General features: G+C 46.5%; 1 protein-coding gene and 1 long non-coding RNA gene across 2 annotated transcripts; both read left to right on the forward strand.

The window, feature by feature from the left end:
• The first annotated feature begins 9,752 nt into the window (after positions 1 to 9,752).
• On the forward strand, positions 9,753 to 20,850 carry LOC140905046 (uncharacterized). The gene is made up of 3 exons (XR_012156723.1): positions 9,753 to 9,788; positions 11,059 to 11,180; positions 20,805 to 20,850. It is a non-coding gene; the product is annotated as an uncharacterized LOC140905046 (long non-coding RNA).
• Positions 20,851 to 38,270: 17,420 nt separating this feature from the next.
• On the forward strand, positions 38,271 to 42,737 carry DUSP6 (dual specificity phosphatase 6). Its single transcript, XM_073327581.1, has 3 exons — positions 38,271 to 38,781; positions 39,423 to 39,857; positions 41,359 to 42,737. The coding sequence occupies exons 1-3, from the start codon at positions 38,379 to 38,381 to the stop codon at positions 41,664 to 41,666; spliced, it is 1,146 nt and encodes a 381-aa protein (XP_073183682.1). The 5' UTR covers positions 38,271 to 38,378; the 3' UTR covers positions 41,667 to 42,737.
• Positions 42,738 to 71,665: the final 28,928 nt, after the last annotated feature.

Genomic DNA, 71,665 nt, shown 5'->3' on the forward strand with positions numbered 1-71,665 from the left:
TGTAGCTGAGCTGGAGTCTCATCTTTATGATATACTCAGATGGCTACATAGTCTTTGAGATAGTCTGGGCTCCTCAACTGGCAACCACACTAGGAGTGACCTTTCTCTGTCTCACTCTCATGTGTCTCCAAGTCCAGCAAACTATCTCTGTGGAGTCTCCTCCCGCCCTTGTGGGGTCAGCCTCCGGACGGTTCACTGCCTCTCTGTCTGGAACGATCTCTGTATCTCTATAGGCTCTCTCTGGGTGTGGTGTCTGCTGCCTCCTGTTCCCTTGGATCACTTGTCTCTCTGGCAAAGTCACCTTATATGACCTGGGTACCACTGCACCCGTCACGACTCCTTTATTCCACCCTTCTGGTGTCTCTCTCTAATGGCTAGATCATGCCAGTCTCCGGGGCTGGTAGGTCATGGACAGATCTGTCATATTCTAGTGCCTGCTTTCTCAGATTGTTGGCCATCTTCTCTCGGCAGCACCTCCATCCTGCTGGCTGCAAGAGGTCTTTCCTCACTGGTAGCAGGCTTTTGGTCCTTTGTTCCACCAGTGCCTGCGCTGGATGTTTTGGCAACCCTGTAATGAGGTATTCCTGTGTGCCAAAAATGCTAACAATGCTAAGTCAGAAAAAACATCCTTGCGTAACAGCCTCTTAGCTGCTTTCACAGCTGATTCCACTTTACCATTACCCTGGGGGGATCCTGTGGGATGAGGTAGCATGGAGGAGAGACCACTGGAGCAGGCTGGACTGGGAGTGGGGCACGGGCTGGCACTTTCTGCTGCCTGATGGCCATCATGCCAAGCAGCCACTCCATCAACTCCCTATGTTGCTGTTGCTCTCTCCACTGCAGCTGTCAGTCTTACTCCCTCATGGCATGGTCCTGGGTGATGTAGTCCACTACCATCTTCTGCTCCCTCTCCAGTATCTTCTCAGCTGCAGCCTGGCGCTGCCAGTCCTGCTCTGGGGGCTGGTACAACCAGCTAGCAAAGTCTCTGTGTATCTCCTGCAGCAGCTTGTCTCTGGCCTTTTTTTCTTTTCCCCTGAAGGTTCTTGTACCTCTCACTGACAGTCAATGGCATTCTTGAGTGGGGAGGGGGATTCATCCGGACTGGTGTAGATGTCTCAGAAAAACATGATTTGTCCTTTTTGGGGAGGCACTGTCTCTCCTTTAAGTTCTGCACCACAGATGTAAAAATTTGCAATTTTTCTCTCATTGGCAAGTGGACTCCTCAATTTCTTTGCATTTCCCTGCTCTGTGGCTGTTGTGACCAGTTTCTCCACACCAAAAGTATGGCAAGTGATGATATGTTGTTATATTATATAATCGCTATATGTATATAAAAACCTGAACCTTGCTTGTTGTGGGTTGGGTAGTGGGAAAAAGCACCAGAAAAATATATAGGCTTCCTTGCATTTGTGGGCATGTACTAATGCTCCCTGCTTTGCATGCATGCAACACTGCATGCCTCAATACGACACTGCTTGCATGTTTAATTCCCCCCACCCCTTTGGAATCCATCTTAGATCACAGGTGACTGGGTAAGAGGGAGGGGAGGATGGGGAAACAGCAATTCTTCAACCCTCAACTGAAGCTTTGCAGGCAACGCCCAGCCCACAGCATGCGTGATTGAGACTGGTCATAACCAGCCAAAGCCCCGCCCTCTTATTTTGTAATACCTCCCATAGCAATCACAGACAAGCATAATTGCTTCTTGCCCAGCTGCAGTGATGCTGGTTCCTCTGCCTGTTCCTCTTGGGTCTGTTCCCCCATCACATTCCTAAAGATATCCTGGGTGTCCAGCAAGAGAAACTCATGGGTGTGCCTCAAAGCAGTTGAAGGGGTGGAAGGTATGCATCAGCTCTATGTCCTCTCCTCCCTTTGCCCCCAGTCCCTGCTGCTCCACTCCTTCTATCCCTTCTTCATTTTCCAATAGCTCATCCAGCAGAAATGATGGGTCTGTACTCAGGGCAGGGCCCATCATCGAATGGGCATGTTTTTGCTGAGCTGGACATGGCATTGTGATCCTTGGTCTTCCTGTATGCAGTCTTTGGGGTTTTGAATTTTCTCTCTACACTGAGGTCCTGTCTGCTGAATCCACTGCCAGCTTCTTGGAGATCTAAAATTGCTGATTTCAGATACATCTGTCCAATTATGGGTCTAATTGACTTCATAAAAGAGGTTCACCAGAACCTTGGTGTCAACTCCTGGCCAGCTGGCAGCACGCTGGGAGGAGAACTTCTCAGATGGCATCTTTTCAGATGCCATGGAAGTGCAGCAGAAAAATCACAGGCAAACATGGGGTTTAAACACTAAGCCAGTGTCATTGACTTCCAGTGCAGAGGAAGGGAGGAGGTAGAGAGGGAGAGGATGGTAAAATGCAGCCCAGGGGGAACAGTGGGAAGGCATTAGAGGACTATCAGTACCTAGGCTTGAATAGCCTGTGTCCTCTCTGCAAAATAGGTGGATTGCCAGCCCAGAAAGAGGTTAAACCTGGGCCCTAAACTGTGAGCCAAGTATGCTAGCCCATGCTTGAAGCACCTTCAAATCTGGGTGAGAGCTTTTTCTGTGTAGATGAGGGGTTTAAGGGCAACACCTGGGTGAGAGCCTGGGCTAACTCTGCAATAAAGATGTAGCCTAAGTGTTCTTATATGCATTCCTTCCAGTCTTGATGGCCTCCAGCTGATTCGGGTTGAAAGCTGTCTCCCATTTCATGTACCCAGCACCTGTAATTGGAAACTATAATATAGTACATAGCCACTCTCTTACCTAGTGCCTTCTTAGGTCATTCTTCAAGTTGTATGTGTTAGGATGTAAGTACTGACTTTAGCATGTCATTGTTTATGTGAGGGAAACAGGCTCTCACCATAGTATCCCATTGTACTGACTGCTCCCACACAACATGTGAGGTTATGCAGTGCAAGAGTAGAGAGTCACAGGTGCTACTTCCCTGTGGAGAAATGCTGTTCCATTCCCCACTATCACACTTGTTTTGTTCTGTGGGATATTCAAAAACATCCAGTATTGGCCTCACTCTTCTCTCATTGAAGTCAATGGGAACTACAGCACTAGGCCAATGCTGAGCACTTTTGAAAATCCCGTGCTCCTTGATATTAAAAAGTCATTGCAGCCGTCACTTTGGATTTCTTTTACAAGAACTAGATGGAAATCACTTTTAATTCCTTACAAAAGGAGCAAGATTGTGGCATTAAGCAGAGGAAATGATGGTCACCCAGGTTAAGTATTTATAAATCTTTATGATTGCAGAGCAGAGCTACATGGCTACATTTACCCTCTTCCACCACTACAGCCAAGAAAACGGCAACAAAATATTTATACCTACTTGAAAATACAAGGGAAAATTACATAGCTTGAAATTCTGCTTCTCTGAAGAGATCCGCTTGTAGGATTCTCATTCCTGGCTATTTACGCCTTAGCATGAGACTGCCATAATTCCCCGAGGGTTCGAGCCTGCAGCATTGAAATCAATAGGCACAGGGCCGAACAGCTAGCTCTTAGAGATTCTTGACCCTTGATGGTAGCAATAGCAGAACAGAGCACAAGTCAGATCCCCTTTTAGTTGTTTTGGAATGCCCACTGCTGAGTATAAATGCTGCCCTCCGAGGGTTCCAGTCAGTTCCCTGAACTGAACAGGTGGTGAAGCTCTCAGGAGGAAAACTCAAGATGATCAACACAAGATCAAAAATGTGCCTCAGAGAAAATTAAAAAAAAAAATACGGAAGCATATCTGCAAAAGGGTAAGCGCCAAACTTTGAGGGGAGGGGTCTGTGTGAGAGGGTGTGAGAATCCAGCCAAATGATCTCATCAGAGAAACAGAATTGCAAGGTAATTAATTTCCCCTTCTCTAAAGTTACCGTCTGTGCAACATTATCTCTCTCCTGGAGAGGTAAAATCTCAAGGGATGTCCTCAAAGAAAACTGAGTGTGGAGCTGCAATGAGCAAAAATAACAAGGCCAGTACCCACTGTGTGAAGAGGGAAGGTTTGTTTATATATGGCTGTTGTTGAGTGAGGAGATCTAAAAGATAGGAGAAAACAGTCAGAAGAATGTCTGAAGTACTGTAAAGAGTCTGGTTCTATGGCTATGTCTTTACTGCCGAATTAAAGTGAGTTTTTACATGGAGATTGCTAACTCGAGTTATGTATCTCACTGTAAAAAGCCTTGCAGAGACAAGGCTCAGGAATTTTTTATCAATGTGGCTACAATAGTTAACCCCCACCTGAAGTTAAATTTGACTGTATTAGGGTAAAAGCTTTAATGCCTTGTCTCCACTAGGATTTTACAAAGTGAAATCGCTAACTTGAGCTAGCCATCTCCCTGTAAAAACACATCTTTTTGGTCAGTCAAATGTAGCCTGTGTCCGGCAGTCTGCACCCACAGACCATGGAACTGGCCAAGGGACTGACTGATAATGGCCTCAGCATGCATCAGGTGGGTCAACTGTTAAAATAAAGTGGCACAAACTAAAATGTAACTACTTCAGACCTATGACTGAGCTATGGAAAAGAATAATAGGAAATTTCAAACATTCGAGCAAGTCCCTGAACTATTCATTTGCAAGCTTAAAATTAATGTTATCCTCTGCTACATGCTACATTTCAAAAGCTGCTCTTCCTGCTTTGCACCTTTGATAAATCTGTAATATGAATAGAGACCTGCCAAGTTTCACTTATTTTGCATTCATATTAAGGCAGTATTTAAAGCAGCCCTCACTTATGAAAAAGTCTTTTGCTTTGTTTTTTCAATGAGGCATTTAAAATCTCACACACACTGATTCTCAAGTTTTTTTTTAAATGAGGCTGTCATGGTTCTGACAGCTCTGTATACAGCTTAGAATTTTCTTCCACCAGTGTGAAAGGATAGGATGATGATAAGCAGCAAAAACAAAACATCTTGTAGTGGAATAAAATTCCTAAGGTTCTTCCATCAAACATCCCTTCTTGCCCCTTCCCCAAAATAGCTTATATTTTTAGATTAATCTCTAATTTAGAGGAAGAATAATACCTAGCTCTTATAAAGCACTTTTCATTAGTAGATCTCAGAGCTTTACAAAGCAGGTCAGTGTCATTATTGCTATTTTGGAGATGAAGAAACTGAGGCACGGAGAGGTAGTGACTTGCACAGTATCACCCAATGGGTCAGTAGCAGAGCAGAGAATAGAACCCAGGACTCCTGAGTCCCAGTCCAATGTCCCACACTGCCAAACCAAATGTGTGCACCTAGAGTTTTTATGGGGAGAAATTCCAATAATTACATAAACAACCCTAAACAAAATGGATGGTATCATTATCCAGCTTAATCTGCTAGGAGGTGTAGAGTTAACTCACAAGTGTTTAGAAATTTCATTTTATTTCTTCCTGTTGGAAGGAGATTTTTCTGTTCATCACAACTATTATTGGGTGGTATAGAACAAAAAAGTCAGAAATGGGCAATAATTCTGAAACTAAAGGGACTGTGAGGAGCAGCAGAGACACTGAAAGGTGAATGGGGAGAGTGAGGGGAAGCAGGACAGTGGCATTAGCATGAGACAGATTTAGGAGCTGCAGGTGGAATGGGGTGCATGGGGATATGGAGCAGGAGGGAGGCTGAGGGAGATGTAGGGGGCAGAAGGGAGGCTGGGGAGGAGCAGAAGGCAGTGATGGGGATGGGAGACGGAGAGGATAGAATAGCAGCTCCCCCAGCTAGTGTTGGTGAAGGGGAGACCCCTCAGAGCAGCCAGTGGAATTCAGTGTTGCCAACTCTCATGAATTAATTGTGAGTCACAGAATTTTGGTATCTGCAGGAGGAGCTGTCACAAGGACATGATACACTCCTCTGAGCTCACCGTTTTCAGGGCTGGGCATGCAGGCAAAGCTCTGTGCAAGAGCCTTGGGGCTAAGGACGTGGACTAAGCTAAACAGGGAAGACTTGGTATAAAATGTCACTTGCTAGGTGAACTCGAGGGCTGTGGACAGAGGCAGCTAACAGGAGAGTTTCAGAGAGAGTTTGGAGCAGGAGTGTGAGAAGCTTTCCTTCCAGGATCAGTACTATGTGTGATACCAAGATGACCAGTGATGGAATCGTGGTGACCTGCAAAAAACATGCCATGTTCTCTCCCTGAAGCCAGATGGGATTTCCTTTTCATGAAATGCAAGTTGGGAGATGTGTTGGAGGAAAAGATTCTTGGATTGGAGGGGCAAATTATGCCACTGAGATCAGAGAAGCTGATTTGTTCCTAGACAACCAGGTTCAGGTTCAAAGAAATATGGAGCTGGCCACCAAGAAGTCAGAGAGAAAGGAAGTCAGAGAGGAGGCCTGGCAAGAGGTCACGGTGGCATTCTGCACAGCTGGACACAGATGAAGATAGGCAGGCTGTGACTACCAGAGAGAAGAGAACTGAGAAGAATTCCACACAGCTAGAAGTTCCAAATCAGTACCAGGCCCTTGACATGGAAACTACGGAAGATGCATCTCAAGATCCAGCAGATCCAAGGGAACAGAGAGATGAATGGAACACACATGTGGATGGCAGCTCTGCCCAACCTGTAAGAAAATCAACCTTGCCGGTAAAGAGTTTTCCAACTGTCCAAGGAAGACAAGTGATCCTTGTTGAAGATTTACTACTCAGAAGACTTGAAAGAACATTCTGCAAGGACAGGCAGACAACAGGACAGTGTGCTCCCTTCCCAGAGTCAAGGCATGAGATATCACTCTAAGATTCTGAAGCTGACTGGCAAGGATCTATTGGTGATGGTTTACATTGGCCCTAATGACACTGAGTTGTGGGAGACCTTGAAGATAATAGATGACTTTAAGGAACTCCGAAGCAGTAAAGGCTGCTATAAAAAATGTATGTATCTGTATCAATATCTTCATCAATATCAATATCTTGTTCAATATCTTCATAAATGATCTGGAGGATGGTGTGGATTGCACTCTCAGCAAATTTGCGGATGATACTAAACTGGGAGGAGTGGTAGATACGCTGGAGGGGAGGGATAGGATACAGAAGGACCTAGACAAATTGGAGGATTGGGCCAAAAGAAATCTGATGAGGTTCAATAAGGATAAGTGCAGGGTCCTGCACTTAGGATGGAAGAATCCAATGCACCGCTACAGACTAGGGACCGAATGGCTAGGCAGCAGTTCTGCGGAAAAGGACCTAGGGGTGACAGTGGACGAGAAGCTGGATATGAGTCAGCAGTGTGCCCTTGTTGCCAAGAAGGCCAATGGCATTTTGGGATGTATAAGTAGGGGCATAGCGAGCAGATCGAGGGACGTGATCGTTCCCCTCTATTCGACATTGGTGAGGCCTCATCTGGAGTACTGTGTCCAGTTTTGGGCCCCACACTACAAGAAGGATGTGGATAAATTGGAGGGAGTCCAGCGAAGGGCAACAAAAATGATTAGGGGTCTAGAACACATGACTTATGAGGAGAGGCTGAGGGAGCTGGGATTGTTTAGCCTGCAGAAGAGAAGAATGAGGGGGGATTTGATAGCTGCTTTCAACTACCTGAAAGGGGGTTCCAAAGAGGATGGCTCTAGACTGTTCTCAATGGTAGCAGATGACAGAACGAGGAGTAATGGTCTCAAGTTGCAGTGGGGGAGGTTTAGATTGGATATTAGGAAAAACTTTTTCACTAAGAGGGTGGTGAAACACTGGAATGTGTTACCTAGGGAGGTGGTAGAATCTCCTTCCTTAGAGGTTTTTAAGGTCAGGCTTGACAAAGCCCTGGCTGGGATGATTTAACTGGGAATTGGTCCTGCTTCGAGCAGGGGGTTGGACTAGATGACCTTCAGGGGTCCCTTCCAACCCTGATATTCTATGATTCTATGATCTATAGATAATGGGAAGTTATTAGTAATGAATATAAATCAGAAGTTAGTTATTGTAGAAAATAGAAAAGGGAAGCAAAAGGACACAAAGAGAAATGTACGGCCAGCAGAATTAAGGACAATAAGAAGGAGTTTTTTAAATATAATAGGGAAAAAAAGATTCCTGAGAATTGTATTGGTCCATTAATAGATGAAAATGGTAGAATTATCAATAATAATGCAGAAAAGGCAGAAGTATTCAGTAAATAACTTCTGTATTGGGAGAAAAAACAGATGATATAGACTCATCATGTGATGATGATCGCACTCTGTCCACTCCACTAATATCTCTGGAAGAGGTTAAATAGAAGCTACTAAAGCTAGACATTTTTAAAGCAGCAGATCGAGATAACTTGCAAGTAAGAGTTTTAAAAGAGCAGACTGAGGAGCTGACTGGAGCATTAATGTTGATTTTCAATAAGCCTTGGAGCACTGGGGAAGTTCCAGAAGAATGGAAGACAGCTAATGTTTTCCAATTTTTAAAATGGGTAAACGGGATGACCCAAGTAATTATAGGACTGTCAGCCTGACATCAATCCCAGGCAAGATAATGGATCAGCTGATATGGGACTCAATTAATAAAGAATTAAAGGAAGGTAATGTAATTAATGCAAATCAACCTGGGTTTAAGGAAAATACATCCTGTCAAACTAACTTAATATCTTTTATTTTTATGTGGTTACAGGTTTGGTTGATAAAGGTAATAATGTTGATGTAATATACTTAGACTTCTGTAAAGCATTCAAGTTGGTATCGCAGAACATTTTGATTAAAAAACTAGACAAATTCAGACTGGAAATAAGGCATACATTTTAATGATGAGAGTAAATAACAATTGGAGCAACTGTTAAAGGGTCGGAGTGGATTCTCCATCACTGACCATTTTAAAATTAAGATTGGACGTTTTTCTAAAAGATCTGCTCTTGAAATTATTTTGGGGGAGTTCTATGTGTTATACAGGACATCAGATTAGATGATCACAGTGGTCTTGTCAGGTCTTGGAATCTATGCAACTATGAATCTGTCCTGACACCGAGTCCTGCCTTCATGTATGGCCCTGTAGCAGAGAGAGGGACATGGGTCAGAGGAAGGAAGGGAGTCATGGAAGTGGTGCTGCGGGGTCCCAGATAGATTAGTCCCAGGGCAGCAGGAGGCAGAGAAGTGCTTCTGCTAGGTCCAGACAGTAATAGGAAATGGACAGCAGTTCCCCTGTCTTGGGGGAGCGGGGAAGAGAGGTTAAATGGAGTCTCCAGCTGAGCAGCCAGGGAGAGGCAATCATTTTGTGTGTATTAAAAGTTGACTTTTCAATCTTTTTATCACACACACATTGGTAGAGGAATATAGAGGAGTCAAGAAGTAGAAAAAAACAGACTAAAAACTTTTTTTTTTTTAAAGAAACGTTACTTTTTGGGCCAATCTCACGGCTTTTGAGGGTTTGACTTGAAATTTTTGCTCTCTTGAGGTTGGCAATACTGTGTTTGTCAACCCTCTAGTGATTGATCAATACACAGAGGAGGGTGGGGAGTAACTGTATTTTTCATTATCTGAAGCACATGCTGCTCAAAAACACCTTCCAATAAATTTGAATCTCCCTAAAAAGCAGCATGGGGCCTGGTGACACAAAAACAATTTGATGTGATTGGGAGTAGTGACTGAGGGCCTGTAAGAGTTTAACAGAGGGGCATCTCTATAATGATATCTTATCTTATACATAGTGCATAAGGGGTGTATGTATTTGAACAGCTAATCTGATAAATTTGAACTTTATGTTGTCAGACGTTACTGGTGTGGTGCTCTGCTTGTGTTCGGTGATGACAACAGTTGGCTGCGTGCGTGTTCCCTCTGTATGCTGTCCCAGCTCTGTGCAGATAGCTAACACAGCAGACCCCGAGAGAACCCCCAATAACCACAGACTCTAGTAAGGTATGAAGGCACATCGGGCAGGTTTATTGCTCAAACGAAGCACAGTGATAGTTCCCCATAGACTTTACAGGGCATACTACGAATTTGTGCTCCCTGGCAATGGACTCAGCTCAGTCAGTGGCGGGACTTTCCACTGCCCCCTAGGCTGGACAAAGACACCATCCCAGGGATGCATTCTTATACACAGGTACAAACAAGTTACACAACGCTCCTGACGTATTGAGGTGCAACTCCTTTACGTAACTATGCACCACCCTTCTACGTAGTGAGGTGCTGCCTCTCACCTTGTACATGTTGGTTCAAACAAAACAACTCTATCCATCATACTAGCCTTTTGCCCCTGTCCTTGTTATCTATGTGGACGGTATAGGAATGTTCTTGTACAATTTGTGTACAGTTCTGGTATCCAATACACTTTAGATATATGTTTGTGCAACAGCATATGTTTATGCAACATCAGCCTTTTACTTGCCAGCTTCTGTGAGCAGGGCCTGCCTCTGGCTCACAGCTTCACTTTACTTTATGTGAGCAAAGTCTTGAGCATTACTTTAGCTCAGGCCTTAGGTCTCATACCGGGCCTCTGATACCAGGATTTATGTTTCAGGGCCTCATCTTACTACACTTTACATTTAAAGTGTTTTAATAGATTGAAAACTTGCTGATGTGATAAACTATAATCTCTTTTTTTCTCTTGCTCCCACGTGTTTATAGTAATAGAAAACCACAATATTGATTAGAACTTTCTTTACTTTATAAACTGCTCTTTGTTTTTCACCCCAGTTGATTCTTCCACTGTTCACATTAACACCAGGCCATAAAAAACCCTACCTGAATTAACTGCTGGGCCCATAGGAATCCTATTTATTTATTTATTTATTAAATCAGTTTGGAGGGTGTGCTTGTCTCTGAACAGAACAAAAGGACACATGGGGCCTGTGTCCCTAAGGGCCCAATCCTGAAGACAATTACTGACCATAGGTCTTACTATCATGAGTCATCATCGCTGATGTTAAGTGGGTTGTAATGGGAATCTTGGTAATTTCCAGGATTAACCCCTTTGTAGACAAACAAAGAAAATACTAATATTACCCACCACAAAAATCTTGAGTCAGGCCTCAAAAATCATGAGGTGGTTTTTTTTTTTTTTTTAATTATACATTTGGGGGTTATTTTCTTTCTCTTCTGGTTTAAGAATTTGGGATGTGTTTGCTTCAAACTTTCAAGCTTTTCTCCACAACCATGAAGGCTAGAAATTTACTTTCTTTTTTAGATGACAGCTAAGAAGCTGAGGAAATTCCATGACTTGAGGAGCTGGGTCATTAAGAAAAACACCAAAGATCATGAGACTTATGATAAAATCACAAGAGCTGGCAACGCTGCACTGGATGATCAGTACGTAGAACGTACCAAGTTAATTATAGAGCACTAATAACTCCATCCTAAGGCAATACACTTTTGAGTTAAAAATGTCTTTTAAAGCTTCATTTTGAACTAACTTGAAGTAGCTGGTACCAGAGTAGCAGCCGTGTTAGTCTGTATTCGCAAAAAGAAAAGAAGGACTTGTGGCACCTTAGAGACTAACCAATTTATTTGAGCATAAGCTTTTGTGAGCTACAGCTCACTTCATCGGATGCAAAAAGTGAAAAATACAGTCAGGAGATTTATATACACACAGACCATGCAAAAATGGATGTTTACCGTACACATTGTAAGGAGAGTGATCACTTAAGATGAGCTATTATCAGCAGGAGAGTGGGGTTGGGGGAGAGAAAACCTTTTGAAGTGATAATCAAGGTGGGCCATTTCCAGCACATTTCCAGGAGTTAACAAGAACGTCTGAGGAACAGTGTGTTGCATGTGTTCCTTATTGCACTGAAATAAGCCAATGGACCCCACACGGTGTTCCAACAGACTCGATTCTGTTACCGTTACAAAAAAACATTGAAATCAGTAGGCAGCTGCCACTCCAAGCTGCATTAAGACTGCATTTGTGCAGCCAGTTTGTACTGTAGTGTGTTAAGAAAATCTTTCCTTTCAGTTGCCATATCAGGTTTTCAGATCAGAACTCTTCCCAGGCTTTCCACCTCCAGGCTGTTCACAGTGTCGAGTGTTCTTTTCCTGTTTATCCTATATGCCTCTTTATTACTAGGCATTTTAAAAGCACATTCAGGCGCCCTGCTTGTTTTTTCTAAAGCTCTTCCGGGATCTGCTGGCGTCTTACAGCAGGTCATCCTGTTTTCAGACAAAGTTCCGGCCTTGTTAAAAACAATCATTTCTGGATGTCTGTGTGCGCCACTCTTTTGTTTAATCATCCTTAATCCTTGAGACATGAAACTGAAACCCCAAATGTGTTTGTTTATTTATCGCCCAAAACTTTTAGTCCATAAAAAAAAAATCCCTGGAAAGGTTGTGAAGAGAAGATCTATCCAAACACCGTAACTCTATCAAACAGCTGCGTTCAGAGGCACTTTGCACCCTCAGAAGGAAGGCTACAAGTTAAAAAAGTATTTTGTTTTTATTTTAAAGAAAGCCTACCATCCCCACCACAAATTCCCCCTGACTGCTGCTGGTAGCATTATTTACCCAGATGGAATTTGCAGCCTTACTCCCTGGGGACTGGCATAGGGGGTGGGTGGGAGGGGCCAGGGGAGTCCACTACAAGAAAATTTCAGTCAACTCCTCACTGGTACAGAAGCAGATTTGAAGGACATAAATGAGAACATGGGGCCAACGGCTGGGTTGATCAAATGTTTGGGCATAATCCTGCTCTCAGGGTACAGGTTACAGCTCTCTACAAAGTGGGGTGGAGGGCGCCGTTCAAATCCTTGCTCCCCCTCATGCAGGGGTGGGGGGATATCGAACATGGGTCTCCCACATCCCAGGTGAGTAAGTGCTCAAACCACTTGACTAAAAGTTACAAAGTGGTCACCACCTCCTACTTGGTGTGGAGAGGGGCAGATGCCTGGTTGACTTAGGCACGTAAACTGCCTGACTGCAGGAGAGGGGTTCCTAGGCGCCTCCCTACAGCCCGGACTTAGGTGCCTATCTCTATGAGAGGGGCGGGGCTTAACACACACCCTTGTCATCAGCATCTCCCATTGGCTTAGGCGGCTCCCTACCTAGTATACTGGCTTTTGTGAATCACATTCCTAGATGCCTAGTTCTCCCCACTCATTGTATCTGGAGCCTCGGTGCCCAACTCAGGCTTTGTGACTTGCAGTGTTGTTCTTGCAGTGACCATGAGTTGGTTGAGTTCAGGATCCTGACGCAGGGAACAAAGGTAAGCAGCAGGATACGGACCCTGGACTTCAGGAAAGCAGACTTCGACTCCCTCAGGGAACGGATGGCCAGGATCCCCTGGGGGACTAACTTGAAGGGGAAAGGAGTCCAGGAGAGCTGGCTGTATTTCAAGGAATCCCTGTTGAGGTTACAGGGACAAACCATCCCGATGAGTCGAAAGAATAGTAAATATGGCAGGCGACCAACTTGGCTTAATGGTGAAATCCTAGCGGATCTTAAACATAAAAAAGAAGCTTACAAGAAGTGGAAGGTTGGACATATGACCAGGGAAGAGTATAAAAATATTGCTCGGGCATGTAGGAATGTTATCAGGAGGGCCAAATCGCACCTGGAGCTGCAGCTAGCCAGAGATGTCAAGAGTAACAAGAAGGGTTTCTTCAGGTATGTTGGCAACAAGAAGAAAGCCAAGGAATGTGTGGGCCCCTTACTGAATGAGGGAGGCAACCTAGTGACAGAGGATGTGGAAAAAGCTAATGTACTCAATGCTTTTTTTGCCTCTGTTTTCACTAACAAGGTCAGCTCCCAGACTGCTGCGCTGGGCATCACAAAATGCGGAAGAGATGGCCAGCCCTCTGTGGAGATAGAGGCGGTTAGGGACTATTTAGAAAAGCTGGACGTGCACAAGTCCATGGGGCCGGACGAGTTGCATCCGAGAGTGCTGAAGGAATTGGCGGCTGTGATTGCAGAGCCACTGGTCATTATCTTTGAAAACTCGTGGCGAACCGGGGAAGTCCCGGATGACTGGAAAAAGGCTAATGTAGTGCCAATCTTTAAAAAAGGGAAGAAGGAAGATCCTGGGAACTACAGGCCAGTCAGCCTCACCTCAGTCCCTGGAAAAATCATGGAGCAGGTCCTCAAAGAATCAATCCTGAAGCACTTGCATGAGAGGAAAGTGATCAGGAACAGCCAGCATGGATTCACCAAGGGAAGGTCATGCCTGACTAATCTAATCGCCTTTTATGATGAGATTACTGGTTCTGTGGATGAAGGGAAAGCAGTGGATGTATTGTTTCTTGACTTTAGCAAAGCTTTTGACACGGTCTCCCATAGTATTCTTGTCAGCAAGTTAAGGAAGTATGGGCTGGATGAATGCACTATAAGGTGGGTAGAAAGCTGGCTAAATTGTCGGGCTCAACGGGTAGTGATCAATGGCTCCATGTCTAGTTGGCAGCCGGTATCAAGTGGAGTGCCCCAAGGGTCGGTCCTGGGGCCGGTTTTATTCAATATCTTCATAAATGATCTGGAGGATGGTGTGGATTGCACTCTCAGCAAATTTGCGGATGATACTAAACTGGGAGGAGTGGTAGATACGCTGGAGGGGAGGGATAGGATACAGAAGGACCTAGACCAATTGGAAGATTGGGCCAAAAGGAATCTGATGAGGTTCAATAAGGATAAGTGCAGGGTCCTGCACTTAGGACGGAAGAACCCAATGCACAGCTACAGACTAGGGACCGAATGGCTAGGCAGCAGTTCTGCAGAAAAGGACCTAGGGGTGACAGTGGACGAGAAGCTGGATATGAGTCAGCAGTGTGCCCTTGTTGCCAAGAAGGCCAATGGCATTTTGGGATGTATAAGTAGGGGCATAGCGAGCAGATCGAGGGACGTGATCGTTCCCCTCTATTCGACATTGGTGAGGCCTCATCTGGAGTATTGTGTCCAGTTTTGGGCCCCACACTTCAAGAAGGATGTGGATAAATTGGAGAGAGTCCAGCGAAGGGCAACAAAAATGATTAGGGGACTGGAACACATGAGTTATGAGGAGAGGCTGAGGGAGCTGGGATTGTTTAGCCTGCAGAAGAGAAGAATGAGGGGGGATTTGATAGCTGCTTTCAACTACCTGAAAGGGGGTTCCAAAGAGGATGGCTCTAGACTGTTCTCAATGGTAGCAGATGACAGAACGAGGAGTAATGGTCTCAAGTTGCAGTGGGGGAGGTTTAGATTGGATATTAGGAAAAACTTTTTCACTAAGAGGGTGGTGAAACACTGGAATGCGTTACCTAGGGAGGTGGTAGAATCTCCTTCCTTAGAGGTTTTTAAGGTCAGGCTTGACAAAGCCCTGGCTGGGATGATTTAACTGGGAATTGGTCCTGCTTTGAGCAGGGGGTTGGACTAGATGACCTTCTGGGGTCCCTTCCAACCCTGATATTCTATGATTCTATGATTCTTGTGATTTTTCTAGGCCACTAAAAGTTAGGCACTACTATGCTGAGCGTCACAACACCTGAAACCCTTTTGTGAGACTTGCCCAGGGCCACACGGGGAGTCTGAAGTGGAGCAGCTAAATGATCCCTGGTGTCATAAGCCCCAAGCTAGGGCGCTCCTCACCTCCCAAAATATTGCCATGGGGGGGTGGGGGGGAATCAACTGGCTTCCTTTCCTTAACAGCTGCAAACAGGCACAACAGCAAAGCACATCTTAAACAATCTTCACATTGCTTTCTTGTATTGATTCACTTATTGGGATAAAGCTAAATTTCAAGCATATCTTTAGGGGTCTGTGTACTGTTACATTTTAGAAGGTGTTTAAATATATATCAAGATATATATTTAAAGGTACTATTGTCTCCAATCCCATTATGAGAACGGGTTTTACTGTATGATTCATGATGCTGAGCACTCATGCAAAATGATCATAAAGTTTTGGGCTTTAGTAAGTTTTACCCATGACAGTCCTTATGCGTAGATGTTACACAATCTCTAACCCAGCCACTTTGATCTTCTACGTTAAAGTCAATGTGGCCAGCTGGATAAATAATATTAAGCTCAGCTGTGCTTCCTGTGCAAGCAAGTGATAAAAAATTGATAATGTCCTAACTTTTTAGAAGCACAGGTGCTTTAAATCAATGGAGTGAAGCTCACTGAAGCTAATAATACTGAGCCAGAGCCCACATTGGAACCAAAAAACTTTCATATGTTCATAGTCTTTTATTCAGATCTGGAGTTTAAATAAGGCGATTTTTTTCGGTAGTTGCAAACAATGGGCCAAATCCTCAGCACAGCTCCGCTGGCCACAATGGAATTACATTGATTTACAGAAGCTGGGGCTCTGCCTCATTATATTTTCAGCTTCTCTAAAACCTAAATGGATTGTTAACTTTCAGAGAGACACTCTGAGCCCTCTGCTACGACATCAACATCCTATGATAGTTGCTGACTTCCTGCTTGTGATTTTTTCCCCCTCAAAAATAATGACACTCTTGAAAGCTTGAGATAAATATCCTGTTAAAAAACAGATGATCAGGCTGAATATTATCATCCTCATCTAAGTCATTAATTGCGGGGGAGTGGAGATAACCTGTTTAACCATGTTTTATTACTTACAAATGGTATTTCTTGTAGAGCAAAACTTTAATTTTTTCTGTGTGATCTTTGGGTGTTTTCAGTTAAAACCCTCCACCCCCTTCTTAATTCTCTGAGGGTGAAATTCATCCCCATGAAGAGGGCCAGCGCAAGACCTAGGTGCCACTTCAGTGCCACTCAAGCCCTCGGACAAAGACATAGATGGGACTGACATGTTGCAGAGGCCTTGTGCTGAGTTTCATTCTTAGAGAGACTCTCCTTTGACATATGAAATTAAGGTCTTGAAACTGTGTCTTTGATGAAACTGAGTCACCCTGGGATTGGGGAAGAGAGGCACGAGAGGCTCCTGCAAGCAGAATGCCTTTAAAAGCGTGTTGCTTGTAGCGACTGAGGGGAGGCACCTATGCTGCAGCTGTTCCACAAAGGTGCAGCCATCCCAGAACTGCAAGAGCTGGGTGTAGGTCTAGCTCTTGCCACATCAATTAATTCAACACTGCCACTCTTTAGTGTTGGAGACCAGTCTGCCCCCCTGTGAGCATGTTTGTCTCCCTCCTGCAAAGTGACCTCTCACACATAGGCAGAGGTAAAATCAAAACAACAACCCGGCAGTGCCAGAGTCTGTCTTTCCTATATGCAGATGACAAAGAACTAAGTAAAATGGTTCCTGTTTGGGAAAATACTTGTAAAGGCTTTTTTCTTCTCATCTCAGTAACAGAAATCAAATCTGGAACATCTGACGAGGAGGACAGACTGTGCTCAGATGCAGAGCCTGACTGAGTTCATGTCAGGCTGTTACCTCAGGGCCCACAATCTCCACTTCCTCCTTGGTCTTTTGTCACTTCCCATGCTCCAGCCTAACCACAGTCTGAGTTCAGTGACACCGCATTGAATGGACATGCCCAATGAGTAGTCAGTCTTGTGTCTCCTATTCACCCCACCCAGCCCTCCATTTCTTGGCCTCTCACCAAAGGTCAGAAGCTCATTTTCCTTTTCTTCTTTTTAAAGGCAGTGTACTGCCATCCACTTGTTGGGTGACCAGGGTACCCACTCAGTTTTAAGCACCAGAACTGAACTGGAGTGAATATATAGAGCTTGTGAGTAACCGAGCTGTTGGATTCATTTCTTTCTGACTTTACCTGATTTTCTTCTGTTGGTAATATAGAATATATTTTTGTAGTGACTCAGCTGGGAGGTAATGTGGACTTTGGCTGGAGTAGGAAACAGTCAATTAACACTCCTGGCTCCTATTCCTGACATTGACACTGACTTGCTCTGTATGGTACTTACCTGATCCATGCCTCAGTTTACCCATTTGAAAAACTGGTATAATACAGGGATGTGGTGAAGCTTCATGCTTGAAAATGGGATTCATATAACTAGGTGCTATGGGGATATAAAAGCTACTACTTTTATTATTATTTTACTATTTTATTATTATTTTACTATTTTATTATTATGGTTGTTATTTATTAAGTAACACATTTACAAACAATGCTTATCAATCCAGACCCAAGTCAATTTACATAGACACACCTAGTAAAATTAGAATACAAATTGTTCCATTCTGAATCTCCACTTCAGATCCTGGGCCTGAGAAAGCTGGTCATGTTATCCAGATCATGTTATCCAGATGATCCAAAAAGCATCAGATAGATTGCATCAAACTATGCTTCCTCAAAACAGACCAGCATCTGACTACCAGGTCTTACTAGCAGAGTGGGATCAGATTTCTATTTCCTCTCTTAGACTTAATGATAAAATAATGTCATATTCATAAATTTAGACTTGTAAGTCTTGGGGGGGAAAGGGCAGGTAACAAAAACCTTCAGTAAGAGAGATTTCTTGTTGTACAGCTTCTGCAGTTGTCCTAGCTGCTTGTGTTTAGAAGCTCATGCAAAGACTGATGTAGGCTGAACAAGTAACCTCACTAGCATGTGCACCATACTTCTTACACACCTGATGCAGTGGAGGCATTGTATGTGTTATTAATGAGTCTCTGGAGTCAAGCCAGTTATTTTTAAATAATTAGCCTATCTCTGAAGCTACAAGAGACTGATTTTATAAGTGAGGATACAGAGCTCCTGGGTATGTCAGATCTTGTGCTTATTTCTCTCTAAACTTCTCTGTATAAATATATGTAATAATACAGGTGACAGTTTATAGCACTGATTTAGATATTGTGGAGAGTACACGCCTACTGAGAACTTGTTAGGAAGACATAGTTCCTTTATTTACTTTACGGTTACGCAAATGCTGGGAAGGAACAGGGAAAAATGTGGCACTGAAAGTTTCTTTGTTTTTGCTCATTGGATTTAAGTAATTCCTCCTGCACACATCAGAACAATGAATCCCCTCACCTTACTTGTCTGTGGGAGATACGATACCATAGATTTGCACTGCAGATCTCCAGCAGTTGGTAGTGTTTAGGGACTGGATTGAAAAATTACACTGACTGGAGATCCAAAACTTAGAGTGCCAGATTCTGAGGTGAAGTGTAAATTAGACCCTACTCCTGCACTAACTTAGACTGTCTTACAGCTACTTGCACCTATACTGCTGATGCCTAAAGGAGTCTTAGCTGATGTTACATACTCACCAGTGAACCACAAGATGGTGTCAGAAGTTCTATGTTAAAATAGCTCCTACTAATTAATTAGACACACACTTGGCTAACAACTAGGTTTGTACTCAGAGGACACAGGGTTAATAATTGAATTCCTAACTGTGCACTGCTAAAGGCCTAGTACTCTGTGTGCTCTCTGTATGTAGTTAGGCACACAGTTAATTTGCTAGGTGGATGAGAACCCCCAGCCGCGCCACTGCAGTCGATAAATTCAGTCCTCCCTCCTTTCATTACTAGATCTCACAGATTATGTTGTAGATGCCACTCTTTGTGAATGACAGCTGGGAGCTCATCCCTTATGCAAAAAAGTATCCCCAGGGCCTTATCTGGCCATCCAGAAGCCATAGGCACATTTAAAATTACTGTAACTTGTTTTGCTGGACATATCACTCATGCGCACCTGGATACGCACCATTGTCCAGAGAGCTGTGAGCTGCCCATCAACTGTATCTCAACTATGAAGAAACTGAGACAGTACATGGGGAGATGAAGACTCTGCTGAGTCTCTAGAGTGAGGAGTGCATTCAGGGTGATTTGACAATCACAAAGTGCAGCAGTGAATCTCTGAGGGCCTTGATGACAGCAGGATCCAGCACTGTCATGCAGTGTCAGGAGACAGTATAGTCAATGAAGGTTTCCTACAATCAGGTGAAAGACTAGAATAAGGTTCCTGGCAACTGGTGGACAACTTGTCCCTTTGTCAAGGATCTGGATCAGTTGCTTACAACTAGACCCACCATGGAACCTACGAATCACGTGGCCAGTGGGGAACCTGGACCTGGACCTCAGGTGCCAGCAGAGGCGGAGAGGGAAGATGAAGTTCAGGCATTGAGTTATGGATTTATTAATGTGTACTGTTTGGCAGTGCAGCATGTAGCTTGTGTCATGTTAAAGGTGAAAGGTAGTGCTGAGGGTGAGTAGTTTGAATGCAGCCATGGCTTTGGTGCGTATGTATCTGTTTGGTTGTTTTGATGGCAAAACTGACCGACCATTACTTCCAGTCTGCAATATGCCTCCTTATAAAATTGTTTTCCTCTCTTGCATCTAGTGTTCAGTCATTGAAAATCATCAGTCAGTAATGTTGGGTCAATGCCCTGGAGAGAGATGCTGTGAGGATTTCCAACATGAGATCTGCTTTCACTTAGGACAATTTCAGATCTGTTTCTTAAGGAATGGGGATTAACCTAGGTAGAAGCAGAATGCAGGAGGCCAGTAATAGTTATGTATGTATAGAGTGTTTATTGATACCTGAATACACAAAGATTTGAAAGATGTGGTATTTACCCAGAAAGAATATTTATGCACTAGCTTGTATTTTTGCATTTTAATACCAGAAGCCCTTACTTGTGGACTGTGCCTTGACATAATGGGAAGGCATTCCTATGATCCTGAGAGCTATGTTGGTGGCTGCTCTAACTTCCAGTAGAGCCACCCAATTTGGACAGGGACAAAGGGTAGGGACCAGACAAAAAGCAGTTCACTGATCCTCCAGGTTAGAGGCCAACAACCTCACCTTGTTAAAAAAAAAAAAAAAAAAAAAAGTTTAAGTTATAGAAATACAACGAAGTAGCCATTCCAGCCACCAGCATGCTGAGACGGGATGGTGGAGCCTTGTTCATGTCCTAAGTGATGGTTGAAAATGCGGGAAGGATTCCGAACACCAGACACGCAGTGGCTTAAACTGGGAGGGCAGAACGGAATGCAAAAGACAGCAAAGGGATGGAACCACCAGATATTCTTTGCTTTGCCCCACTATTTCCCCGCCTTTTATCAACTGTCTTCCTGTTTCAGTGGGACAGTGGTGAGATGTGTGGCTCTGAGGAACTCACAGATGCCTGCATGACGGGAGCACAGCACACGGGACAAGCTGAAATTATTGACCAGCACAAAGGGACTGGAAAACAGCTGGATCACGGCATCAGGGATTTTCCTGCCGTGGAGGACTCCCCAGGTAGTGTGAACTGGCACAGGGCATAGCGGTTCCTGCATCACACTCCTAGCATAAGGGAGCATGTTGAAGGCCTGGGCAGAGCACTACTCTACTCTGGTGATCCCTAGCTGGCCAATGGCCCATTAAGGGCCATAACCAACCAGCATACAATAGAGCAACCCCTAGGCACAGAACCCACTAGGCAACACTGCCTCCCTTAGACTAGTCCTTTGTCTTTGACTCCTTGAATTAAAATTGGCCTATTTTACCCGTAAGCTCTGGACTGTAGAAAATTTCAGAACTTTGGAATAACAATGTTCACCATCTTTTTCTGTTTTAAGGCAGTTCCCACAGATACACTCCTGACTGCAACTGTGACAATTTCTATTTTGCTCAAGAGTAAAACTGCTCCAATATCTTGCACTAACAAATTACACTTTTTAAAATACCCCAAAACTGATTTAATTTAATGCTCATCAATTATGTGCATTAAATACAAGAGAACAACAATTAGAACATTTTGGGCTGTGAAAAGAACTCGGGGAAGCTGCCTCAAACATCAAAAGTGCTTCGCTATCCTGACACTTATGTAATTGTTCTGTGAACACCCACACACCGGAATAGACCTACCATGTCTGAGTCACTGAGTATTTCTATATGAATCTAAAATCTGTTCAGCCAGGATACATCATCCATAACGTAAGGAACACAGTGTAAGTATAATTTTAAAGTGATATCCATGATTCAATAATGTTACAGCTCACTTAGGCAGAAGGCAGTGATAAACTATTGCATCTTTATGGTCCCACCATGCTTTAGGGCTCTGTTCCTCTGAGTGGGAGAGAAAGAAAGACTGGCTGAGAGCTCTGTAGCATACTGCCCCGAAGTACCCCCACAGGCCCCTTACAGGAGGTTGCATTGTGTCCTAGCTCCATGGGAGGGCAGAGCTTGTTGGCCATATGCACTGGATTTCCCCACTCAAATGTGATGCAGAATTTACAGAGTTTATAGTAACCTGCAGAGTTTTTCTCTTTGCACTATAGAATGTCCTCTTCCCTTCCCCACCCTCCAAGGGGGCTCCAGAGACAGCCACACACAGGGAGACTTTAGTATCAGATTTCCTGTAGGAGCAGTGCTGTTGCTGAGCTGCAGGCAACACTGGGGAGGGGCCACTGTGCAGATGCCCTTGCTTCCAGTGGAGCCCCAAAATCTATGGGCTTAGTGGGTGACCCCCTGGCCTCCTCCTCAGGAGAATAAACCCCATTCTTCTTGACCAATTCCAGGGGAACTCTGTGAACTGAAACTCAGAATTCCCACTCTCCTACATGGGAATAACCCCATGTCTATACAGGGGCCTTTAGTGTATACAGTTGCTATCTGAATTCAAGCTGGGCAAACAGTTGTGCAAAATAGATTCAGACATATATAGTTGGCTTTCCTAATTGATCCCATTTCCTTTTCTGTGCTAACATGTTCTGCAGTTTAATTTCAGAGGATGTGCATATAATACAATATTTGATCCATTTGACAATTTCAGCACATTATTTTATATTTATATAGAACCTTTCCTCATGAGAGAACCCAAAGACCTCCCCAAAAAGACAAACTGATATGCCAATAAGATTCAAATTGCATGGAAATGTAGGTAGGAAGAATGTAATTAAAGCTAGCTAGAACCTGGCTAAGACAGCCAGGTTAACACCCTTACAAGAAGTGACACATGCTCTGGGCTGCTGAATAACCACAAGTGGTCATCATGAAATGTCTTACTGAAAGACAGCACTTCCCGCTGCACAGCAGCCCTGGCTGCTATGCTGAGGTCTTCATTTGGTGCAGACAAAGAGGGAAGAGTGTTAGCCATCTCCTGACTCACCAACATCACTTCTTGTAGCACATGTGCAGTTTGAAGTTTCGCCTCAGAGTTCTGATCTAGTCCAGCTCTACTTCGCTGCTAAGATCTGATGATATCACTGCACTGAGTGGCACGACTGCAGGATTTGTAAAACTGAACCCCAGTCATAAAAAAGCATCTTATAACAATTAATAAAGGAAAAGAGTTAACACTGCAAGGTGCCACCTGTACAATGGTGTGACAGAGGGAGCAGGGAGCGTTCAAGGAGCCATTGGAAAGGTTATGCACCTGTATATGCATGTGAATATAGAAAGAATGGGTAAATGTGTGAGAGGGTTATACTTTATTGCCATTAGGCTAGGACTAACACATTACTTAGGGAAAAGAATACCTGATGTAATTTATTTTTATGATATGCCTCTGGCACCAATCCACTGAATAAATAACAAGAGTTGAGACAATGAATGGCATTGTTATCATGGTAACATCACATTGAAAAATCCCTAACGGTGACTGGAGGGTTGTGCAGGACAGTTGTCACGCTCCTTCTCATAAAAACTAACATTGGCAAACACCTGTTTAAACCAATAAACATTAATTCTCGTCTCAACATTTCAGGAAATTACCCTTCCAGTTCCACCAACAGCAAATCCCATAAACTCTGGATCAAAGTTATAGTAGGGATTATGTATGTATAACATTATGCATATGTGCATTTTTTAAAAGGCTCTTATCCCAGAAAGATACAATTTCTGTATAACTTCCTAGGAGTGGGCAGAACTCAGAAAAATGTCCAACGCATTTTTAAAAAGTCACTCAACTTTTAGGGGGTTCAAGTGTATTTTACCCTCTTTGCCCTGTTCTGTTCACACTGGATTCTCCCTTTACTATTCCCCCCACCCCACCCCACCCCGACAAGCTAATGCTTGAAGCTTCCAGATAAAGGGAGGGAATTAAGATGATTTCTAGGACACCAGGAGCATGAGGGATTCTTTGAACAACTGAAGTCTGGCAGTTTTCTTTATGTATGTGTTCTGTCTCTCCTACCTCTGCTTTTTTGGAAATGCAGCAAATTAAAACAGAATCTTAGTCCCCAAGTCACAAAAATGTAACTTTAAGCACATGAGTTGTCCCACTGAAGCCAATGATGCCATTCACATCCTTAAAGTTATGCACTGGCATTAAGCACTTTGGCAAATTGGGCCCTTATTTAGGATTATTTACAGATTTCAGCTGTGAGCAAAAGGGAAATTCTTCAAGACTTTCGGATGCAGATGTATATGCCTACCCAAATCCCTAGCGCTGCGATATTCTGGACCTGAAGTACATGCTGATCTTCATCAGGTCTGCAGTGCACAATCCAACTCCAACAGAAAAATGTAGTGTGAAAATTGGGTTGTTCATGCCTGGATTAGATTCCTAATTGCTTCTTATTTGGGGCTATGATATAAGAGCTGGAGCACATTTGTTTTCTTAAATAGACCAGTCCCAGCATGAGAACCATCCCTTTTGGTTTACATTCATTTTCTTTTCTTTCTTTGTCCTTTGAACTCATGGGTTAACCTGTGCTGTGAAAACTTGGTGCTTGTTTACTCTTTTCATGCTGTAGAACAAACCTTCAGTCCTCCAAAGACCTCATCCTCAGGAGGCAGAGCAACTATCTAGAGAGGTTTGGGACAGAGGGATCCTGGAAACCCAGAATAAAACAAATCTTTAACACAGAGAACAGAGAATTGTGTTCGACATTTTCTCACTACTGCTAGGGAAAAGGAAATCTAAGCTTGTTAGGTTACTTGCCATGTAGCATTAGTAACCCTGATGCCCTCACACTGAGTCAGATCTGCAGTTGGTGTCAAGTGGCTTAGCTCTACTGAAGTCACGATGCTTCAATGATGTTCTCACTGTACCATCAGGTTAGCCCTTATTTTGCTCTGTCATATCTTCAGAGCCTTTCGAGGTACAGCCAGGGCCAATCAGAGTGGGGGGCCAGGAGGGCCATTTGGCCTGGGCCTCAAGCTCAAAGGGGGCCTCAAATTTAGACACTTGTTAATTATTTGGCATTTGATAAGTTTCACAACTTGTTTTTATGCGCATCCCTATTGGACCAAAATGTGAGACACTCTCTCAGCTTAAAGCTGCAAATTTAAGCAAATAATAGATGTGATTTAATAAAAGACATATTTTTTTTGTTAACTGATATAGATTTTGTCATATTAAAGAGTTAAAAATGTTCACAAATATTAATCAAAATACATGGGTTCCGATGGCAGAAGATTAGACCATGTGTTGTCATTTTTTATTTTTATTATGGCTAGGGGCCTCAAAAGCTGGAAGTGGTCTGGGCCTCTCTGGACCTCTGAGAGGGCCTGGGTACAGCTTGAAATATCTCAGATGAGCATGAAATCTTGTAAAAGGTAAATGAGGCAGTTACTTTGGACAATGCACTGTGGAGTCCAGTGTCCTGAATGAAAGGCACAATATGCCTACATCATGAATAAACAGATGCTTTATTGGCTGTTGCTATTTTTTTCAAAATCAAGGTAATTGAACCACTTATACAATCATGAATATCTTGATTTTTATTTCTTCACTGTAGTCTATAAAACAAGAAAACACAGTTCATTTACCTTGGTATTAAAGAGCTTCAATCCCAGTCTTCTAAATTAAGTAAGGTATGTAATTATAAGAAAATAATTTAAGTGAGTTTTAATATTTGTTCAGTTTGGATCCTGCCTTCAAGGTCTATAGTCCTCCTGATGTGTGATGGATTTACTCAGAGCTAAAATAACGAGGAGTCCTTGTGGCACCTTAGAGACTAACACATTTATTTGGGCATAAGCTTTCATGGGTTAGAACCCACTTCATCAGATGCATGGAGTGAAAATACAGGAGCAGGTATAAATACATGAAAGGATGGGGGTTGATTTACCAAGTGTAAGGTCAGTCTAACAAGATAAATCAATTAACAGCAGGATACGAAGGGAGAAAAAATAACTTTTGAAGTGGTAAGAGAGTGGCCCATTACAGACACTTGACAAGGGGGGAAATTAAATTTAAGTTTTGTAATGACCCAACCACTCCCAGTCTCTATGCAGGCCTAATCTGATGGTATCCAGTTTGCAAATTAATTCCAGTTCTGCAGCTTTACGTTGGAGTCTGTTTTTGAAGTCTTTTTTGTTGAAGAATTGCCACTTTTAGGTATGTTATTGAGTGACCAGAGAGATGAAAGTGTTCCCCTACTGGTTTTTGAATGTTATGATTCCTGGTGTCAGATTTGTGTCCATTTATTCTTTTGTGTAGAGACTGTCTGGTTTGGCCAATGTACATGGCAGAGGGGCATTGCTGGCACATGATGACATATATCACATTGGTAGATGTGCAGGTGAACATGCCCTTGATGGTGTGGCTGATGTGGTTAGGTCCTATGATGGTGTCTCTTGAATAGATATGTGGACAGAGTTGGCAACGGGGTTTGTAGCAGGGTTTGGTTCCTGGGTTGGTGTTTTTGTTGTGTGGTATATAGTTGCTGGTGAGTATTTGATTCAGGTTGGGGGGCTGTCTGTAAGCGAGGACAGGCCTGTCTCCCAAGGTCTGTGAGAGTGAGGGATCGTCCTTCGGGATAGGTTGTAGATCCTTGATGATGCATTGGAGGGGTTTTAGTTGGGGGCTGTTGGTGATAGCTAGTGGCGTTCTGTTACTTTCTTTGTTGGGCCTGTCTTGTAGTAGGTGACTTCTCTGTACCCTCTGGCTCTGTCTGTGGGTCTGATGAAATGGGTTCAAATCCACGAAAGCGTATGCCCAAATAAATTTGTTAGTCTCCAAGGTGCCACAAGGGCTCCTCATTATTTTTGCTGATACAGACTAACACAGCTACCACTCTGAAACCTGTTACTCAGTGCTGTCTCCCATGAATGCTTAACAGGTTGCTTGTGAAAATCCTATGCACAGTGTCATGGGCAGTGGGTATAATCGGCAAGGGAAAGCATTGCCTCCCCTAGCACAGCCCTCCCTGCTGCCTGACACCTGGGCCATGGTGCCCTCACCTCCCGCCTCTTCCCCTCCCTGCTCTGACCCTTCACCAAGGCTCCCACAGCTTGCTGGGGTGGCAGGGGTTCAGTTTAGCTTGCTGCTGCTGCCTGGGGTGAGTCTTCCTTCTCTCCTCTCCTCCACCCCATTCCCTCTATCCCCCTTGGAGGTCCCCACAGCTGCCAGTGGAGTCTCTCTCGTGTGTGTGTGTGTGTGTGTGTGTGTGTGTGTGTGTGTGTGTGAGTGAGAGAGAGAGAGAGAGAGAGAGAGAGAGAGAATGCCAGCGGGGAGTCAGTGGCAGGTGGGCGGGGGGAGGAAGGGGAGTGTGGAGAATGAGGAGGTGAGCAGAGGGGATCCCTGAAGTTACTTTACACAGGAAAAAAGCCTTCCAGAGACCTTGTAGCAGAAATCACTGAAACTGTTAAAGAGCCATTGAAGTGGTAGGTTTCAGAGTAACAGCTGTGTTAGTCTGCATTCGCAAAAAGAAAAGGAGTACTGTGCCACCTTAGAGACTAACCAATTTATTTGAGCATGAGCTTTCGTGAGCTACAGCATCCGATGAAGTGAGCTGTAGCTCACGAAAGCTTATGCTCAAATAAATTGGTTAGTCTCTAAGGTGACACACGTACTCCTTTTCTTATTGAAGTGGTAATGAAGCCATTTAAAAGGCATTTGCCAACACCCAGGAAGCCTTCGGCCACATTCAGCCACATTCACATTGTAACAGGTTTCAGAGTAACAGCCGTGTTAGTCTGTATTCGCAAAAAGAAAAGGAGTACTTGTGGCACCTTAGAGACTAACCAATTTATTTGAGCATGAGCTTTCGTGAGCTACAGCTCACTTCATCGGATGCATACCGTGGAAACTGCAGCAGACTTTATATACACACAGAGAACATGAAACAATACCTCCTCCCACCCCACTGTCCTGCTGGTAATAGCTTATCTAAAGTGATCATCAAGTTGGGCCATTTCCAGCACAAATCCAGGTTTTCTCACCCTCCATCCCCCCACACACAAACTCACTCTCCTGCTGGTAATAGCTCATCCAAAGTGACCACTCTCCCTACAATGTGCATGGTAATCAAGGTGGGCCATATCCAGCAGAAATCCAGGCTTTCTTACCCCCCCCTCTTTTTTTTTTCTGGGACACACACACACACACACACACCACACACCTCACTGTGTGTATCCCCCGGAAAAAAAGGGCAGGGAGGGGTGAGAAAGCCTGGATTTGTGCTGGACATGGCCCACCTTGATTATCATGCACATTGTGTAGAGAGTTGTCACTTTGGATGGGCTATTACCGGCAGGAGAGTGAGTTTGTGTGTGGGGGGGTGGAGGGTGAGAAAACCTGGATTTGTGCTGGAAATGGCCCAACTTGATGATCACTTTAGATAAGCTATTACCAGCAGGACAGTGGGGTGGGAGGAGGTATTGTTTCATGATCTCTGTGTGTATATAAAGTCTGTTGCAGTTTCCACGGTATGCATCCGATGAAGTGAGCTATAGCTCACGAAAGCTCATGCTCAAATAAATTGGTTAGTCTCTAAGGTGCCACAAGTACTCCTTTTCTATTCACATTGTAGGAAAATGTGTGTTATTGGGGTTAAAAACAGTTTCCAAAGGACAACCCTTCAGTTATTCTGTGTACCCAGAAGTAGTAACTGCTAACCTGGCTCAAGGAGGAGCTGACATAGCCAGTGAGTTTATTTCTTGATATAGCTGTTTTATTCAAACCCAGTTTAAGTAAACGAATCTAGCAGGGAATGCTGTGTAAGAAAGGTGATTAAACTGCTGCCTTAAGGCAGGCTGTCAATGACAAGCACTTTTCAAAAGGAGAGATTAGGCTTCAGGTTGGTGCAGGTAGCCTGGTTTTTTGTCTCTCTCTATACAGCATACACCGAACTCCCTGCCACACAGAGGAGAATCTATCTGGCAATTGAGCGATACCTGTTGCCGGTTCAGTTCCCTTGGGGAATGTTATTAGTGCTTTAAGGTGAAAAGGGGAGAGGGTAGCACTGGGGGAGGGGGGCAGCAGCAGGGTGAGGAGGCGAGCGGTGAGCCAGCTGCACAGCAGGTGGTTGTGGGGGTCTCATAGATACATAGATATGAAGGTCAGAAGGGACCATTATGATCGTCTAGTCAGACCTCCTGGACAATGCAGGCCACAGAATCTCACCCACCCACTCCTGCAATAAACCTCTCACCTATGTCTGAGCTTATTGAAGTCCTCAAATCATGGTTGGTGGGGAAAGGGTCTGGCATGGGGTGGTGAGGAGGCGAGCAGCAGGCAGGTGGGAGAGGTGAGCGGAGGGGGGATCTCGGGGCAGGGGTGAAGAGGTGAGTGGTGAGTCAGCGGTGGGTGCAGGCGGGGCCTGGGACAGAGCAGGGGTGGAGTGTGGGCGGGGCTGTGGGCCAAAGAAGCAGGACAAGGAGCTCACCTCCCACAAGGGGAGTTTTACCCACCGCCCATGCACAATAGGTGAAAATTCACCACTGTGCAGAGTGCCAGCATATCACTTGAACCACATTTGAGCTTAAATCTCATACTACCCTTCTACACAGGGTGAATTCCACTCACGGAGAGATGAGACACCGTGAATTGTTTGTGACTTGCTGCCAATAAACTTCCTGCTATTTAGTATGTTTATTGGCTGCTTGTGATATTATAAAATATAACCCACTTTGTGTAATCCTGTTCTTTGCAAGGGAGAATAGAGGATCCAGTCTCCTAAATGCCTACGTGCTGTGCTGTCCTTTACTTTATGCACAAAGCTCTCGTCCCCTCCCCCATGTCTCACTTCCCAAACTCCTGGTCTTTGCCCTTCCCTCCAGGCAGTTTCAGATGTGTGTACTGATTACAATTACAGGTTTCAGAGTAGCAGCCCTGTTAGTCTATATCCGCAAAAAGAAAAGGAGGACTTGTGGCACCTTAGAGACTAACAAATTTATTTGAGCATAAGCTTTCGTGAGCTACAGCTCACTTCATCGGATGCAATTTGTGATTTGTGATTACAATTACTTTTTTTTCCCGCTCTTATGATGGCAACTGTACCCGGCAAGTATGTTTAAAGCACCACTCCTAAGTCGTTGCTAACTACATTCCATTATTATGTGGCACAATTAAAAAAGTACATAGGTCATAAAGCAATTCCCAGTTTCAAGGAAAGCACTTGAGTAAAAAGGATTTCCTAAATGGACTAATTTGATGTGTTATTTCTCTGACTTCAGGAATTATTATTTAAGATGTGCTACATAATTGGACATTAGATAATCAGTTATGTGTCATTTCCCTAAATTGTTATTGGTGTACGTAACTCAAGTAAAATGCTTTATGGAGCATTTTCATTCTGCTTTAAGTACCCTATACTAACCAATTTGAGTTGGTACTCACAAAATACTGGGCTTCATAGACAAATTGTCTAGCTTTCTCGGGCACATCCTATGCTCCTATGTCTGAAACATATTTTTCACTTTTATTCTCTTAATTCCTTTATCCACTTAAAATCTAGGTTGAGACTTTCAGTGCTGCCTAAGGAATTTAGACACACAACTTACATTGAAATGAACAAGAATCATGCATCTAAATCCCCTAAATAGGGTGACCAGACAGTAAGTGTGAAAAATCGGGATGGGGATGGGGGGTAATAGGAGCCTATATAAGAAAAAGACCCCAAAATCGGGACCGTCCCTATAAAATCGGGACATCTGGTCACCTTACCCCTAAATGATTTTTGAAAAGCTCAGGCCTTAAGTGCCACTTAAATGTTCGAAGGATTTTACAGGGGTCCTCTGGACTGGAGTGTGAAATTCACCCCTAAGCACAGAATATGCATAAGGTCTGCGGAACTCAAGCAATCAAAATATGATGCATGTGGTGCATATGACTTATGCTGGGCCCCAGTGCAAGGGAGAATTTCACTCCAAATCAGGGGTTAGGGGTGGGCACAGCTCTAATCTTTGCAGGATCCGAAGCCCAGGTATGTCTGTGACTGACTGTAAATGTTAGACCTGGATGAGTGTGGGATGGCTAACAGGCATGGCAGTTCTTACCACTTTCCTTCAAGAAGGTTATGTAACATATAGGGTATGCAAAGAGCGGCTTCCAGCTGAGACTCAGTTGTTGGTCTGTGCAGACAGCCATCACATGGGGCTGCACACTGGGCTAAGTCTGACCCAGTGTGCAGCCAGCAGTTGACAGGTATAACATGACCCTTTACTGCCTGTATCCCCTTCCCCACAAACCACCCTGAACTGCATTTTGCCAATTTGTTTTAATTCTCTGAGCATGATTAGTCAGGTTTAGGGTGTGCTGGGGAGAGGTTCTGGTCGCCTACCAAAAAGCTGCTGCTGGCTATCCACTTGCTTAAGTCTCACATGGCACAGCATTTTCAACTTGCATCACAACTCTTGTGACAGATTTCTGTTACCAATCTGCCTGAAGCATCAGGTGATCAGTCTGAGGCCACACAATTGTTAAGGGAGGAGATGACGTAACACACCAAGTGTCTAAATTTTAAAGCTTTATTGATAAAATAATAAAATAACAGCGGAGAGTGATGGGTGCTTCCCACGTCACTCAGAGGAAGAAAGAAAGCAGTAGTGTCCCAAGCCCTAACCCACTTTCATACTCACACATGCACTACCTGAAGCTGGCCAGGCCTGGGTGTAACATAAGAAGAAGACGGGGAAGGGTGGACGGGAGTTCTGTCCTGTGTGCACAGGTCATGTGGGTCCGCTGTGATCTCCAAATTGTTCCAGCTCTCAGGAGGGTTTTAAGTCCCAGGCTCCTTGTGTGTGTGTGGGGGGGCGGGTTTGCTTCATTCAGGGACCTCTGCTCCTGGTGCCCTCTGTGCCAGGCCAAACTGGCTTTCCATGGTGTCTTCAGTTTTCTCAAAACACCCACGTTCCAGGGACGCAAGGCTCGGCTCCCTGTCTCACCGGTGCAAACCTCACCATGTGATGACTTGGTGTAGTGAGGTGGAGTGGCCTCCCTTGGAACTGGAGTGTGAGGGACCACTACACTCGCGTGGGTGGACAGAGCCAAATCCACCTCGGACCCCTCACTGGAAGTACCAGAGAGGACAGGAAGTAGAAAAGGATAGCCCTGGAGCTCAGTTGCTGCTGGGCCATGGGAGAGTCTCTTCGTGGATGTCTCTTCTAGGGAGCAGATGACTCTGCAAGAACCTGGCCCAGCCCCAGAGTGGACTGACAACTTGCCATCAGGGGAGACAGATGAGGACCCCTAAGACCTGATGGAGCTGAGTACCCTGAGGAGATGGAGGATCTCTGGACCATGGGGCACTACACCCTGACTCTGGTAGGAAGTAGCCCAAAGGGACCAGACTCTAGTCCAGTTCTGATGCCTGAGGGTGAGTCTGTGTTTCAGGAGGATCCCCACTGACCCAGTGATGGACCCATCTGCCACTGTTAGGGCCCTGGGCTGGGACCTGGTGGAGTAGGGTGGGCCTGGGCTCCCCTACCTACCTGCTGCCAACCCCACCCCGGGGTAGTGGCCTATGCATCCCTAGGCAGAAGGCCCGTGTGTTGCTTGTACTCTGCCCTGCCCAGAGGGCCAGAATTCCTCTACAGATTGTTTATAGCTCTTTGCCTCAGCCAGGGGGCTGTGATTAAAGACTGTTTGTGGCTCTGCCCTGCCCAGAGGGCCAGAGCTCCCTGATAGATTGCTAATTATAGGCTGTTAATTACTGTCTGTCCCAGCCAGGCGACCGTGGGCCAAAGACTGTTGTGATTCACCCCACCCACGAGGTTGGAACTTTCCCGGATAAGACTGTTACTTGCAAACTGCCAATAGTGAGGCAGAGTGGCCTCCCTCCGAACTGGAGTGTGAGGAACCATGACACTTGGCAACACAATATCATGGCATTGTGACATGCAAAATCTGTGGGCCCAACTTTACTTAGAAAATACATACCCACTTCTTAGAATGAAGGTACTTCATATTACTTTTCACCATCTTCTTTGGTTTGGGTCTCATTGTTTGTTTGTAAAATTTCAATCATATCTGGCAATAATAATGCTGCTTCACCTTTGTTAAGCATTTTGAAGTTAGTGGCTATGACAAGGAGAATCTCTACGTCTTAAGTAGTAGTATTATTTCATTAGTATCAGGCAAGTACTTCATTAGGGTTGATAGGGCTGCATAACATTCAGTTAAACTATTGAATGACTAAGATTTTAATTTAAATCGCTGCCATTAAAATGGCACAGAAAATGATGATGATCTGAATATTTTTTTCTTCCAAAAAATGTTCCCAGGAAACTTTATCAGAAAGGTAAAGATATATTTATCATAAGACTATAAAGTAACAAATTAATATTCAAAACAAGCATCTTCATTCTTTTATCACTTACATGGGGTTTACACAATTGAAACTGCATTGACTTCAGAGGAGTTAATTGTTGTTCACAATGGTGTAACTAAGAGCAGAATCAGGCCCAGTATTAAGAAATATTTATTTTTTCCATAACTATGAAATATTCTGGTGTTTCTCCCAAGGCTTGTCTTCACTGGAAAATATGGTTGTGTTAGAACATAATCTTGAAGAATCATGTTAACTAATGTGATGTTAAACATAACTTAGCAGTCAGTGTAGACACGGACAAGCTGGGTTTAATGTCATATCAGCTAGCCATTTGAAATATCTCTGAGTGATTCTGGATCATAGCTTCACATACTGCCAAGATCTGACAGAGAACACTGCCAAGATAAAGGCTAGGAATAATATAAGCCAGAAACTAATGAGGATCAGCTCTTTACACCTTGTGGACAGCTACTTTGGCCCTTGTTTTCTCAGCAGCTGAACACTGTGCACTAATATAGGCAGGTAGTGCATCTACAAAATTCTCATAGTAGTGCAGTTGAACACTGCTATCAGAATTGTCACAGGAGTGTTGAAGTCAGCATAGCAGTCTGGCTCCCTGAACTCACACATACCTTTCCATCATCCTTTTGAAGACAATCAGCACTATACGAGAATACAGCCATGAAGAAATTAACCCAGACTTGCTCATCTATGAAGATCTCATAGACCTCACCCCTCTCCTCCCCTCCCCTTCCACCCCCCGCCCCCAAGATGCTACCTAAAAGCCAAGAACCTTTTCTAGCTAGATGCCAAAACTCTCAAAACCTCAGGACTGTCACCAATAGAAAAGTGGTGGAGGCTGTGGGAAAACAGAACGGTCAAGAATCAACATCTGGTTACAGATCCTACAGACCAACCATCTGGCTTCACCATGCGATATGGATCACAGTGAACTGTATCAAAACCTCAAACTGGTATTGTAATTATCTACTACACAAAGACAGCCTGATATGTGGATGTGAAGAAGACACCCAAACCATGGAACATCAAGTGAACAGCTGCCCACTAAGATCCTCCAGAGGGTGGCCTTGATTCATTCCATGCTCCCACAAGCCATAGAGTAGATGACAAACTTGAAGGTTGACCTTTAATGTTATTTTTCAAGTTCCCCATACAAAAGAAGAAGAAACTGGCCATGGTTTGTCACAATGCTAAAACCAACTTGTTCTGCTCTATATTGACTTTTAAATCATGTTTTACATCATGTTAACATGACTCCTTCAGTTCCTAGTCTAACATGACCTAATTTTTCTAATAAAGATAAGCCCTCACATTCTTCAGACTGCAGCTCTTGTTGGGAAGGAGGTTAAAACAGAAAATATAGCTGATTATTTAAAAAATAGGTATCCAGAACTATTCAAAGCTGTTGCAAGGTAAATCTACTAATACAGCTGGAGTTCTAGGGGTAACTACAGTTAAGGTTACCTAGGAGTTTCCATTCTGGTACCCTGTTTTCAGTTGCTTATCCTTTAAATAATTTTCACCTTGAGAGCTGAAATTTTCCTGGCCTTGTGTCCAAATTGAGAGCACGTTTTTGTAAAATTTGAACAAAAACAGTTCAAAGATGTTTGAGAATGTGGGAAATAGGGGAAAACCCTTTTTCCCCCTTATGGAAAAAAACCTAGGAGTTTTAAAAAATTCTGTAGCACTGAAGTGGGCGACAGCGGAAAGTTGAAATGTGGTGGGGAGAACAAAGTTCACTGTTCCTGTAAAAATCTGTTTTGATTTGCCCACATAATGGGCATTAAATTGTAGTTTGTGTGTGCAAAGTTTAACAATGATAACACTTTATAATAACATTGTAAAAGAAAGAGCTGTGCTGCACATATGTGACTAATGTAGGACCACAGTTAAAATAGTGAGCCCTTTGTTATTCAGGCTGAACAGTGCTGAGAGACAGCACAAAGTCTAGGAATTACTGAAACCCCACTTTTAAGCCTCCAAAATAGGTAGTGAAGCAGGATACTATGAAAATAGTTTGTATGTGACTGAATGGTTAAGGCACTTGACTACAACCCTGAGTTGGAGTCTCCACTTGATCTCCTGCTGAAAGGCCAACTCCAGTTCACCCCGCTGCAAAATAGGTCTCTGATCCACCAGGTCAGGACAATCAAAGGTGGTTGGATGTGATGCTGGCCACATCACTCCCTTGTGTGCTGTTGGCTCAATGTCACCTATGGGACCTTTGCCATCATTAATTATACTGTTATACTATGTATAACCTTCATTTTGGCAGTTCATGAATTTTTAGTGACTTAACATTGCAGTTTTAATGTTCTTCCTAATGTAGGTTTTTGAGCAGAATACATGGGAATATTCATGTAACAGGAGTGTCTAGGACAGTGGTTCTCAACGAGGAGTAAGTGTACCCTGGGAGTTTGCAGAGGTCTTCCAGGGGGCACATCAACTCACCTCGAAATTTGCCTACTTTTTTACAACAGGCTACATAAAAAACACTAGCAAAGTCAGTACAAACTACAATTCCATACAGACTTGTTTATACTGCTCTACATACTAGACACTGAAATGTAAGTACAATATTTATATTCCAATTGATTTATTTATAATTATATGGTAGAAATTAGAAAGGATGCAATTTTTCAGTAATAGTGTGGTGAAACTATTGTATTTTTATGTTTACTTTTGTAAGCAAATAGTTTTTAAGTGAAACTTGAGGGTACTGCAAGACAAATCAGACTTATGAAAGGAGTACAGTAGTCTGGAAAGGTTGAGAGGCACTGCTCCAGGACGCCCCAGGGAATGGACAATCTAATTATTGCATAGCCCTGGCTGTCTGTGGAGCCTCCTGATGTCTCGGATATAAATGTGGCTCCGGCCCAGCAGTGGTAAGCTAAATGAGGTGAGCCTTTTAGAACCGGTTTTGCACCGAGCCAGCTGCTAGCAACAGGATCAGAGGTCAGGTCAGGCTTGTGAATTGTGCTTTTCAAAACGCCAAGCAGCTCACTGTCAAAGCCACGGCCCTACCTGGGGGGTTTTACACCACCTGGGCCCTTCCTCTGTGCCAGACCTGCGGAGCGGGACCTGCTGAACTGCGAGGAGCGGAGAGCCCAGCGCTGAAGGCGGCGCTGTCTGCGCCGCTACATTGTCCTCCCCACCCCCAGCTCGGCCGAGCCGCGCTCAGTGGCAGCTCTCCTCCAGCAGGGCCCGCTCCTGCCCAGGGCGCTCAGCCCCTGTGCACGCAGGAAGGGCCCCTGCCAGGGAATGCCGCGGCCGGCTCGGAGCTCCGCACGCTCCCTTTTGTCTCCAGGCCGGAGCCCCGCTGGCTGCTGCGCTAGGGAAGGTCGCTTGTGCAGCGGCTCCCAGCGCAGAGGCGGTGGCGGTCCCCCGTGGGAGGTGATGAGCGGCAGAGCTGAGTGGGCTCCGCTCTGTCACGATTTCAGCTCCCGAAGCCAATGGCTGCATGGGGCTCGCTGCGGCTGCCGATCGGCTCTCCCCCTCCCCCCCCCCTTTTAAACACAGACACGGTGGGAGGCCTTTGCTTCTGTAATGCATTTCGCCTCCTTTTTTTTTTTTTTTTTTTTGTCAATGGAACAGCTACAGCTTGGCACGGGAACTATGTCATGGGCCTAGGAGCCGGGCTATCCCCTCTGGCCAGGCGTCCTCAGGCCCGCGGGGGCTTTGTACTACAGAAATGAGTAACGAGGAAAGGATCCCTCTGCTATAGAGGACTCTTTGATGTCAGGCTTTCAGAACAATGGACAATAAACCTACAAGCGGACACCAAGGCAAATGCCACATGACTTTCTAAAACACACATTAACTCTGGCCCACGCCTAGCCCTATTTAAAACGGGCACCTGGACAATTAGCGTTGCTTGCCTGGAGGGGAGAACAAACCCCGAATTTTCTTATAGCAGGCTGCTTTGTCTCGGGAGCCTGTTTGAGGTCATCCGCACAAACAATGTAAAACCCTTTGCAAGCGACCGTATGTTTATTCTTAAAGTGATAGCGGCGTTCGAGCTCTGTTTCCCAGTCTAGCGAGAGCCCGGTTTGCGTAGGGAATGATTAGATTAGAGCGGTACGCTTCACCACTGCAAAGAGCAATCAAGGACAAATACAACACTTGCCCCGCCGGCCGGAAAGAGGGCTTTAAAAAAAAAAGTTGTAATTAAAAGCCAGGCTAAAATCAACCCAGAGGAGTTGTGGGAGATACAGCGGCCAAACCCGTTCCTACCAAGATCAGGCTTTTGAGGAGACAATTCGGAGAGGGAGAAGGTCCCTCTTGTTCCTCATACAATTGCACCATTTGTTGTGTAATCGCTCTGCTGCTATGTGTGAACTTTACCAGAAGGAAACATGAGCCTCAGCAGCACGGCCCTGGTGGCTGCGTCTCCCCCCTCACCTGCCCCCACTCCTCCACCGCCTCTTTCTCCTTCCTCCCGCTGAGCTGCTGTTGCTGCTTGTTTGCACTCAGCTTATCCGGAGCGGAAATTCCTTTCCGTTTTTGTGAATGACAAACTCATTAACAATTCATCAACACAACCTGTTCTAGCCGGTCCGTCTCCACGGCAACAGCCCCTTCCGCGCGCCCTCATTGGCTGGGCGAGAGAATGTATCCATTGAGACGTTCCGTGTTTGTATCCATTGAGGAGCTGCCTGGCGCTGGGGGCGTGCGGGGCTGATTCAAAGGGACATTGATCACATCAAGGGGACGGAGCGGAGGAGGAGGGGATATCACGTTGTGAGAAGCAGGGGGGCGAGTGGGGGGGGGGAGTCGGGGCTGACGAGGCGCACACAAGGGGGGCAGAGGGAGAGGGATCACACAAGAGCTGGGGCCGGTACAGTATTTTTGTGCTCAGCGAAAGGAGGGCAAGTCAGTGGCCCGTTAATTGGATTTCATTCACTCAGGGAGGAGCAAGAGCCCGAGCGGCTGGACTGGGCCGGCGATTAGACAGGTTCATTCAGGGACTCATTGAGAAAAAGCGAGGCAGTCCGGGCGTGCGGCAAACAACCGCACTGGGGAGTCAGCGCGTTGGTACCCTCCCCGCACATCGATCGCTGTCCGTGCAGGGGAGGCAGCCCGAGGGGGGTGTGTGGAGGGGGTGAGTCATTTTCCTGGGGGGCCGGAGTTCAGTTTAGGTTTTCAGCCTTATGCCTCAGCGAGCGGGCAGTTTATAAGCCGCACGCCGCTCGCCCCCAGCCTTTCCTCATGCTAGATACGTTCAGGCCCGTTCCCTTCGTGTCCGAGATGGCTGTCAGCAAAACGGTGGCTTGGCTGAACGAGCAGCTGGAGCTGGGCAACGGCCGGCTGCTGCTCATGGACTGTCGCTCGCAGGAGTTGTACGAGTCGTCCCACATCGAGTCGGCCATCAGCGTGGCCCTGCCCGGCATCATGCTGAGGCGGCTGCAGAAGGGCAACCTGCCCCTGCGCGCCCTCTTCTCCGCCAGCGACCAGGACCGGGAGACGTTTGCCCGGCGCTGCGGGACCGACACCGTGGTGCTGTACGACGAGAACAGCAGCGAGTGGAACGAGAACACGGGCGGGGAGTCGGTGCTGGGCTTGCTGCTCAAGCGGCTGAAAGATGAAGGCTGCAAAGCGTTTTACCTGGAAGGTGAGGGGTTACACCGACCCGCCTGGGACCGGCCTCAGTTCCGCGGCTCGGGGGGGGGGGGCGCCCCACTAGGACCTGGCGCTGGGTGGGTTTTGTTCTTTGTCTGTCGCCTGCGGCATTTCAGCTGTAGCCGGGCCGCGCACATGCCTCGAGCTTCTGTGGGCTTATGACCCTCCATGGCGTTGAATCCGAAGCGTGCAGGAGCCATGTGGGGACACGCTGCCTCGCGCCTGCCCACCTGGGTGCAAATCCCTGCAAGCCACAAACGGGGGGGGGGGGGTAAGGGGGGTAAGGAAGGCACCAGGGTGGGGAGCTAGCGGGGCCCGGGGCAGAGCGGACGGTGCTAACCCGTTGGCGGTCCGTGCGGAAAGGAAGGGTTGTGGCCGAAGGAATGCGCTGCTATCCATTTGTGTGGCGAGCCCCAGCAGGAGGGAAATGCATTGAGCCCTGCTGTGCACTGGATTCCTGTCCCCCGCTGGCACCAGCGCGGTTTCCCCAAACCTCGCCGCCTCACGTGCCTTCATTTGTGCCCCTCTCTCCGTGTGTGGCTTCGGGGGGATACAGAGTCTGTCTCGGCAGAGGGTCTCTAGCAACTCGCCGCCGCATCTCAGATTGCATGTGTGCTGTGCTTTCCTCCCCAGGTGGCTTCAGCAAGTTCCAGACCGAATTCGCCCTGCACTGTGAAACTAACCTAGACAGTTCATGCAGCAGCAGCTCTCCTGTGCCAGTCCTGGGGTTAGGGGGCCTGCGAATCAGCTCCGATTCCTCTTCCGACATCGAATCTGACACGGACCGAGATCCCAATAGTGCCACTGACTCAGATGGCAGTCCTCTGTCCAACAACCAGCCTTCCTTACCGGTCAAGATTTTACCCTACCTCTACTTGGGCTGCGCTAAGGACTCCACCAATCTGGACGTTTTAGAAGAGTTTGGCATTAAATACATCTTGAATGTGACCCCCAATCTGCCTAATCTCTTTGAGAATGCCGGAGAGTTTAAATACAAGCAGATCCCCATCTCCGACCACTGGAGTCAAAACTTGTCTCAGTTCTTTCCCGAGGCCATCTCTTTCATAGGTGAGCCCTAATGAATTATGACCGCTAAAGGACCACCAGATGTTTATCATTTGCCGAGTTTAAACCCTTAATCTTTCGTATTTGTCAGCCGCATGTCTCACGTAGCCGAGGCGCGATGTTCGGCTTTCAAAACTGATTGAAATTAAAAGGGCGGATAGAATTTGTTTTTCTAGATTTAGGCGACAAGTCCTTTTGAATTAGCAACTGTATTCACAGGTTGCAAATATGTTTATTTGTATGTCGAGCTGATATGGGATCATCCCATAACGATGTATCCCAGTGTGCTAAATTTGGGGAATAGAGAGAGTCCGCAACTAGTGAATTTATTATGAGTAGTTTTATTATTGTTTATCTAGTTCTTAGTCTTAAAAACAGAGGTGATGTTTTAAAATTTTTTTTTGTTTCCAAGAGAGAATTGCAATTAAAAGTAATTTCAGATTTATAGTGGTATACTTAGCTATATAGCCTGTAAATAATGGTATCCCTTCCAGAGGTATAGTGTCTTTTAAGGTAAATCTCCTCTAAATAATTGTATTCCTTTCAGATTTAGCGCTTAAACTAGAACTCCTTTAAATAATTTTGTTCATCAGTTTCCCAAATGTAAATTGTGAGGAGTTCTGCCTAAAATCCAGGGTGCAAGATAAAGTCACTTCACACACATCACTCTAGGTAGATAGTACACACACCTCAAAACTCTTTCATGTTACTGATTCAGATTGATATTGCTTTTCTCGCTGAACCACCATGGGGATTTCTGATCTCCTCTGAGTTGATTGCTTTTCTTATTTGAGTCGGGGAAGAGAGGGTTATGGATGGGCATATTGTGTGTTGTGTTGTGATCCGGTGGAGAGATACCGGTGCTAGTGAAGTATGTAGGTAATCTGAGCCCAGCAAGAAGAAATGTGGGCTGGAAGCCGCGAAGAAACTAATCTCCAGGCATTGTAATGCATTTCCTTTTACAAAGGAACCCATTTTCCAGCAACGTTGACATCCTGTTCCTCCTAATGGGCTGTCCCCTGTGACTTCCCTCATTCTTTTCAAATGCCTGAATACCTCCATTGTTAGCAGCACAAGAGTTGGAGAATAATTTAATAGATCTTTGCAGCCTGCTGGTCTGTGAAAAGCATTCAGTGGCACACGGCGAGGTTTCTAGTTTTCACATGCTGGGGGAAATGTGCACAGGGAGATGGGTTTTCTTTGGGCCAGCATTCAGTGCAAATAGCATCTTCTGAAAATAAAAATAAAAAGTCCGGGCTGGGTCACAGCATGTTTCCTCTGTGCCCCTGTGAAGTCGCATCAGCCTTCTGATTTCCATGCAGTGCTGAGCTCAGGGTCCGATTCTGATCTCACTTCGGTTTTGCACTCGTGTAACGGTCTCCGTTGACCTTGATTCACACTGGTAAATAAGTGAGATCTGAATCAGCCTCCCCCATTTCTCCTGTGTCACAGCTGGATCATGAGCATCTCTTCTGTCTTGTGTTCCCTGTCTCTGTGTGTGCAGATGAAGCTCGGGGGAAGAACTGCGGAGTCCTGGTGCACTGCTTAGCAGGGATCAGCCGCTCGGTCACCGTGACCGTCGCATACCTCATGCAAAAGCTCAACCTGTCCATGAATGAAGCCTACGACATTGTCAAGTTGAAGAAATCCAACATCTCGCCCAACTTCAACTTCATGGGCCAGCTGCTGGACTTCGAGCGGACCCTGGGGCTCAGCAGCCCCTGCGACAATCGCGTGCCCGGCCAGCAGCTCTACTTTACCACTCCCTCCAACCAGAACGTCTTCCAAGTGGATTCCCGGCAGTCCACGTGAGCGCTCCCCTGTGGCCTCCCCACCAGGTCTGAATCCTGTGATCATTCCTCAGTGGTTTCCCTCTGGCAGCAGGAAGGAGATGGAGCTTTGCTCTCTCGTGTCCCCTACCAGTGCACGCTGGAAAAGGTTACAAGGGAACTTGCCGAGGTCTCCCAGAAGGAACAGCCCCAAGGCAGGCAGCACACCGCCTGGCCAGGGGCTTGGAACTGAGGACCTCCAACAGTAGGGGGAGATTGGGCATTCTGAGCACGTGTTCTCTAGCGACTGGGAATTTCCTCCTTCCTTCTTTGCTTTGGGATCTGTAACATAGATTGTTGTCTTCAGTGAAGACTGGTTCTTTTTTCATTTAGAGGAGCCAAAGAGAGAGGTTTCAGCTCTGTGTATTTGGAGTACTTGTTTGCTGCCAGTTCTGTAGTGTGCTATTTGATCAGTGTAAATATTTAATCTTAAATCCATGGGCAATGTTTTTATTTTGTAACTTTCGCCTATAGAAAAGAAATCAACCCAAAGGACTGCTACATTTTTGTGCTCTTCATGAATTATTTTTCTGTCCCCCTGCCCCCTTGCAAAGAATACATTTGCAGCATGCTTGGTTTTATTGTTCAATTGAGCTGAGGCAAACTTGAGAGACAATGGCTATGGTCAGAAATTTGCTATTCACATTCTGGGAATCAGTGGAGTCTCTTCCTTTTTTATTTTTATTTTCCTTGTAAGTCCCCCCTCTCCCCCTTGTACTGCTGTTTCTCACTTTTTTAAAAAAACCTTTGTAAATAGATCGTCTTGGAAGAGATTTGTCTTCAGAAACATTTCAGATACGCTAAACAGTGCTTTATCTCTGTACAAACTCTTCAGGGAGCTTCACCTCAAATGCAATATTTTGTCTTTTTTTTTTTTTTTATAGAACTGGAAGTACATGTGAGCATGTGTACTTGTGCGTACGCAAGGTGAACTTGCATATGATTGCCAATGAGGGAGAGCCTAATTCATGGTGTAAAAGGTTTAAGCTGGAATTTATTATAAGAATGTACATTTTTAAATTATTAATAAATTACTATTTTTGGCTATTGAGAATCTGAGTGGTTTATTTCTCTCCTAGTGATGAATTGCATATACATTGGAATATTTTTAAGGAGGGCATGTCTCTTAACAACATGTTTGTACAGCCCTTGCACAATAGAGTCCTGATCCCTGCTTTGGCCCACCGTAATCTAAATTAATAGTTACTGCACAGATAGCCCTATCATCTTAGCCTGGCAGGGAGGATGGATTTCTATAGCCTCTGCTTAATCACAGAAAAGACAGAGCATACATAGAAACAACTCAGACTTCCCCCACACTGCCCTATCAATGTACTGCTACCCTGTTATGGCAGGGCTACTTCTAGGGATGGGCGGAATAGTTGGTTTCTATGCTGATTGAATAATTTTTGCCTTTCTGCTGAGCATGCCAAAAGATCTGTGTTTTCTGTGGCGTGGTTACTTATCCACTAATAATGGGTTTGGAACTACCAACTCATGTCACTGAGACCCTTAGGCAGTCCACAGAGAGTAAATGACTGTCAGTCACTGCTGACCTGTGCTGGAACAGTGCAGGTTCTAGATATAGTTAACAATGCCTGGGACACCCAGTTTCTTCTTTAGCTGCACTGAAACAATTCTGTCTGTGCAGAAGGAACAGGTTAGATTTTAGCCAGGGTAACGCTTCAGACTGTAACTTCCTGTTTGTTCTAGTTCATTTAAATAGCAAGGATGGTAATAGGGTGAAATGTATAAGTCTGCATGTTGTCAAGTCAGGACTGGCTGATTCTCCAGCATACGCTGCGGACTGGGTTGCTTTAGAATTCCTGGCAACCAAAAGGTGTTTCCTGTAACTTTAGGAACGGCAAGTGTGTGAAATGAAAAACAAACACAACACAGAAGAAAAAAAAAAAAAGTTGGTGTCTCTTGTAGTAGTGACCTAGATTGAGTGCCTAAACTGTGAAAGTAGAAGTGGGTTGTGGTTAAATTTGGCTTGTGCTAATCCAGTTTTGAACGTTTTCCGCTCTTGGCATTCCCCATACTGTGCTGTTCAAAGTGGAGATTTGCAAGCAGCTCTAGCAATTTCCTGTCCAGCTGCAGCTCAAGTGACTTTTTTTTTTTTTAATATGGTCTGTGGATAATTTTAGGCAGTTTCCTCTTTGTGGATTATTAATCTGCTTTCCTTATAGAAGCAGCATAGCTATATTCCTACTGTTCTGCTGAAGCCGACAGATGGCCTCTCCACCACTTCCTCTCGTTTCACTGTGGGTTTGTTGTCAGGCCACTTCTGAAATTAATAATGGTTTCTGGCTGAGGGCCACAGGCCGTTACCACAAAAGGGAAGTAACACATGTGAATAGCAGGAAGCCGGGCAGGGTCACTGTGAACTGAACCTGTTGAGCGCAGTTGAGCCTCTCCCATTGAGCAAGTGTATGACTTCCTCTTTTTTTTTAAGGGAGTCCACTGAACTATCCTGCAACTAAGCAATTCATGCTGTGGAAAGGTTGCTGCTAAATTAGCAAATGCTAATTGTGGTGAGGTACCCAGCAGGTGGAGAGGCAGGGGAGAAGTGCAGCACCAGCTTGACCCATAAAGATCTAGTTTTCTTTGCAAACTGGGCTTTGAGAACTTAGTATTCACAAGGGTTTCCTGCTTCCTTCCTGTTTCACCAAATGACTAACACTAAATTGGTAGTTCTGCAATTCATCATTTCCCCCCCCCAGAACTAGCAAAATAGCGAAGGCCAGTTCTTCAGCTGTTGGAGATCAGTGTTGCTATGTTGATTTTTTTTCCAATAAAGCGACACCAATGTACACCAGCTGAGGTGCTGGCCCTGGCTGTTTAGTCACACACGATTTTAGAGGTGGAAGGAGGTCTACCCCTTTCCAGCAGGAGCCCTCTTTAGCCCCATGTGACTTTGGTTACTGGGAACTAGTAGTTGTCAGACATCCTGAGCCCTGGGTCCTCTTGCTAATTCCTCCCCCCTTATTTTATGCCTGCCAAAAAACACTTGCCTTCAATGTTAATTAACATAATTCTCTCCCTCCACCCCTGCTTTGGTCTTTGCTGGGGTTAGTGCAAGATCTCAGGTTTGGGGGGAGAGGGAGGGTGAGGGCTGGCAGCTGCTGTAGTGGCTTGACTGATCATTTGTAAGTGGGGAGAATAAATCCTCTGTGTTTGTGGGGAAATTCAGTGGGAGGATCCTCCCCTGGAAATTAAAAATTGCCCTGCCCTGCCCTGTCCTCTGCTGTAATGTGGTACATTCCAAAGGGAGGCAGATATGGAATTGCTGTTCAGAAGTTTCTAAGATTTTAGCAGAGAAAGTGGTGCCTGGCAGGGTTGAACCGGTTCACCCTACTGATGTCTTCAGCACTGGGCGTGAAGTCCTGTCCCCTGAAAGTCAATTGGAAAACTCCCCTTGACTTCAAGGGGCCTGGCAAGACTGTGAACCTGCATTAGCATTTTGCTTTCAACCTTCTATTTAATAATGTCACGTAATTAGCACATTGTGTCTGTCACTGATTTTCCTCTCCCTTCTTAACCTTTTACATCTTTTCCAGCCACTTCCCCCTTTAAAATGTCTTACCCCTTTTTGTCTGTCATTTTTTCTTTCCTCAAACCTATCTCCTCCTTCCCCTTCTTTGCACTGTTTTCTCCCTCCTCCCTACTTTTACTCTTTCCCTACACCCCCTCCATGTCTCGCTCCGTCTCTCTTGACTGCCCCAGGAACCTCCTTCCCTCTCTTTTCTTCCCCATTACTCTGTTGCTGCTTTCCTTATGCCCCCAAATCTGCTCCCACCTTCCTTCACTATCAGTCAGTCATCTCTCCTGCTTTCCCTCTAGATGGTTTTAGTGAAAAAAACAAAACCTCCTCCAGGGTGGGGAAATTCACAGGGGACAGTCTTCATGGACATAGGGGAAAGGTGCATAGGAGGACAAGAGAGAGAAAAATGCCTACTCTTCCCTGTCCAGAGCCAAGGGAAGCAAATTCCCTTCCTCCCATTTCCTCCCCCACTAGGTCAGTTTCACTCTGTGTAATTGCTTGAGGAGTCATGTGGAGGGGGAATCACTGGGAGGCAGAGTGCCATCAAGTCAGGGGCTTGCAGGGGGATGTCCTTGAGATGTGTATGTGCTGATTCAATCCGCCATCCATTTCACCAGTTTCTTTCAGGTAGCCAGGTGTGCTGAATCTCTCAAAACTGGGACAAATCACAAGTATTTTATTGTAAAACCAACAGACAGGGCCCCTGAAACGAGACCAATCCAGATACTCAGGGGCAATTCATCACGCTACTCGCTTCTCCAAGTCCTCCCGCACAGCTCTAGTTCTTGACCCTCTCTCTCCTTTCTCACATAGCACAGTCAGTGTTCTCTGATTCAGTGCAGGCGAGAGGCCTATGACTGTAGACGCCAGCTCCCAGTGCTGTGGGCATAAGCACCCCAGTGAAGGGAATGGTGCTAGGAGCAGTCTAGCTCTCAGCCCAGCTTCTCTGCTGCTGCAATTAAGGAGCTGGATAGAGCATCTACCTCTGCATAGTACGTGTAGCCCCATTTACAGGTTTGCTTTGTTCAGTCTGATCTTAAATAACTTAAGGGGGGAGGTTTCCACCAAATATTTTGTTCCGCAATCTCACTGCGAGGATGGTTTTTTTCTTTGATCCCAGTTTTCTTCTGTTCCGTTTCTTCCCATTCCTGCTCATGGTACATTATTGCCCCCATGTGTTCACAGTCCCACCCCACTGTTTGAATAACTCACCGCTCAGTGACATTTTCTGCCTGATCGTGAGATCCGTTTCTGGGCGTTTCAGTAAAATCCTTTCAGCTTCTTTTGAGCTCTGGTGACCCGATGAAAGAATTTTCCCAGTCAAAGGTTCTAATCATGCTTGTTTAGTCAGGGCTATAGTAAAAACAGCTGAAGTCTGAAACTTTACATTTGGCTTGATCTTGATTCCATTTTGCTGTCTTCACTCCCACTGAAGTCAGTGGGAGTTTTGCATGAGTAAGGACTGCAGTACTGACCTCACAGACCTCAGAGTATGTCCTCACTGCACAGTTAACCCAGGCTGTCACCTGGATTTTAGTCCAAATCCGTCATTCATGCAGGAAAAATCTCTGACTATGTGTGCAGGTGCTTTAAGCCCAGGCTACCTTACCTGACTGGGGTATAAATTCATTCAACTCTGATGGTCTGGTGCCTCCCCATAGTTCTCCCACCCCCTGAAGGAGAGACAAGTTCTTCCACAATTGACTGGGCAAGAATCCTAGAACATCTCAGCCCAAAGAACTGTGGGATATGCCTCCAGCCACACATAGGTGAGTGCAGAAATAGTGAGGACACAGTAGTGTGAGTAGCAGGGCCGGCTCGAGCTTTTTTGCCGCCCAAAACACACACACAAAAAACCCAAAACTGCCGCCAGGACTGCAGAAGCAAAAAAAAAAAAAAAAAAAAGGGAGGGGCTGGAGAGCCGCCGAAGTGTCGCCCCAAGATTGGCCGAAATGCCGCCCCTTCATGGGGGCCGCCCCAGGCACATGCTTCCTTGGCTGGTGCCTGGAGCCAGCCCTGGTGAGTAGGGTCTTTGCTGTGGGAACACTCAAACCTGGGCTAGTTTAACTTGGGTGCTTAGACACGGAAGACAATGACCTGGGTTAACTGTGCATTGAAGACATACCCTCAACTCATGCAAGCTTCAGGCATGTAGAGAAGCTAGCAGTGCAAGTATTGTGGGTATTACAGTACCATGCAAATATTGCAAAAACAAACACAAGACCAAATTCTGCCATGGGATGTGCACAACCACTCCTGCTGTCTTCAATGAGAGATGTGCACATGTTCCAGAGTGCTGAATTTGGCCCACAGACTTGATGCCAGGATTCCTCATAGCTTGAGGGCAATACAAAGGACTCTCACATTTTCTGATGATAAGTCGTGACACAAAGGAATCCATGCTCCCCCAAGACGTTGGCAGGTATGGATGCTGCATCAGCTTTCCTTCATATTTCGGCAATAAGCATGTGCTGTTACTGACTAGACTGGTCAGGCAGAGAGCTAGAGTGGGTGTTTCTCTCTTTTGAGGAAAGTAATGGCCTTCAGAAGGAAAGGGAAGAACCAGAAGTAGAGGGTTTCTGTTGTTAGTTAACCGAGGAGTCTGCACATACCAAATGGATTCCGGAGTGTTTGGTGAAGGATGCTGACATACAAGAAATATAGAGAGATTGTATAAAACATAAAGTGGGAGTATAGTGTCGGTTTAGAGAATATTTCCTGATGACAAACTGAAATGCAGGATTGTATGCGGGGGATGCAGGGGTGATGCATCATGATCTATTTCACAACTATCTTCCACAAGGTTCAGGAAAAGCTCTGAATGCTGGCACCGTCCCACCATTTAATTGCTCCAGCACTGCAGATACTGGAGACATAAAATGATACTGTGTGGGAGGTCTGTTTGCTTTAGCATGGAGACCAGGATGAAGCACTTTGCTCCAAGTGCCAGAGGCACAGGTGCTTTGGAAATTCCTGCTGTAGAGGTTTATTCAACACATCTGCTTTTCCAAATTGGTAATGTTTTGACAGAAACACAGGGTCTTTGGGTTTTTTAAATGAATTTCTCCATCTTTTTTGTTCAAGATGCAGTTTGGGGGCATTGCTGAATTCTCCAGTTTCTTTTGTCTTTTCTTTGGCTGATTTTATCTGTTGTGACAGGGTTGTGGCAGGTGGCTACAGGAGAATAATAGAAGGCAGATATATTAGCCCCAGGTTAAGTAGGTCCCTTTTCCCCGGGTAAGGTAACAGGGAAGGTTCCAGAACAATCAGGAACCTTCTGGAGACAATTAAGACAGACAGGCTGATTGGCTGCAGGTGTTCTAATCAAGAAGCTGCTAGAATCAATTAAGGCAGGCTAATCAGGGCACCTGGGTTTAAAAAGGAGCTCACTTTAGTTTGTGGTGCGCGTGTAAGGAGCTGGGAGCAAGAGGCGCTAGGAGCTGAGAATGAGAACACGGACTGTTGTAGGACTGAAGAGTACAAGCATTATCAGACACCAGGAGGAAGATCCTGTGGTGAGGATAAAGAAGGTGTTGGGAGGAGGACCTGGGGAAGTAGCTCAGGGAGTTGTAGCTGTTGCACAGCTGTTCCAGGAGGCTCTCTAGACAGCTGCCTTCCACAGGGCCCTGGGTTGGAACCCAGAGTAGAGGGTGGGCCCGGGTTCCCCCCAAACCTCCCAACTTCTGGTCAGACACAGGAGGAGTTGACCTTTACTCTTGGGTTCACGAAAACGACCAAACTGAGGGCTGCTGTGAAGCTCCAAGGTGAGCAAATCCTCCAATAAGCACAAGACCCACCAAGGTAGAGGAGGAACTTTGTCACACTGTGTAAGAAAGGAATCCCCATCTGAATTTGTAGGGATCTGAAAAACAGACCTCAGACTTCCTACCTGGTTTGCCCAGGGCAGAAGTACTTGCCTCTAGTTTAAATGTGGTGTTTGTTTCCTTTTCACAAAGCTGAGTATATGTATAAAAAATGGGACAAAACTTCTTCTGCTGGCTTATTTGGGAAAACACATCTACAGTTCAGTCAAGGGGCCTGATCCTCAGTGGGTGTAAATCTGCATAGCTACAGTGATTTACACCATCTGAGGCTCTGGCCCAAAGGCTTGACCTTGCTCCCATTTGTAGCAATAAGCTACTGACCTCAGTGGGAAAGGGCTCCAGTTTGCACACAGGATTGATTAGCAACTGCAATAAATTGCATTCCATCGCAAAATACTGATTTATTTATTTATTTATTTATTTATTGTTATAAATAGGAAAAAAGGTACAAAAGAGGGAAGGTAAAAATGTCCTGTTCATACCACCAGAGAGAGCTTTTCATGGTATTTCTAAGAGTGATATTTTTAACTACAGGGACATATGAGAGAACTTGTTAAACCATAAAGGTAACAATGAGAGCTCAAATGTTGTTTTATTGATTATGATCTCCCATGCTAACAACAATATAAATAATACTCCGCCATCAGCATATCTATTACACACCTCTGCTTGTGGAGATTTCCAGCTTAACCCTAAAGTTCACTCTGGAGCGAGAACAACGAGGTGTCCTTGTGGCACCTTAGAGACTAACAAATTTATTAGTGCCAAATTTATAATATGCCAAAATAAATTTGTTAGTCTCTAAGATGCCACAAGGACTCCTCATTGTTTTTGCTGATACAGACTAACACGGCTACCACTCGGAAATCTGGAGAGAGAATTCAGCATTACAGTTCTCATTGCGGGTGAAATTCAGCACTGCATGGAGGGCCAGCACAGAGCTCATGCACCACTTACGCACTTATGCGTTAAGTAGAACCTAAATGGTGCATAGGCTTTCTCCAGGCTCTCTGCACAAGGTAAATTTTATCATCTGTGAAGTTGCCTTTGTTAAAAATACAGCAAAACAAAATACTTTGCCTGTAGTTCAGGGAATATAGATTGCTCTTTTCATATACATTCTTACAGCCCCTCTTTCTTTCTTTCTTTCTTTCTTTCTTTCTTTCTTTCTTTCTTTCTTTCTTTCTTTCTTTCTTTCTTTCTTGTTTCAAGTGAAATCTTGCAGGCTGCTAATGCTCTACATTGGAACTACTGGTTTTGAATTTACAAATTGTAGGCAGGGCAGACAACGCTCCCTATTATTAAGCTTGCCCAACACTTTGTATTAGAAGACCCCCTTTTCAGTTGCTTATAACTTTGCTAAATTCTAATGGTTTGGGCTGAAATTTCCTTTGTCAGGTTTCTGCCTTGGGATGAATTTCAGCCAAAACGATTCAGACTGGGGGAAAACACGGTGTTTTGGCCATGTTGAAAAATTCTGGCAACCTTTTCTTTGAACAGCTCTCGTGCTCCGACGCTTTTCAGCGGGGACTTGAAATTTGGCAGGAGGGGGATGCTTTGTGCCAGGGATGAGCTGTTTGCTATCCTCATGGAAATCCACCAAACCAGCTAAATTCTAATCTAAGCCTTTGCAAAATTACATTTCACACATGCTCAGTAGGGACTTCAGTTTTTTTCAGCTACACTCTTTGAAGATCTCACTGAGCATATCTGAGCCTTTCTCAGCTCCTGTACTGATAGGATTGCCAACTGTCTAATCACACAAACCCAAACACCCTTGCCTCTTCTCCAAGGACCTGCCCCACTCACTTCATCCCCCCTCCCTGCGTCGCTTGCTCTCCCCAGTCCTCACTTTCACTAGGCTGGGGCAGGGGGTGGCGGTGCGGGAGGGGGTGCAGGTTCTGGGCTGGGGCCGAGGGGTTCCGAGTGTGGGAGGGGGCTCTGGGCTGAGCCTGGTGCAGGAGGTTGGGGTGCAGGAGGGAGGGCAGGGTGTAAATTCTGGGAGGGAGTTTGTGTGCGGGAGGGGGCTCCAGGCTGGGGTAGGGGGTTGGGGTGCAGGACAAGGTGTGGGGTGCAGGATCCAGCCGGTCAGCGCTTATCTAGGGCAGCTCCCAGTAGGTGGCGCAGTGGGGCAAAGGCAGTCTTGAGCTCAAGAGGACCACTCAAGTCAGTAGAGTCATTCATGTGCATAAGTGTTTGCAGGATCAGGCCTTGAAATATTATTCTGGTTGTGCTTAAATATGGCAAAATATGGCCTATCATCATCAGTAATATCATCCAGTGTTTGACTAGCCCAGCAATACTTGGGGCAGGGATAATTTTTTAGCTTAAACTCTATCACCAAGATTTTTAGAAGTGACCAATGATTTGGTGTGTGTCCAATTTTTGGCTGCCCAGCTTCCAGGGGACTGATTTTCATGAAATGCTGAGTATTAACCCTCTGATAATCAAGACTCGTTCAGGTGTCTCAAGTTGGACACCCAAAATTTGAGGCACCAAAATAATTTGTCTATTGCTGTATTCTGGTACATTCGTACTTGGGTTGGCAGCTACCAGGGGAAGAAACCTTGTCCTATTCCTTGGCTTTTGTCATCTTCAACCAGACCCTTAATATTACATGCATATAAAAGCTTGGGCTCTCAACTTCATCGCTGTGGTTTTATGCCCATGTAAATCAGTGGAGTTACATTGATCTAAAACTGGAGTAACCCTGTGGTAAATCAAGCTTAAAAGCATTGCATATGAGTTCCCTTTCATATAGGGATATATGCTCTGCTGAGCTGTTCTTTGAAACAGGAGCTGCTATTTGTTTTCAGGGACACAGAAATACACCAGGTATTGTTTCAGGAATGAATGTCAAATGACTCTGCCACTTGTGCGTACTACAACATACCTGTTTCTGGGATAGGGACCAATTCATTCCTTGCTGAGCTACTAGCTACTTTTGGATTTCATAGGTTATGCTGGAAAGTGTTAATGGCTGCCATCATGCAGGTCTTTGATCTACAGACATTCACAGACCTGATTGAAGTCAATGGGGTGCTCAGCACCCATCTTTCAGGCTAAATGGAAGGAACAATTAAATGAGAGATATATATACACATATTAACATACATACATATAGTGTTAGCTGAAAAAATAGGAAGCTACTGCCCAAGGCACTGGGCTGCTTGGCAAAATAGGGCTAAACTGTATAATTTGAGGGTCTTCCCTGGGACTGGTTGCAAAAGCAGTAGGCTGGGAGATTGGATGGCAAACTGTGAGTTGGCAAAATGAGAAGAAGCAGAGAGACAGAGCTTCTTGGGCACAGAAGTCACTGAAGAGGCAGGTTTGGGGATTTCTGAGCAAGGAAACTGCCTGCCGCTGTTTTTTTCTACCGTGTTAGGGAAACAGAACTTTAAATAAACAGGACTGCACAAAGAATATACATGAACTGTCCCATCAATTTCTTCTTCTAATAGAAATAAACCTGTCAGCCCCTTACCTCTTGGGCCAAAAGGGGCAACACATTAGCATGAAAGTACTAATTCCTCATGAGTGGATACATAATGTAACATAAATGTTGGATTTTTACTTTCAAATGTTGTTTCCTATCTACATTTTCTTCTCATCTAAGCACAAATCTTTGAATAACAACAGCCATAATATAAAGGTGCCTTTATCATTCATAAAATTAAGTCTTAAAGCTGCAATAATTCTACTTTGAAAGTTTAATGTGCACTGTTCCGATGGGCAGCTTTATTTGGTAGCATCAGACTTCACTTTCAAGGGACTAGTCCAAAAAGAATAGGGCATCTCTCTAGGTATTTTGTTGAGGAGGTAAAGTGTTAGTTCCCTAAGGCCAGCCAGTTTGTTATATTCACCCAGGTATGAGCTTGCTCCACAGAATTGTCAGGGTAATCTGATAATAATTGTCAGGAGTTCACACCCGGGGCAAAGGAAAAATATTAGTCAGAGTCTGTGTTCCTTTTACTATCAGAAAATGGTTATGAGAAAACATCACGCTATCTACTGTACCATGCCCATTTTCATTGCACCATGTCTCCAATAGAAGCCCCCTCTTTGCAGCAATGGGACTGAGCATTGTTACTGTTCCATTTATCTAGGAGAACCAGCAATGTCATCATTACCATAACATGCATTTGTAATTTTCAATCTCTGCGTTAGGAGGGTTAATAATTATAACATACAAAAACCAGTAGGCGAACACTTCAATCTCTCTGGTCACTCAATTACAGACCTAAAAGTCGTAATATTAGAATAAAAAAAATTCAAAAACAGACTCCAAAGAGAGACTGCTGAATTGGAATTAATTTGCAAACTGGATACAATTAACTTAGGCTTGAATAAAGACTGGGAGTGGATGTGTCATTACACAAAGTAAAACTATTTCCTCATGTTTATTCCCCTCCCCACCCCCCCACCCCTACTGTTCCTCACACATTCTTGTCAAGTGCTGGAAATGGCCCATCTTGATTATCACTCCAAAAGGTTTTTTTTCTCTCCTGCTGGTAATAGCTCACCTTAACTAATCACTCTCGTTACAGTGTGTATGGTAACACCCATTGTTTCATGTTCTCTGTGTATATAAAATCTTCCTACTGTATTTTCCACTGCATGCATCCGATGAAGTGAGCTGTAGCCCACGAAAGCTTATGCTCAAATAAATTGGTTAGTCTCTAAGGTGCCACAAGTAATTCTGTTCTTTTTGCAGATACAGACTAATACAGCTGCTACTCTGAAACCTGTCACCCTGCAGAGGCTGCTCCCCTGCTCCAGGCGTTGTGACCTGCCACAAAGAGTTGCAGCGCTTGTCAGGTTTGGCCTGCCCATCCCTCTGTCTCCATCTACAGAGGGGCAGATGGGCCAACCTGGAGTGGTGTTGTTACCTAGACTCGGGTCACAGTGCCACTCAAGGTTGGCCTGTCACCCCTCCATTGATGGAGATTGGGCAGACAGGCCAAACCTGACTGGTGCTGGAACCCCATGTGCCAGGTCACAAATGCTACTCAGTTGTGTTTTTACAGCCATTTCCAAAATATCACGGACTTTATTCAAATTCATGATTTCCAAGAGCACTGTGACCTCTGTGACAAATGGGTAGCCCTGTGTGGATGGCATGTCTGTGGTCCCTGGTGGGAGTAAAAGGAGCAGCTTCCCTCCTTTTTGTCAGATAGAATGCGGGGAGGGTGGGGGAAATTATGTGTGGGTGTTATACCAATAAAATAAAAACCAGCAGGATCTTATTAGTGGGGAAAAGGCAAAATACCACATTTATTGTGAATACAGAAAGAATCATAGTAAGCAGTTAGTTATAGTTATAACATTCCATTCAATCTCATATTTATTCACACATTAATTCATACACACACACACACACGCACACACACACACACACAGAGGTTCTGCAAGGTTGTTATCATAGTTACCAGCCTTAGAGTTGCTCATGCCAAGCCACTGGCCAGGTGGCCTGGACATGAGGAGGGAGCAGGGCCTTGTCAGATGCTTATCTGATGCTCCCGGAAGTTGGTTTGCAGAATCAGACCCCCAAAGTTCTCACTTTCTAGAGTCTATTTTATAGGAATTTATTCCTACGCCAGTCTGTGGGAATTGCTTCATCATGCTGTTGCTGAATCAGTCAGCAGATAGCACATTCCTGACGGCTCCGTGCTGCTAGATGTTATCTTGTTCTTTGGTTCTCCCATTCTTGAGGCTGTTGGGTGGATTCCAGTCTGCCCTCCAGGGGTCCTCTGGTTATTTCCACTTGACACCTTCTTCAGCCGATGGACACTGGACTCTTAGGCTGGCACCTCCCTGATCATTCAGTTATTATCCACACCAAGCATCCATCCACATACATCCTCTATCTCTATTTTAATCACAATTGTTAATACAACAAAAGGGTGGGGAGTCTCTGGGTGCTGTTTCTGTTGTTAGAGTATTGCTTTGAGTCTGTCTCTGTGTGAATTGCTTTGAGAACAGACTCTGTCTTAGAATGTACTAATGCAATTAGCAGCTTGCAAGTTTCACACATAGAGGGAGAGAAACAGTCCCAAAAACCAAGAGACCTCTTAATTAGTAATACCCTGGAATTTAAAATATGGGGAATCAAACTCATTTGTTGATTTTAATACAGAACTTCTTTAATATGGTCCAACATGGGGAATTAAGGGTGACTGCTCTTCAGAGTTACGGGGTCCTGGATGTGAGGTGCTTCAGGGTGTCATTGGGTTCCCCTGCCTGACCAACCTGTATAAAAGGCTTCAAAGAGGGATAGTAAGGAAACGTAAGGTGAGTTGTCTTCAATAAGTGGCTGATACTCAGCTCTGTGCCTTCATCTCAACTGATCCTGCTAAGTAAGCAGAATGGATGGTCCACTGTGTGCTCAGAAGAGAACTAGTGCAGGGTGTGAGTTAGCTGTCTGAAGCTCAATCTGATAAGGTGGAGATTGTGTTGGTTGGATGCGGGAAGCAGCTGGAATACCTGATAAATGCAGGAAGCAGCTGGAATACCCTGACTGAGGAAGCTGACCTGCCATTTGTCCCCTAGGTGTGAAAATTTGGGGTTTGGTTAGCCCCAACATTTCTTCTGGATGTGTAAGTACATAGTGGATAATGCCAAGGAGACATTTTCCAGCTGTTTGGTGAGGTGAACATGGCTGTTTTCCTGGAATGCCAACTGATATCTAGCTGTACTTGTTTGCACCTTTTGCCACCTTGAGAATCCGCTCTTGTGATGGACTTCACATGGGGCTACATGTTAAGACCACTCGGAAGCTGCAGAATATGATGGCCCGTTTGCTGAGTGGAACAGTACATTGACAATCTATTACACCATCTACACTGGCTTCTGGTAAGAATTCATGCTGCTGGTTACATCTTTAAAGGCCTCAGTGATTTGGGATCCAATTACCCGAAAGACTGAATCTCTCTCTCCTTGCGCCATGCTGCCGTAGCTGCAATTAGTGGAGATGTTCAAGCTTCAGCTGCCTTGGTAGAAGCAGGAGGGAGCTGCTGGTAGGGCATTATCCTTGAAGGCTCCTTTGCTCTAAAACTTGTTTCCCCCTCGTTCCATCTGAGTTTAGAATTGCTTGCCTCCTGGTCAGGTTGCAAGGCCTATCTCTTCTCCTGGATATTTAAGACCTGATTCCAAGCCCATTGAAGTCAGTGGAAAGACTCCCGTGGATTTCCATGGGCTTTATGTCAGGGCCTTAGGGAAGGAGTGGTTTAAGTGGTTTATATTTGCTATTGGATCACTGGGGAATGAGTGGTATTTAGCTGTTTATTGATGAAAGGAACTGTCTATGATTTGTGACGTTAGTTTTAATTTTTAACAGGTTGCCCAAAACACTGAAAGGCACCTATCAGCTGGACCAACATCTTGTAACTTTATTTTAATAAATCAGAAGGATAAAATCAAATACATACACAGAAATAAATCAATCGATGTTTTACTGCTAACTGTGCTCTCTGTTTTAAAAAAAAATGTCTATCTTTTCCTGAATCTGAACACAGATAATGTATTTGACTTCGTTTCAAAGGCAAAGGCATTGAATTCGGCATTGTCTCAGTGAGCAATTTTAATTTGAACACTGTCTGCCCTGGTCTTTCTTTGTCCAGTTAACATTTCCTTGACCTACAGTTCAACCCTTTGCATAATAACCTCAAGCTTTGATAACAGTATTTCAACCTTCACCCAGCTGATTCTGAATACAAAAGCTGAAAGTCTAAAGAAGATGATTAACAACCTTTACCCTAATTACCTGTTATTGTGTAGTTGTTAAAAAGATTTTGGCTCCAGAAAATGAGGGTGTAGCCAGACAGAAGGTAGCCTGGGGTTCATAAGTCTAGCAATCTTTGACTCCACAGGCCTATAAAAGCAAAGTGTTGATTGAATGCAAACAGCCTACATTCTGAGAGGCCCAGGTCTAGGAAATGACAGCAGGCCATCAGTCATTAGAAATGGTGGGGTCAGGGGAATTCTTCTAATGTCTCCTCACTGACCTGTTAATGGATAGCTCCATTTGATTTCCCCTTTTGTGCATGCCAGACTTTGTGCTGGCTGTAATAGTACCAAACCTTTTCATATGCTCTCTGTTGTTAGAACCTATGAATAGATGAGCCCGTTTTACATATGCACAATTTGAACGAGGTACATTGAATGTATTAAGTGTCTGTAATATAACAATCTAAACTTTTTCTTGATGGCTATTTTAGTTCCTTGAAATGATCACTGATTGGTTATTGGGAAGTGTAAAGATGGTTCTAACGGCAGGGTAGGATCAGGAGTTGCTTTGGCAAAGTGTGAAGTAGTCAGTCATCACCTCACCTTCAAATATTAAATGTCACCCAGAGGTCAAAAGGTTTTGCAAAGAATGCAAAGTTTAGAATTTTTTTAAATTATGCTGCACACTTTGAAATTCTTTCAAGTCAAGTCCCTAACAAGGCATGCTTTAAATCAACACACCTGAAAAACACATGCCTCTGTTTAGTGCCTTCATGCAAGCTTTACTAGGTGTCATGGAAAGCAACAAATTTAATTTTAAATCAACTTGTTTTTCAGTTGTGGGTTTGTTTGCTCATTGTTTTATGATCTATTTTTATAAAATGCTTGTTTCCATGTAGTGGGGCGGCTACCCCACCACAAGGAGAAGAAGGGGTTAAAAGCAGGACCAGAGAGGTTGCGCAGAACCCACTAATCAGGAAAGGGCTTATTGAACCCACCAATGCGGGGAAGCCTTGCTGGAGCAGCCAATCAGGGTCAGCGAGGGCCATATATAAAGGACTGCTCAGCAGACCACAGGGGAGTCTCTCACTGGAAGGCAAGGGAGGAGAACTGGCTGCCTGAAGAAGCGCCATAGATAGAGCTGTGCTGGGTAGGGGCAGCAGAGTGCGAGGGTGAGCTGCTGGCTGACCACTGCCAGGCTGGAGCCTTGCTACAAGGGCTGGGAAGGTGCTAGGGCTACGGGGGAAGTGGCCCAGGGAAAATAGGCAGCAGGTTGGAGGAGGGCAGTAAGTGGCTGCCAGCTATAGGGTCCCTGAGTTGGGATCCAGAATAGTGGGTGGGCCTGGGTCCCCCCCACCCTTGCACCTCACTTGCCAATGAGGAGAGTGGCCAGTATCCAGACTGAAGTTTGCCTCGGAGGCGAGGGGCTGGACATTGGACTACAGTTGGCAGCTAAGGCAATTGGTGGGATTAAGGACTGCTGGGCCCCCAGAAGAGGGGAGATACCGGAGTGGGGGCACAGCTGGAGGATTGTGCCCAGAAGAGGACACTGCAGTCCAGGGAGTGACGCGGGTCCAAAGAGTAGAGACAGCAGTGATGGCAGGTGTGACATCACTAGCTGAAGGTGGACTGGAAGGGCTGAGAGCTAATTCCCAGGATGGTCAGCAGGAGGCGCCATGGGGGTGAGTCCTGCTTTTTCACACTCCCACAGAATTACTGATTGGGAGATATTTTCATCCTACTATATTTAGATGCTACAGTTACTATGCAAATAACTGTAGTCTGTATTTTCCTGTAGAGGTCCTGGCTCGTTTAAAAAATTTCAGCCAGATAATTCTTACCAAAAATACATAAAAATTAAGAGAGAACATTTAAAAGGTACTAAATCCTTAGTAGAAATGTCTTTCTTACATGTTTATGGAATCTGTCAACCTCAGATCTGTAAAGCATTTGTGTTATATTTGTGACAACCATGCTTGGGATTCAAAAGCATCTCTGTAACAAGTTTCAGAGTAGCAGCCGTGTTAGTCTGTATTCGCAAAAAGAAAAGGAGTACTTGTGGCACCTTAGAGACTAACCAATTTATTTGAGCATAAGCTTTCGTGAGCTACAGCTCACTTCATCGGATGTAACAAGGACCTTTTGATCTCTGGACAAAATCTTCAGTACCCTTCTTAAACAACTAGGCAAAATAAAATGATTACCTCATCTATTTTGAAAGAACTTCTTAACTAACTTCTGAAGAGACTGTCTGTAGTGGTCATATAATCCTCTTGGGAGAAGGCTCATTATAGAAAAGTGCACCTATGAGCATGAATAGTTCAGATGCCTGCCTTGAGCCTAGCTAGGCCCTTCTCTTCAGAGCTGTGGACTAGACTTGATCAAATAACTGATTTCAGTTTGCTGGCCAAACCGAAAAATCTGGGGACAGAAAAAAGTGTCATTTCCAATTGAAACCAATTTGTGTTTGGTTGTTCATGATGAAACAGAAAAACAAAACAACCCCCCCCACACAAATTTAGTGTAGGTTAATGAAATGTTTTGAAATGTCATTTCAAATCAACATTTTGATGTTTCAAAACAAAGGTTCATTTTGGGGGTGGGGTGGGGCTGAAACGTCACCAATTTCAAATCAAATTTGCAAATGCATTTTTTTGGTGAGTTTAGTATTCTCCCAGAAAATGTCACCCAGCTGTACTGTAGACTCTGTTCTGGGTTTCCTATGGCTCTTTGATAGATGTTTGTTTCACTTTCTACTGGTGGTAGCAACAATGGGAAATCTTTTATAGAAAAGGGTAATGTAGACACCATGGCTTGGAGCCATATCTAAAGTGGGTTTTAAACCATTCAGCCTAGCACAGTTAGAGCACTATCAGCCATTTTTAAGGTAATATCTGTGTTTGGGAATAACCCCGATTCAGCACTTACTCTAGCTGCACTGGTGCTGACTCCTAGAGGTTTAAACAAGGCCATTCTGTAGTTTGAAGTGACTGCGCTAATCAAGGTTTGCCCTTACTTTGGCCTAAATTGGTGAAAATCCTTGCTCATTGGTGTCAAGTCAGCACCAGTGCAACAACATGGATGGTTGAACCTGGTCTAATCCTGAACGTAGGCAAAGTCTACAGCAAGTGCAGCTGGGTTGTAACAGAGAAAACGTAGGAAGTCAGTCTGTACTGTAGTATGGTTGTGGCTGGCACAGGTGTAAAAAATAAATAAATAAATAAATAAAACAGAACTGGATAGTGAGAGCATTCTGGAAATGGACTGGCTTGGCAACAACTGAGATGTGGAAACCAGTTGGCAAGCCCGGCAGAACAGTGCTTGATAATAAGTTTGGAAGATAGTTGCTGCTCACTTGAATCCAGACTCAGAGCAATCAGGGCCTAGAGGAAGTTCATATAAATGTGATTTTTACACAGTTTCATTAAGCTGACAGTCACAGGAAATATCATTGCAGTTTTAAGAGACAATGATATTCTGCACACGACAGTCAGTTAATATACTTTAACGGAGAGTAATGCTGCATGAGCATTTAGCAATGTATCCTTACAGATCACTTATTCTGCCCTGATTTACACCCTGTAAAATCCAATTAATACCTAAAACTGGCCTCAGGTATACACTTGAATGTAACACATTCAGTAAAAAACCACTTAGATACACAGGGCCAAATTCTGCTCTTGCATGGATGCAACAGAAGGCAGAATCTGGCTCACAGTCTCACCAAGTCAAATAGTTTACAAAGACCATTTGTACTTGCACTTTTGAAAAGTTTTTATGGGAGCAAAGATGCAATTTTACCTGTGATGTTTTTACTTTTATGGAGCAAATCCCAAGCTGCCTGAATGCAGGCAAACCAAGCTCAAACGCAAAAGAAACACAGTGGAGTCTCAAAGAGTGGAGAAACCATCGGAAGGCCTTTTGCATCTCACTGCATGATTCAAAAGAGACAAGGCAGTGCGGAGGAGGGAAGCAGATGAAATCACTCAAAAACAAAGGCATGCCTGGTCACTCCATTCACAATACAAATTCATGTGACTGCCAAATTCCATGTAGGAGAAGAGCAGTGAGTCTGTAAACCACACTTGCCTGCCCTGCCACAGACATGCTAAGCAGATGACTTAGATGTGAAACACACAATGAAGCAGAAGTTTCCTTCCCTGAGCTCCCCCATAATACAGTATCTGCCTGCCTCTGTACTTATATGCCCCTCCATCACCAAAGCTACTGAGTGCCGTTTTTCATCAGAGCACACACCTTTTATTCTGATTGCCCATTTTAACAGGTTTGGATCCCAAGTTTCCCAGTAGAGCCGTATTGCCTATGTGTTTTAGGAAGTATCAATGGCTTTTTGTTGGTCATTTCAGCTGGTGTTGTACAGACTGTGCACAATAGTGCCTTCACTGTTGGCTATTTTCTGCTCCAGGCCTGTAGCTTGCAGTCCTTTTACATGCAGTGACCTCGACTGGAGTCACCCATGGGGAAGGGCCGCAGAGAGGAAAGTGGTGAGAGTAGAGCAGTAGCCTAGGACTTGGAAGAGCTGCGTTCTAGTTTCTGCTTTGCCGCAGACTTCTTGGGTGACATTGGGCAAGTCACTGAGCTTCTTTATGCCTCCGTTTTCCATCTGTAAAATGGGGATAACAACGCTTCCCTACCTCACTGTAGTGTTGTGAGGATAAACACACTGAAGTCTGTGTGGTGCTCAGATACTACAGTAATGGGGCTGTATAGCTGTTACTTAATAGAACTACTGGTTTAAACAGGAACCTCAGAATGCTTCCTGAAGTACTAGCATCATAGAGCCTTCCTGTAGGAAGCAGATCCCATAGTGTTCCTGGCTAATAAGGTTAGGGCTCAATTTTTAGCATAAAGGAGCATAAGTCACCCCAGTACACGCATGTGGGGCTACTCGTATCATTAGGCTGTGCATAGGGCTGCTACTGACTGAATAGTGGGCAGAGGGCACAGACTTGGCTGCACCTTCTCAATGCATGGGCCAGTGTGGCTGAGGTAGCATAGAGGGGGGTCAAAGGGCTGACACAGATTATTTGCTCCACAGAGCAAAGTGGGAGCAGACTGACTGAGTCATAATCTGGTCCCTGGTCAATTCCTGAACCTGTTAGTACATGCATTATGCCCCTTACTCAGGGCTTGCGGCAAAGCTACAACTGAAGCCTTAGGGCACGCGCGCACACACACACACACACACACACACACACACAAAGCCCAGTGGCAGTGAGTCTCAGAGCCCAGGTGAATTTGACTTGGGCTAGTGGGGCTAAAAATAGCTGTGTAGATGTTCCCTGGAGCAGGGGCTCTGAAACCCAGCGAGGGGGATGGGTCTCAGAGCCCACACTAAGTGGGAATGTCTACCCTGCTATATTTCGCCCCATAGCATGAGACCTGTGACCAGAGCACAAGACCAAGTCAGTTGACCCAGGCTCTGAGACTCACTGCCACGTTGTTGTTCTTGGGCTTTTTTTCAGTGTAAGCGTACCCTTAGGGTAAGCAGATGTCCTAATCTTATAGGGACAGTCCCAATATTCGGGGCTTTTTCTTATATAGGTGTCTAATACCCCCCACCCCATCCCAATTTTTCACACTTGCTATCTGTTCACCCTACGTACCCTTAATGGCCAGGGCTCATGTATCTTGCTCAATATGTTCATTATAGAAACAGGCTATTAGGATTGTGTTACTCCTGCCAGAATTTGGATATTGTTGCAGTTGGACTAAAATCCAGAGATTTTTTCTTCCCTTCCAGGTGTCAATGTTGTGAAAATAGTATTTTTGCAATTAAATCTTGAACACCCAGAGTTATTTACAGTAGGGAGTATTTTGTCTGTTATTTTTGAGTCCCTTCATTTGTAAGCTAGAAAAATAAGCAGTGAGAATTTTTTTCCCCACAGGTTCATTGATATTTTTTTTTCTGTGTTGCAATTAGAAAAATATATTTACAATCTGTGTAAAATGCCAAACCTGGAAAATCCCTTCTTTAAACAAAGCCTTTTTAAAAGGATAGCATTCTCTGAAAGTCCGAGTATTTAATAGTGTTAGTCTCAAAAGAAGATATCTGGGTTGTTTGCAACTCTGATCCAGTTTGAATTATCTTAGTGGGACTTCTTTTAGGTACTCATCATTAAGAATTCATGGGACGCTCTTTTCAAGAGCCGTGCGAGTGAGGTATTTGTATGGATATGCTGCTTACATTACTACTGATAGTTGTAATACATCTGAATGCATTAGCCTATGGAGCCATGTACTACGATAAGCCTAATGATTGCAACAAGCAAACATCTAGTTTTCTAGATGTCTTTTCTACAGAACACTCATAAAATCAGTCTTTACTGGACCCTTGCCTGTATAACTAAACCAGGGGTTCCCAAACTTGGATTGAGTTTGTTCAGGGTAAGCTCCTGGTGGGCTGTGAGATGCTTTGTTTACCTGAGCTTCCGCAGGTACGGCCACTCGTAGCTCCCAGTGGCTGCAGTTTGCCATTCCCGGCCAATGGGAGCTGCGGGAAGTGACTTCCTGGCAGCTCCCATTGGCCGGGAACGGTGAACCGCGGCCACAGGGAGCTGCAGGCGGCCGTACTTGCGGACGCTCAGGTAAACAAAGCATCTTGCGGCTCACCAGGGGCTTACTCTGAACAAGCCACGAACCAAGTTTGGGAACCCCAGAACTAAACAATGGCTTAGGACCCATTGACTTTGAACAGAGCTGCATAAGGAAAAAAAGATGACTACAGGAGTATTCTGGGTAATTGATGGCAAATAAGGTCTGGTCTACACTACAATGTTGGGTCAACGTAGCACACCTTGCATTGACCTAGTTGTGCATGTATCTATGCTTAAATCTGTCTTCCAGCAATGTAAGTGCCCTGTTACAACGCTGCAGTAACACCAGCTCCCCAAGTGCCATTGAACCACAGTCTATGAATTGAGGTCAATGCAGCGTGAGTGTAGCCACTGCATTACTTATGTCAACCTTAACAGTCCTCCAGCAGCTATCCCACAGTGCCTGATGCTGACTGCTCTGGTCACAATTGTGGAAGCGCGATAAAATAAATGCGGCCCAACCGGGAGTGGCTTGACTGATGGGCTTTCACCCGGACAAAGGTGAATGTGGAAGTGTCATTCAGGTGGTGGTTGCGCCAGATGTCCACTAGGGAGTGATGTTCGACTATCTCCCGGATGGTGTCTGCGGCGGCCGGGCTCTGCTCAGTCCCTGAGCAGTCCTGTTCCTCGATGGTGGTATTAAAGTCCCTTTCCAGGACCAGGCAGTCGTGAGAATGTAAGGTGCTGAGGAAGGCGGACGCCCGCTGGTAGAATTGCAGCCACTCCGGGCCCGATGTCAGGGCATAGACGTTAACGAGGTTAACCACGAGCCCCTCCATACAGACCCGGAGATGCAGCAGGTGACCTGGTACGGCCTTGGTGACCCCTAGCACCTTGGGCCGTAGGTCAGGGGAGAACAGGGTCGCCACTCCAGCCTGTCAAACCGTGGCATGGCTAAAGTAGACCCTGTCCCCCCACTCCAGCCATCAACTGTCTTCGGCGGTTGGGTCTGTATGGGTCTCCTGCAGGAAAACCACAGAGTACCCTCCCTCCCGAAGCAAGGAGAGCACCTAGGACCTGCGGAGAGCCATCCTACAACCCCGAGTGTTCAACATTGCGATGGTGAGAGGTGTCATGGGGAGGGTCGGCGGGGGGGGTCCTCACTGGCAGGGATGCTCGCATCTCCCAGCGGGCCGTGCAGCAGTCCGTGACCCATCCCGTAGGTGAGTAATTGTTCACGGAAGACGCGGACCCACCATAGGCCGCGGCATCCTGCTTCCCCATCCCTTTGCCTTCCCCCATGAGGGCCCTTGTGGCCCAGAAGATTTGAGAAAACTCCCCCCATCGCTGGAGAGCAAGTTGTACCTTGTTGCGGGAGCCACGGACATCCTCTAAAAACTTCCGCAGCTCTCCTCGCAACTCATGGGGGGGGCGGGGGGGTTACGGTTTCCTGCTTGTTCCCTGGCGGGGCCTTTGGTGCAACCCTGTGGTCCACTAAAACGGATAAGCAGGGTGCGGACCCCCGATGGAGTGCCTGATGGGCTGGAGTTTCTAGGCCCGTCTCAAGCTCTGGGGCAATAGGGGGCGGTGGAAGGAAAATAGCAGCTCCTAATGGGTCGAGGCAGGAGAACACAAAGGCCGCTCCCTGGGGGTCATCAGTTGGGAAAGAGAAGGAGACAGCCCCTAGGGTGGCAATGACATTGCAGGAGGTAAATTGGATAGGGGCAGGGGCAGAGGCTAGGTTCTGGGTTTCAGGAGGCAAGCAGATGGATGGTGGTGCCTCCCGATCAGGCTCAAGGGTTAAGGGGGTGGGGAGGGAGCTCTCAGTGACACTGGGCATGCGCTCTGTGGTGGATTTAGCAGCCATAGCATCAGGAGGTGGATTATCTTCTGTAGGGCCCCCGCCCGGGAAGGAAGTCGATTGCTTCGCACCAACAGGGGGTGCCCCTGGCGACTCGTGCCCTGGCCCTGTGGCGCCGGCTGTCACCTGAGAAGGCTCAGTGGTCATCAGTGGGGTGCCATCAGCGGCTGGGTCGGTGGAGGAGTCCAGGGGCTCATCGGAGGTGGGAACAGAAGCAGCAGTTAAGGGGAAGGAGCATGGGGAACAGTGGGGTGGAAAATGGCAGTAAAAGTTGCACTTGCCGGCGGAAGGAAAAAATGTGATGGAGGGTGGGGTCCTTGCAGCCCAACGGGAGAGGGCTGATAACAGAAACAGGTTTCCCCAGGGTGGAAGGGGTGGGTAGCAGGGCAGTACTGGGGAGAAAAGGAGGGACAGAGGTCAGGACCAGGCGGACACCCAGGTCCTCTAGCGGCTCTAGGGGGACAAACACCCCCCCCAACCGCCAGGCCCCTCTCCACTGCTTCCTGGGTGGCAGCCTCCGATGCTAAGAAGAAAACGACCTTCCTGTACATTTTGGAGGCTGCCACTATGGCCGAGGGCCCCACCACCCTCGCCAACGCCCACATGTAGGTCTCCACGTGGGGGCGAGGTGGGCACCAGGAGGCATCGGACACCGTGCTTCCTTGTCATGGTGGGAAAGGGGCCCCAGCCGCTATTGATGGTGGTGGAGGCAGTGGGCAGGAGAGATGACGAGGCGGCAGGCGGGGAGGCTGCCGCCGCCCGGGCATACGTCCTGGGGGCTGCGGGAGGGACATCTGCAGAGCTGGTGGAGGGTGCATAGGAGGAGAACGCCATGGTCGGTGGCGGGGCTGCAGCAGTGGGGGTGGCTCCTGCCATGGAGGGACTGGTGGTTTTAGCGGGGCCCTTCCCCTTCTTCTTGCCCTGGCCTTTCCCGCCGGCTGGGGGGCTTCCCTAGAGTCTGGGGAGGCGATGGGCATGGCAGCGGCGGAGGTCACCCCGGTGCCCTCCATTGCCGATGCCCCAGAGGGGGCAGGTGATTAACAGGAGTTGGGGTCAGGTAGAAAGGGACAAGCTATGGGGTGGACAATTTGGGGGGGGCGCACATGAACCACCGTACGCTTGTCCAGAGAGTCCTGTTTGGTTGTCTGGTGCTTCTGGGCCACGCGGTGGAATCAGGGCAAGCAGCTGAGTCCAGAGGCAGATGTTGGACAGCCAGCAAAGATGGTGGTGTGGGGGAGTGAAGACCGTAGTGTGGGGGTTGGGAGGACACAGATGGATCGGGGGGCAGCTCCGTGCCACACCCCCTGTGTCCCTACAAATGCAGTTAAGACACAGTCAAGGGCTCCCCCCACATGAGCGCACAGTTGGAAAGTTACTCAGTCTTAGGCCTCCTCTACGGTGATTTGTAGATTCCCCGGGCGGTGTTCCTCCAGTGGACGGCTTTTTCTCTGTCTGTTCTGGGCTTTCTTTTTTGCATTCCAGAAATGCCAGAGCAAGTGATAAGAGTCCTTTCGACCGGAGACGGGTCTGCAGACAAACAGCAAGTGGCTGGGTCTGGGGGCTGGGTCCTTCCACTCCCCCTCTCTGGGGAAGTGGGCCGGCAGGCCCCCCCTCTCTCGGGCGGGGGGGTTCAGCTGGTGCGGCAGCAGGGTCTGAGGGTGGGCGGGGGGGGGGGCTAACAGCCGGCCAGCAGCTGGCTAGCGCTCTAGCAACAGCAGAGAAAGAAAAAAAAAACAACAAAAAAGAAGAGAAAGGGGGGAAAGCATCTGGCCCAGTCAGGGGGGAAGCCGAAAGCAGGGGCAAAAAGCAAGGAAAGCCCAGGCCAGAGGGCAGCAGCAGGAGAGCAGGCTAAGTAGGTCCTTTTTCCCTGGGTAAGGTAACAGGGAAGGTTTTTTTTTTTTGAAACAGAAAAGAATTTTATTGTGTAACACTTGCAAAGAGTTACCAAAGAAAACAAAACGAACTATGCAACAAAACAACGCAAACAGAAGGTATAACACAGCAGCTTTCAGGAGGGAGAAGTGTTCAGGCTAGCCTGGGCCCAGAGCGGGGGGGGCTTCCTCGACACTCATGGTCTTCCACCCTCCTGAGTTACCTGGTGGCCTAGAGCAGGGGGGGGCTTCCTCGACACTCGTGGTCTTCCACCCCCTCGAGTTACCAAGTGCCGCACCCAGTGTCACCGATTATCCCTCTCCTGAGAGTGCCCAGCAAGATGGGCACGGCTGCAGGGTGGGCGGTTTGGGGGGGGGTAGACACCCATGTATTATAGGACCCCTCCTAGATGACAGTAATGACGGTATCCACAGTGGCAACGGCTGGGGCTGGCGTCTCTCGCTCTTCCCCTCAATCAAAGGGTCAGATGGAGGGAACCGGACAGGGTCACCGAGCCGAGAACCCCAGACAGCGCCCACCGCTCCTCGAAGGCGTCAAGAGAGTCAGTGGACACCGCCCAGAGGAACTCCGCCCAGATATGTGAATGTACTGAGGATCGGAAAAAGGCCCTACAATCGCAGGAAGCTTCATGTGCCAACCTCCCCTCTCCGGTTTTATAAATGGCTGTTTTAGCCAAGGCTAGGTGGAGGTTAACCAGGAGATCTCGCGATTTTGTGGGGCCACGGATGGGGAGTGTATAGATAAAAAGGTGAGGGGAGAAATGAAGCCAAAAGCGCAATAGAATATTTGTGAGGAGCCAGAAAAGGGGCTGCAATCTGGCACGCTCTAGATATATGTGCGCCAGGGTTTCCCTCACATTACAAAAAGGGCAAGTATCCGGGATGGGGGTAAACCGTGTCAGAAACACGCCCGTGCTCACAGCTCCGTGAAGGAGCCGCCAACTGATGTCCCCGATGGGCCTTGAGACCAAGGTGGAATACAGGCTGGCCCACCGAGGTTGCTCACCCTCCAAAGGTGGCGGGACACCAGGGTGTGGGCGTGAAGGGTGTGAAGCGTGAGTGTGTATAAATATTTCCGTGGTGCAATTTGAAAACGGACCGGCTGCAGTTCATGCAGCCGGCTTGCAGTGAAAGGGTGAGGGGTTTGTTGGGATCGGCAGGGTAGGGGCCCAATGGAAAGGTCCGGCAGGCCTGGGGTAGAGGATGGGCGGGGTGCGCCCTTGCGCAAGGCTCGGTTGACATAAGCCCGAGCAGCGGGGGTCAAGGCGGCCTTCACCTCCTGAAGTACGCGCCGGGGGGTACGAGGGCTGGAGAGCCCCATGCGCCGAGCGAGCGTCAGGGGATCCAGCCAGTCTCCCCGGTCGTAGTCCAGGAGGTCTCCGACCCTCGTGACTTCCGCCAGGACCAACCTCTGGCGCACCGAGCGGGACTCCGCCACCTGCACACGGAGCTGGAGGTTGTGTAGCAGGGGCTCCGTGAGGAGATCTGCTCCCACGGTGGCCGCCACGGACCTGGTAATTAGAAACAGTTTCCAGGTCCGGAGGAGGTCCTGGTAGAAGACCGGCAGCCTGGAGAGGTCTCGCGGAAAACCTCTTGGACAAAGATAAAAGAGCTGCCGGCCGTATCGAAGCCCTTGGAAGCGGCGCAGGAAGGCGTGCGCCAGTATGCTCCACGCTGAACTACGTGCACTATAAAAGAGCCTCTGCAGGGCCTGGAGGCGGAAAACACGGACCTGAGCATACAGACACTTCAGACCCTGCCCTCCTTCCTTCAGGGGTAGATGAAGAACTCCAACAGGGGCCCAGTGCATTCCTGACCAAAAGAACTCTAGAATCAATCTCCGGCGGTGGGTCAGGAAACCCGGGGCCGGGACCAGGGTGTTGAGCCGGTACCAGAGCGTGGACAGGACTAGTTGGTTAAGCACCAGTGCTCTCCCTCGGAGGGAGAGACAATGGAGTAGCCTTGTCCATTTCCGGATCCGCTCTATCACCCCGCCCTCTAAATTTTGCCAGTTTTCCGGCGGGGAAGGGTGCGTGGCGGAAAGGTAAATGCCGAGATAGAGCAGTGGACCAGCACTCCACCGGATGGTCTGAAGCACGGGTGGGAGGGAGCTTACCTGCCGCCAGTCCCCCACCGCCAAGCCAGAGCTCTTGACCCAGTTGACTCGGGCGGAGGAGGCTGCCAAATGGCTTGGCATGCCTCCACTCGTGCCAAGTCGCCCAGGTCCTGGACCACGAGGAGTACATCATCGGCGTACGCCGACAGGACCAGCCGCAGCTCCGGCTCCCGCAGCACCAACCCTGTCAACCTCCTGCGGAGGAGACAGAGGAAAGGCTCGATCACCAGAGCGTACAACTGGCCCGAGAGGGGGCACCCCTGCCGCACTCCTCGCCCGAAGCTGACCGGTTCGGTCAGGGTCCAGTTGAGCCTAACCAAACACTCCGCGGAGGCATACAGCACCCGGATAAAACTCACAAACTGAGGTCCGAATCCAAACGCCTACAGAGTGCTCAGGAGGTACCCATGGTCTACTTTATCGAACGCCTTCTCCTGATCAAGAGACAGGTGGGCGAATGACAGACCATCTCTCCGCCCGAGTTCCAAAAGGTCTCGGACTAGAAATAGGTTGTCAAAAATGCTGCGACCCGGGACAGTATAGGTCTGGTCTGGGTGGATCACGTCCGCCATCATGGACCCTAGCCGCAGCGAGATTGCTTTCGCTACGATTTTGTAATCCGTGCTAAGGAGTGAGACGGGACGCCAGTTTCGTAAATCGCGGAGGTCCCCCTTCTTCGGCAGCAAGACGAGCACCACTCGCCTGCACGACAGAGGGAGGACCCCACTCTGCAAGGACTCAGTTCAGACGGTGACTAGGTCTGGGCCGAGGATGTCCCAGAAAGCGCGATAAAAGTCCACGGTCAGCCCGTCCATGCCCGGAGATTTATTGGTAGGCATGCGATGGAGGGTTTCCGAGAACTCGGCCAGGGTGAGAGGCAGCTCTAGCCGGTCTCGGTCGCCCACGCTGACCGTGGGGAGTTCCTCCCAGAGCACCCCGCAAGCGCCAGGATCGGTCGGATCCGGGGAGAAAAGGCTTGTGTAGAAGTCACAGGCCCTCCCACACATCTCCTCCGGATCCATGAGGGGGGTGCCGTCTTCCACAAAAAGGCAGGTGACGTGTTTCTTGGCCCCCCTCATTTTCTCCAGGGCATAGAAGAAGCGGGAGCCGCGGTCCATCTCCCGAAGGAGGCGGATGCGGGACCGAACGAAGGCACCTCGGGCCCGGTGGTCCTTGAGGGCCCGGAGCTCCTCCCGCTTCTCCCGGCATGCTCCGCAGAGGGACGGGTCCTCGGGGTTGGCGGCCAGGTGCCTCTCCATCTCTAAGATCTCCCATTCCAACTGTTCTATTGCCGCATTTCTCCGTCGGCTGGTGCCCCGAGTGTAGTCACGGCAGAAGAGCTTGGCGCGCACCTTCCCGAGATCCCACCATCGCTGCACCGAGGGAAAGGCACGCCACTGCTCTCGCCAGGCCAGCCAAAACTTCCGGAAGGACGTCACGAAGCTCTCGTCCTCCAACAGGCTGTTGTTAAAGTGCCAATAGGCCAGCCCCGGTCTCTCTGCACGGAGGAAGACCGTTATGGTGACTAAATGATGGTCGGAGAATGGGGCCGGCCGAATGTTGGAGGAGTGGGCCTGTGAAAGATGGAAACGGGTAAGTAAATACAGTCCAACCAAGAGTGGTGTGACCGATGGGCCTCCACCCGGACAAAGGTGACGTTGAAGTGTCATCTGGGTGATGGTCACGCCAGACGTCCACTAGGGAGTGATGTTCAACTATCCCTCGGAGAATATTCGCGGTGGCCAGGCTCGACTCGGCTTGGCCCCTGAGCGGTCCCGTTCCTCGAGGGTGGTGTTAAAGTCCCCTCCGAGGACCAGGCACTCGTGCGAATCTAGGGTGCCGAGAATGTCGGACACCCGGTGATAGAATTGTGACCGCCTTGAGCTCATTTGCGGGGCATAGATGTTAACAAGATTGACCACGAGCCCCTCCGTACGGACTTGAAGGTACAGCAGGTGGCCCGGCCCGGCCTCAGTGACTCCTAGCACCTCGGGCCGTAGGTTGGGGGAGAACAGGGTCGCCACGCCAGCTTGCCAAGTCGTGAAGTGGCTAAAGTATACCCCGTCCCCCCACTCCAGTCGCCACCTGTCCTTGGCGGTTGGGTCCGTATGGGTCTCCTGCAGGAAAACTACAGAGTACCCCCCTTCCCGAAGGTAAGAGAGCACCTGGGACCTGTGGAGAGCCATCCTACAGCCCCTGGTATTCAGGGTCGCAATAATAAGAGGCGTCATGCAGAGGGCTGGGAGGGTGGGGGTTTCTTGTTGGCGGGGGTGTTCAGGGCCCCCGGTGGGTTGTGCAGCAACCCGTGACCCATCCGGTGGATGAGTAGATTGTGTCGGAAGCCACGGGCTCACTAATAGGCCGCAGCACCGCGCCTTCCTTGCCCCCTGCCCTCCTGTATAAGGGCCCTTGTGGCCTGGAGGATTTGGTCAAAGTCCCCCCATAGCTGAAGAGCCAGCTGTA

This window comes from Lepidochelys kempii, chromosome 1 (genome assembly GCF_965140285.1).
Source record: "Lepidochelys kempii isolate rLepKem1 chromosome 1, rLepKem1.hap1, whole genome shotgun sequence".
NCBI classification, from domain to species: domain Eukaryota; kingdom Metazoa; phylum Chordata; order Testudines; family Cheloniidae; genus Lepidochelys; species Lepidochelys kempii.

Coding starts and splice junctions, on each gene's coding strand:
- DUSP6 (XM_073327581.1), top strand. CDS start 38,379: ATGCTAGATACGTTCAGGCCCGTTCCCTTCGTGTCCGAGATGGCTGTC. Junction 38,782..39,422: donor CAAAGCGTTTTACCTGGAAG/GTGAGGGGTTAC, acceptor TTTCCTCCCCAG/GTGGCTTCAGCAAGTTCCAG. Junction 39,858..41,358: donor CGAGGCCATCTCTTTCATAG/GTGAGCCCTAAT, acceptor CTGTGTGTGCAG/ATGAAGCTCGGGGGAAGAAC.